This window comes from Heterocephalus glaber, unplaced genomic scaffold (assembly GCF_053883595.1).
Source record: "Heterocephalus glaber isolate CG9 unplaced genomic scaffold, H.glaber_assembly_v1.0 deba00000896, whole genome shotgun sequence".
NCBI classification, from domain to species: domain Eukaryota; kingdom Metazoa; phylum Chordata; class Mammalia; order Rodentia; family Bathyergidae; genus Heterocephalus; species Heterocephalus glaber.
In genome coordinates this window covers 304411-376499 of record NW_028258170.1, presented here as the reverse complement: position 1 = coordinate 376499, position 72089 = coordinate 304411, and the positions used below count along the sequence as shown (strand labels likewise).

Genomic DNA, 72089 nt, shown 5'->3' with positions numbered 1-72089 from the left:
AATGCAGGAAAAAACTGGAATATTCAATGAAGAAAAGTTACAAAAACTTCACAAATAGAAATACTAGAGGAGATTGATTTTTACAGCTGAACTTAAAATTCAGTAGAGAGATTCAATAGATGAGATCATTCAAAAAAATGGTCTGAGAAACTAAATGCAGTTAAACAGAAACTATGCATTCTAAGAAGCAAAGAGGAAAAAATAGAGGATAATGTAAGACACTTATAAGACAACAGCAAGGTTAGCTACATGTGTGGTTTTCCTGAGCCAGGAGGAAAGGAGAGATAGAGAAAAGGACAGATGTATAATGAAAAATAAGACAGAAATCATTTCAGGACACAGGCAAGAACTAGAAAGAATCCAAAAAGATCTCCCTGGGGACACATCAAAATAGGAATGTGAAAATTTTAAACCGAAACTTAAAATTTGGGGCATCATCACAGAAAAAAAGGAACTATTGCATAGAAAGGAATCATCATAATGTTGTCAGAAGATTTTTCATCAGGAACCGTGAAGACCAGAAGGGACTGAAATGACTTCCAAAATCTTACAAAGAAAAACACCTACCAATCAAGACTATGGTAGCCAGAACATTTATCTCTTAAAATGGAGGTTTTACAAAGACCTCCTAAGATAGTACCAGATAGTTTATCAGCACTAGAACTACCTTACAAAAATGCTAAAGGTCCAGGTGTGGTGGTACATGCCTATAATCCCAACACCCAGGAGGCTGATGCAGGAGGATCAACATGAATTTAAGGATGGCCTGGGCTACATAGTGAGTACAGGGCAAACCTGGGATATTGTCTCTGAAAACAAAAGAATGCTAAACCTTGTTTTTCAAGCTAAAACAAAAGGTTGATAATTAGTAACATATGCGCTATGAAACTCAGTGATAAAAATAGATTGTCAAATACAAAATATTTTAATGCCATAATGGTAGTGGGTTAATCAATTATCTCTCTAGTTTAAATTCTTTTAAACTATGAAAATAAGCTACAATTATTTACTAAGGATGCAGATCATGAAAAAAATAAATTAACACATCAAAAATAGAAACTATGAGGAGGGGAGCAAAATGGTATTTACATATGCAATAAATTTTTATCAACTTAAAATAGCCACTTACAAGCATGAGATGTTTTATGTAATCCTCAGGGTAAACCCAAATGTCTATAACAGTTACATAAGCCAAATAGGAAAGCTCCAGAAATACCATTACAGACAACAATGAAACCACAACGGAAGAAAGTAATAGAGGAAGAAAACAATGGAGGGCCAACAAAACAATAAGAAATAGTAGCAAATGGACACTATTAAGTCTATACCCATTAATAATTACATTGAGTGTCAATATATTAAATTCTGCCATCAAATGTGTGGAACTTAAATATTATTCAGACATTAAGGGAAGACCATTCTGACACATGCAACAACATGGATGAACCCTGAAAGATATTGGGCTAAGGGATCCTGATACAAAATACACATTTTGTAGCCTCTATTTAACTGTGCTCCATGAACTGACAAACATAGAGCCTCAGAAACTGATGAATGGTCCCAGGGTTACAGTGAAAGGGGAGAGAATGAGTCCTAATACCTTTGGATTTTTATTGTGGTGATGGAAAATGTTCTGGAATGATAGGGGTCACAGATGCTCAACCTTATGAATATACTAAATGCAAAACAAGTATCTAACTTGAAAGGATAAATATTAGTATAGTACTCACATGGTAATAACAGTATCCATCTCTGAAGGATTATAATATTCCTGAGTGAAGTAATAAAGGAAACTTTAAAATGGATGAGAAATAAACAATAGACAACAGATGGGAATGATTAAGCACAGGGTTATTTAAATTTAAACAGATTCGTACTTCGGAAAAGGAAGGTATAAATTATATAGTATGTATAAACACACAAAATAATTTTCAGTTTTCTTCTTGAAATAGATCAATTTCATTAAGAGTATAAAGGATAAAACTTCAACTTTTGTTTAAATTGATGACATTCACAGGGGAGAATACATAATGAAAAACATAATCACACCAAACCCAGGGGAAATAGCATCAAAAACTGAAGTCCCTACTGGTAGCTACCAAAATAAAATGCTCTCTGCTTAGTGTTCAGCTACCGAGATCTGCTCACCTCAGGTAGGTTCAAAATTATCAGATAGAAGGCCAGGGATTTAGCTCAGTGGTTCTGCTGCCTGCTGTGCAAGTGCAAGGACCCAAGTTCGATCCCCAGTACCAAAAAAAAAAATTATCAGATAGGGTAATAGGAAAATAATTTAGTTTTTCAGAAATAAGAGAGATTTGTAAATAAAACATTTTATGTACATCCAATTTAATACATAGTTTTGGAAATTCTGGTGCCTGAAAATATTTCACCCTCAGAATTTAAAAAATCTGACTGAACTTCAAAGTATCCACAACCTCATATTTTGATTCTTTTATTCTAGTCTCAATACATATGAGAGCCCTGATCCCTTTTATCACTCTACAAGCATGCGTATGAATTTAAGAGATTTTAAAATTTGTTTTATCTCAGAAAGTATATTTATAACACTATGATGATATATATGCAGATTAAACTCTACGTGAAATATATTCTGTATATATTCTGTATATGCTTAGCACATTAAGTATTGGACACTTACAGGAAATCACATGCATGTGCAAGGAAGCCTGTACATGACAGAACATTTACTATCCCTTGTGATAATTTTATGGTGTAACACACAAGTCTATTTTACAAGTCTATATAAGGAAATGCAAAGTAGGATTTAAATTCTGTTGACTCTGCCTCTTCTCCCTACATTTTTTCAGAGAACTCATCCCTTGGAATCAGATCACTGCTACAAATAGGAAAGATGTACTGTGATGAATCCAATAAAGACTCTTAAACAAATGCTTGATACAATGCATTTCATGTCACTTCTAATACTAAAGAAACAAACAGTAAGAAATGCAATATGGCAAATTTCATTACTAGTTACTTAAGTGAGTTTTATTTATAAAAGTAATATAAAGCATTTTGAATCAGTCATGATGCTTAGGAATGTAATGTATGCATTCAGTAGTGGAATTTGGGCTCAGAAGATTTCTATATGTCTTACTATTTTGTATGTCTGTAGAGTTGTATTTCATTTGTTTGTTTGTTTTCTATACTGAGAATTGAACCAGCACCTTTGCACTGAGATGCATTCCCATTCTCCCCATCCACTGTTTTTGACACAGTCTTGCTAGGTCATTAAGTTGCCCAGGACAGTACTCAACTTGAAGACCTCATGGCTCAGCTTCCCAAATGGCCAGAACTGCAAGTGTGTGCCAGTAGGGCAGGAATTTTTATACGATTTTACTCAATGGAAAAAATTCTCTTTTCTAATAAGAACTGTAATTGTTTCATAACCTCAATGGTACTACTGTCAAACATTGTTTTATTATGACTTTTCTCTAGGTCAGTCATAATGTAGCATTGAAGATCAGTTTTCTAATTACATAGGGGTAATAAAACTGGATACACAAGAGGGGCTGATTAAATTCTAATTGTAAAGACATGCATTACTATGGTCACAGTTGAAAATATTTGACTTTGAGAAATTCTTACTCTCTAGACAGCCCCACTGTTACCACTTTTCCTGATCAAAACAGGCCAGAGATGCTGGACACCCCTTTCACATGCAGATGTAGTTCCTCTCTGCTTTAAAGTGGGAAGCAGCTCACAGAGCAGGGAAATCAAAGTTCTGAGAATTTGGAGACAGAAATGTCCTATAGAAGTTGCCTAAACAACAATCTGGGCTCACTGCCTCTGTCACAGAGAGAACCCCAGTTCTGCATAAGATTCACTTTATACATCCAGAGACCCAGAGTGGCACTGAGTACTTCCTTCCTTCATGGTATGTTTGCCACAAGAAGCCTGAAGGGAAACAATTACTGCACCTGACATAAATGCAGAATCTCTTGCTCACAGAGACACTGAACATCATTCCCACTTTAATCAGTGTACTTATATGACCTCTCACCATTACATATCTATTACCTGTGCTACACATGTAATCACATACACTGCATTTGATTACATACCATCATATATAATCTGTGTCATGCTTCTATTCTGGAATTTCAGGGACACAGATAAAGAAAGGAGCCAAGATATAGGATCTTGAAGATGATGTTACTCCACTATACAAGTTTGTTAATATTATACTATTGGATCATTAATATTTGTTGTCAGTTATTGATGGATTGTGTGAAGGAACTGTTTTAAAGATACAAAGAGAAGATCAAGATAGATTTTTAAGTAATCTAGCATAGGTGGAATCCACTAGATTTCTAGCTATTATAGTGAGAACTGATGGATACACAACTTCTGTTGCCATAGCCATCTATCTCACACCTAGACCCATAGCTGTTGTAGTTTTGTTAACACACCCACACCTACATACACATACACACTGGCCCCTGGCCCCACACTGTCCAGTAAACCATGTGTTGTACATGAAGTAGGTTGGGAAATTACATCTTGGCATTGTTGCCCCAAATCCCATCTGCTCTCCCTGCACAAGTGCCCATGATTCCATCCTCAGCACCATGTCTATTTCTTGGGAGACATAGACAACATATCAGTGTCATTGCCATCATGCATATGCATATGAGCTGGAGCCAGTACCACAGAAGAGCTCCCTGTCAATGACTGCATAAGTGAGAGCAAAGGAGATTGTGAAAATTCCAGGAAACTTGGCACCTGAGTACTTCATGACCCTCACCAGTGCCCTGGTCACCCACTCATTATTGGCCCTGATAGCCCTGCTGTTCTCCCCTCCACGGACTGCAACTGAGAGAACCGCACAGAAGTGACATCACTGACCCCTCTGAGGCAGAACCACCCCGTCTATCTGACAGAGTGCTCACAATCTTCCATAAGGGAAAGTCTTGTCCCCAGTGAAACCAGCTTGTGAAGTTTGGAAGAAAGAACCACTCTCTCAAATGAGTAGATGTCAACATAAATCAGTAAGTAACATAAATTTAAAATGAAGGGAAAAATGCAAAGAAATAGATCTCCACTGAAAAAAATTCCTAGCAACTGTCCTTAAAGAAAAAGATACTGATATGCTCTGCAGATAAAAACTCTAAATAATTTATCTAAGGAAACTCAGATAATTTTATTAGGGGAAGACTAAGAGCTGATTTAATGAGCTAAAAAAATGAAGAATTTCAACAGAAATATTGACATCAGAAAGAAGAAATGTTACAGTAAAGAATGCAAAGAATGAAATAAAAATGATGAGAGAAAGCATCAACAATAGCATTAATAAAGGATATGAAAGAATCTATGAACTCTGAGACAGGTTACTTGAAAATATAGAATCAAAATTGAAGAAAGAAAAAGAATAATGGAAAAGAGTGAGTCAAACTCACAGGGCTTATGTGACGTCAAGAAATAAAATTTACGTCATAGGAGTTGAAGAAAGATAAGAAGAAAAAGGATGGCCAGATGGCTTATTTAAAGAAATAACATCATTTGAGAGATGCAGATGACAACAATACTGAGATTCCACCTCACCTCAGAAAGAATGGCTGCTATCAAGAAATCAACCAAAAACAAATGCTGGCATGGTTGTGGGGAGAAAGGAACCCTTCATTGTTGGTGGGAGTGCAGACTGGTGTAACCGCTGTGGAAATCAATATGGAGACACCTCAAAGAATTAGGATTGGAAATCCCATTTGAAGCAGCTATTCATCTACAGAGTATCTTCCCAAAAGAATCATACCACAGTGATATATGCATACCCATGTTTATAGTGGCATGGTTTATAATAGCTAAAACTTACAAACAGCCCAAGTGCCCATCAACTGGAGACTGGATAAAGAAGATGTGGTCCTTTTTTATAAAATGGTATACTACTCAGCCATAAAGAATGAGAAACTAGAGACATTTATAGCTAAATGGATGCACATTGAGGCCACACTCAAGTGAAATTAATAGGACACACGTGTAAATATTGAATAGTTTCTTTGGTGTGAAAAACTAAAAGTGTAAATAAGAATCAAAGTGTATAATTGATATTGTGTAATAGGAAGGAAAGTTCTAAAGTAGTAGGGGAAGAGGGAGGGGTAGGAGAAAGGAAGGAAGGGAAAAGAAAAATGTGACAAAAGGAAAAATTGAAGCAAAGTCTTTTGCAAATAGGAAAGGGTGGAGGGAGTGAAGGCAGGGCAGGGGAATGGGGAAAAAATGAGAACCAATCTACGCCATGTAAAGGTACAAGATCCAAATGATGGATGTAACTGTATTTTATAGCTGAAATGTACCAATAAACTTAATGGGAAAAAAATAGATATAACAGCCAAGCTGAACATGGTGGTGCATGCCTGTAATCTCAGCCCTTGGGAGACTGAGTCAGGAGGATCACTCTGAAATCCAGGCCAACCTGAATTACATTTCAGTTTGAGACCCTGTCCCAAAAAACTAGACAGGGAGAGAGAGAGAGAGAGAGAGAGAGAGAGAGAGAGAGAGAGAGAGAGGACCAATAACAGCCAAAACCTGCCACATTTGGAGAATGATGTAAAAATTCAAGTGAAGTGCAGGAAGTTCAAAGATTTTCCAAAATTCCATCAAAAAGGAGTATAGTAAGACAGAATATAATCAAACTGTTGTAGTTAGCTCTTTCTGAGAGATGACATCAGCAGTGTGGCAGAATAGAAAACTTCTGACATTCATGTATACTTCCTGGGCCACACCCCTCAGAATATTGCAGGAAAGCATGAGGGACATGCAACTCAGACTTCATCTCTGGAAGGAGCTTGTGCCTCACACTGCCAGTGGCTACTTGATGGCCTCATTAATAAGAATTTTCCCTGCAACCAAACAAACACTGGCGTTATAGCAGAGGGAGAGGGTTGGGTGCCTCATGAACCTTTGCTTTGGCTCAACCCACTGGTAAATCCAGACCTACGCATTCTTTCTGTGAGGAAACTGGCCATACACCAAGTGCCACAACTGCCATAGTTTTCACTCAAGGTGTTGTCTCTTCAATGACCTGGCTCTGAGACTTGGTGAGGCTTTGTATTAGTGAATGGCCTAAAACCACAGAAAACAAAGAGGTGGAGGCATTATTACAGACAGGTAAGATAAACAGATATCTTGTAGCCAGTTAGGGGCAGCCAGGAGGAGCCAACATGGAGGAAAATCAAGACAATCAACACACAGCATTGTAAAAGAAGAGGAAACTACCAAACCTATGTAGGATTAACAGCAGTGACTGATATTATAAATAGGTGTCAATCACCTGAGTGGGGGACCAAGATCTCCCATGAAAGATCACTGACTCACCCTTTTCCACAGAAAATCCTTGTTTATTCTTTGTATGCTTGCTACAATGACTTGTTTCCCCATTGGATCCCTGTTTAATTAATATTACCTAAGCAACTATACTTGTCATAATCTTATTGGTTGTTCATAGTTTTGTCCACCTTGTGATTTCTCATTGGATTAATATTACCTAAGTGACTGTACTTGTAATCTCACAAGTTGACTACAGTTTCTTCCCACCTTGACCCACCTTGAACCTGCCTCACCTCCTGACTTTGTCCCATAAAACACCTTTGAAAAGTTGGGTTAGTGGGCAACCCATTTTCTGGTCTTCCTTCTGTCTCTCTTAGACAGAAGTTTTCTTTCTTTCAATAATTTTTTTCCTATTTTTAACCTCTGTTGTTCCTAGAATTCATTCTTTGATTTTATTTTTTTTCTTTTTCATCCTTTTTTTTTTTTGGAACCAGGAATCGAACTCAGGACCTTGTGCTTGTGAGGCAGGCACTGGAAACACTGAGCTAAATCCTGGTTCCCATTCTTTGATTTTAGAGAACAGGAACTCACAATTTGAATATCTAGCAGGGTTGGGACTTACAGCTTTACCCCTATATCACTTCAAAATCATAATTTATATTAGCCCAAAAGTAGAAATAAGCCAATTGCTTATTCTTTCACCAACCAGTGAAGGATTAATTAAAATGTATCAGATCCAAAAAATGGAACATTCCATGAAAGTAAGGGTATCCTGAAACACACAACAACATGGGTGAACATTGGAAACATTCAGGAAGATGAAAGTAGTCTGTTGCAAATGACTAAATACTTTGTAATTCTGTCTGTGTGGGCTGTCCAGAATGAACAAATACAGAGCATTGATAAGAGATGAGTAGTTGCCATGCATTGTAGGGTGAGGGGAAATTACTATGAGTGCTATTAGGTCTGGTTTCCTATTGGGGTAATAACAGTATTCTGGAAATAGATAGTGGTGGTGGCTGCACTGCTTTATGAAAATGATAATAAGCAAAGAAATGTTTTCTTTAAGAGGGTGAATTTTTAATGTATCCATTATACACTTAATTAAATAAAATAATATCAAAAGACAATAATATTTATGAGATGGTAAAGTGGAGTATTGAAAAATGGGAGAAATAATGGACAACAGACAGGAAGTGACTGATTAATTAGAAATTATTTGGAATTCATTAAATTTCTGCCTTGATTGGAGAAGGAAATTTCATATTACATTTTAGAGTTAAAAAATCATTTTCAGTTTTCTTCCTAATTTGGTTACAACTGTGAATAATTAAAGCTCAATATAACTAATGTCAGTGTATTTGCAGGGCAAAATACAAAACCAGAAGTAAAATTAATCACAGCAAAGTCTCAGGGAAATAACTTCAGAGTGCAAAGTCCCCAAAGATACCTGGTAAAATAAGCTGCTGTTTGCCTAGGGCTCAGCTACCAAAGACCTGCTTGTCTCAGGTATGTTTGTGAATGGAAACTTAGAAATCTAAGGTAAAATGGAACTAAGATAAGCATCACTTTAGAAAAAGAAATAATGTGAGAAATTACAAAATGAATAATTTTATGTTTTCTTATTTTAATATTTTCTCTTACCTAATGTCTGCTACAATTATACATTAAATCAGAATTGGAAGAATCTGTCTGAATTTAATACTATCCACAAAATAATATTCCAATTTTTTATTTTACTCTGGTAACAAAAGAAAGTCTTTATTTTATTGGTGTGCAAGCACATATGTGAATTTCAGATACTTTCTTATTTTATTTAAAAATAATTGACTTGGCACATTAAAAAGAGTATGCATAAATTCAGTTCTACGTGTAACATGCCATATTTTGCTTAGGTTTGTTAAAAATGAAAAATACATCATCCACATATCAATTCTCATATGTCAACAGAGAAACATAAAGTTGCACTTGTATAAAATGTAGAGAAACCTAAACATCTCAGAAATATTGATTTTTCTCTCCTTCCATTCCAAATTTTTAATATCCAAGTATTCTTAACTCAGTGAATTGTAAATATATTGTTAAATGTGTTGCTTTTACTTCTTTTTAGTTCATTTTTTTGAACAAAACTCTGATTTTTTTTTATCAGAACATTGCTATGAACAAGTAATGAGTATTATGGTAAAATCATAGTAGATTTCTAAAGATAAGTTAAGTGAAAATTACTTCTTTCCTAAAATACTGAAGAAAGGATGGAACAATAAAATTCCCATAGTAATTTAATATTAGCTGGTGTCATATTCTGTATTTCTAGAACCACTTTTGAACAAATCATGATATTTAGGAACATTATATAAATTTTAGGTATATGCAGGTGTTATGAAAACTGGAGGTTGCTTAATAAGGCATTTTCAACCTTTGTCTCTGTAATATCTGCTTTATTCAGTATCATTTTAAAGATCCAATATGATTTCAATTACTCTGCATATATTCCATGAAATAAGGAAATAAAGCCCTTAAAATCAAGAAACATGTTGAAACACAAATATGTCATGAAGATTTAGATCTGGATTTGGATCAAATCTTCTCAATTGTCTAGCATGCTAGATTCTTTTTCTTTTCTTCTCAAATAGTGGAAAATGTTTTTTAAAACATAACACAACCAGGATAAATAGGATAATGAAGAAAATATCATATGTCTGCCACATATGTGTGTGTGTGTGTGTGTATAAAATTGATGTCCAGAACTGTAATATATGAATGTACAATTTTTTATTATTTTCTCAAAAGCTTAACAAGATTTTGAACAATGGACCAAGGAAATTGATCCTCATGGACTGAAGTCATTTTAGTGGGAATTACTAATAATCCTAGGATGACAGTAATGCTATTTATCTTGTTTCTACTTCATCTCATTAGTCTCTGGAATGATCATCTTAATTAGAATGGACTCCCAGATTCACATACCAATATACTCTTTCCCCACCTGTCTTTCTGTGACCCCTGCTATTCCACAGCAGTTGGACCCAAGATGGTAGTTGACATATTTGGCAAGACAAGTCAATCCCTTTATGGGTGTGTTCTCCAGTTCTTCATTGCCTGCACCTTTGTAGACTCTGAGTGCACATTGCTGGCAGTGATGGCCTTCAATTGCTACAAGACCATCAGCAACCCCCTGCTGTACACAGCCCACAAGTCCAGCAGGCTGTGCCCCCTGCTGGTGGCTGGGATTTACCTGGTGGGACAAGCAGATGCTCTGATACACACCACACTGATACTTAGCCTGTGTTTCTGCGGGTCTAATGAGATTGATCATTTCTTCTGCAATATCCCACCCATCTTATTACTGTCTTGCTCAGAGACCCAGATCAATGAGTTAGTCATGTTTACCATTTTTGGATTAATTGAACTGAGCACCATTTTCAGAGTTCTTGTATCCTATTGCTCTACTATCTTATCCATCTTAAAGATCCACTCTGCTGAGGGGAGGTTTAAAGGTTTCTCCACCTTCACCTCCCACTTAACTGCAGTTGCAATTTTCCAGGGAACTGTGTGCTTCATGTACTTCTGGGCAAGAACATCTTATTCCTTAGATCAAGACAAAATGATCTCTTGTTTTGTATCTTGGTGATTCTTACACTGAACCCTCTGATATATAGTTAAAGAAATGAAGATGTGAAAGCAGCTATTGAAAAACTGAGAACTAGAATGTGAGTTTAAATATTTATAATAAATCCAAACCTTCCCCAGATGAGTACTTATACCGATACCTATTTCCACTAATACTCATTTGTGCCTATGTTGTGTTTCTCTAAGCTAAGGTGCTCCATTCTCTGGAATTCATGTATATTACTAATTCTCTTTGGAAGACTTTCCTGATACTTCTACTTTTGCCAGCATTTTTATTTGCTTATTCTGTCATTCAGGCATTAGTTCGAGTATATTGAATTTTATCAACTTTTCACTAATGCTTTTATGCATTTAAGTGTTTCATTTTCATGATAAATCCATTGATTTCTAAATTAATAGATCCTATAATCTTGTAAAAGCAAGGGCATTAATTTACTAAGCAATCAAATAGTTCATAATAAGCTTGAAATCCTTCATCAAATAGAAAGGCTAAAGGAAATGAATGAAGGGAAAGCATCAAATTCCATTGTGCAGAAGAGAGGCATCCTTGGATGTACACTTTCTATCTTAGTTATAAAAATGTGCAAACTGAGGAAAGGAAAGGATTCTAGGCAGAGGTTCCAACAGTTATCAATATCTTTAGGTAAAGAACTCCATAGCTTTGAAGAAGTGGGTGTCTTCAATACAGCTGAAAAATGATAGAAAGAGCCTTGATAAATATTTCTGTGCATTGTTATTCTTAATTATAGAATCTTCATAATTATCTCCAGGAAACATTCCCCTTCTAGCCCAACTCTGTTCCTGTTAAAGGCCCTGGAAGTGTAGTCCACAGACAAAAGACTCCTTAATGTACATGTTAGGGTGTCTGAGATGACAGTGTCCAATATGGGATTTTTCAAGGACTGAGAGTTGCATCAATATTATCCAATTCATCTGCCTTGTGCTTGTGACTACAAATGCAGAAACAACCAAATAATTTTGAAAGCTAGATATTTTTAGTGTTATGAAATTTTAATAAAAGGAGATCAACTTACAATGATATATGCTTTGAATATACATATATATACATATATAATATATGTGTGTGTGTATATATATATATATATATATATTCATGAATTGCATAAAATCATATGGAAACTAAGGCATGTCTCCCCAAAGCCAGTGAAGGTGGGGCTTCCATGAGGTGACTGTGTAATGAGGCTGTACGTTCACAGGTGGATTAGTCCACTGGTGAATCCGTAGCTTAATCTGAAGTGAGGAGGTGGGTCCTGCCTGCAGAGGTGGGTAAGGAGGAGCATGGCCTGGAAAGATTTCTCTCCCATCCAGCTTCTACTTCAGCTCTCTGGCTGCTGAGCATCATGTCATGAGCAGCTTTGCTCCTGCGTTCCATAATGCCGCTCCTACATGGACCCAGAAGATGGGAGGACAGAGTAAATGTCTTCTCCTCCTACAGTTTGTGGGTGTTTGAAATTGTGTCCCAAAGACAAGAATGTGACTAAGACAGCATGCGTGCACACATAAACACACACACACACACACACACACACACACACACACCAGTGATGTAGCAATTAATCCCCAGGTGAGGTTTCAGAAGAAAGAAATACCTAAATTACTTATTGAAAAAAATGGAATATGACAACCACATCTCATTTTGTTTGTTTTGTCCACAAGTTTTGTGTTGGTTGCCCTAATGACTAATAACTGAATTGTGACTCCAAACATACACCTAATGTGTATGATGATTGCAATTATCTGCAGCTCTCATGCAACATTTAGTGAACACATAGCAAGCACGTTTGTAGGTGCAGTGTCATGATTCACATATTATAAACTAGCACTTCACAGACAGCTGACATGGAAGCTTCTTCAGAGCTCCAGCTCGCACAATTTCGGAGTGTAATCATTTTCCTTATTTTCTATATAGTCATTGAAATTGTCCAATGCACCAGCATCATAAAGCATTTTCTCTTGATGTCAATGTTAATAATGCTGAATTGTTTGAGTAAAACAAGTAAAACACTACTTCCATATATGGTGGTCGTTTGATTTCTTTTATCTTTCATCACTTTGGTTGAAATTACACCAAGCTTATATATGGGAATTTGACAAATTTTCACTTGTTTCAGGCTTCTGAAATTCTGTAGATAACAGATTTTATAAAGTTCCAAAGTGTGAATCCGTGTAAAAATTCCTTAGCATCGCATGAATGTAGCCACGTAAGTGTTGTTTTCAAAGGGATTCACTACATGGTACACTAAACAGGAATTTGTTGAGGTCATGGTTTCTTAAATTACAAAAAAAAAACCTATTATCTCTGAGGTTCTATATATCAGTAGTTACATCTATGCAATGTGGCTGTTAAAGACAGTGTAAATTTTATGATACACATAGTATATAGAATGCATGACAATCTGTACTAAGAAAATAGATAATAGACCAAAATACACAGTGTTTGGTAAGAACTTCAGTGATCTTATTTTACCCTTCACATTAATTTCTAAAGATTTTTTAAATAAAACATTTGAATGAGATGAAACATGCATGAATATATACCATTACTGATTTCTGAGATATTATATCATACAGAATTATATATGTATTTTATATAAAATTTTCACCTTTTCCTCTAAAGTTATGTTTAAAAAGCTTGTATGAATAATTGTACACTACTTAGAAACTGGATGAAATAAAGAATTTTACATCAGAAGAAGCACAACTAAAAGCTTTCTTCATGAATTTAATACATAAATGGGATCATGATTTTATTTTGGTTCAAAATCAGAATATGAAGGAAGCATGATTATGTCTAGGAAAAATGATTCTAACATGTAAATACAGCAACTTCCTGGATATATGAAAGTGTTATCATGTCTTGTGTGTGTGCAGAACACACATGAGGTGTGCACTGCACACACGAGGACCAAGGTGTGCCACCGGTGCCAGTGTGACCCGCGTGCCAGCCTCCACCCTCTGCACATCAGAGAAGGCCCAGGAAACGTGACTCTAACTCCTCTCACAACAACCTCTGAGGAATTCTACAGGCACAGGGTTATGTAGATCAGGCTTATCCTTTGGCCTTGCTGCCCAAGGGCCACCCCTGGAAAGAACAAGTCTCTCATCAGCCAAAGTCAGTCAGCTAACTCCTCAGTGTGCTAGCTTGTCAAGTCATTCAGCCAAAACACTGGACTGTATTGCCTCTTGTGGAACCCTGCACAGCTGGCCCAGCAGCATCACAGCCTCCCAGAGAGTCAAGGATGTCTGTGGGGTTGAAAGCTGCTTCTTCACTTTTCCTGTGTCTCAAGGATCCTTATTGGTCAACAGTACTTAGTTAAGCTTAAGTACTGAAGAAGTAAAGTTTCCACCCTTTGACTTTGGTTTGTATCCATCTCCTCAACCTATTCAATCCTCCTAACACCCTCTCTTACTATCCCTGAGTGGGTTCAGAAATGCAAACTCTCAGAGTTGACTTTGAATTTAGGGAGGCTTTTCTTGCTGTCTTTCTGTTCTTCTGTTAAATGTCTAAGTCTTACACCATTTTGCATGCTAATGTATTTTCCCTGGAGGCATCAACATATCTTCCAGGAGTTTTTATTTTAGCATCATTGGTCTCCCCAACAAGATCCCCATTATTTTTTGACAAAAAAAGTTAGACGCAGAGTGTTCCATGTTTTTTTCCAAACTAGATCAATTTCCTCAGCCACAGATGCAGAGAGCACAGTGTTCAGGCTTGACTGCCACACCCCCTTACCTCTGGAGCCACAGAGACTTTTCCATCGCTGAACAGGAGGTGCAGATGAGAACTAAGACCCACTTTTTAAATAAACTTTTATTAGTGTATGTTTGTGATATATTATAAACATATTCAACATGGGGTATTGGTGCACACACATATGGTATCTTGATCCTTTTTACTTTCCTTCCCCCTTCTGTCTTTCCTGCCCTCTCCCACCATATCCAGGTCAGATCACTGCTTGCAATTTTATATTTTAATTATTAAGGGCTGTTAATGATAGAAATAGAGTCTCATAGCTAGTCACAGAGCAACTCAGATGGAAATTACATTTTGTAAGCCTCTCTTTCAGCTTGGTGGACTCTTTTAAATATATTTTACATGAGGAGTTGTGTTTAGAAATTCCACACGCCTTTGCCAGTTTTTACTCCTGAAAAGAAATAGTTAAGAGGTCCTATTTCATTACCCTGCTTCCCATCCCATTTTCAGTGGAAGGTATGATGATTCTTGTCTAGTAGTATGTAGCTGGTGAAAGAAGACTTACAGTGAAGATAACACAGCCATCTGGCAGTCCTAGAACTCTTACATGTTAATTTTGCATGGTAAAAAAATGAACTTTCTAGAAAACACATGCTGTGCGTGCATCTATTAAAGAACATTTCATATGATAATTATAATGTTCTGATGCTAGCAAGGCTCATAGTTTCTAATGCTCACTTAAAAGGATGGGGGTCTGATAATTTATGGAAGCAGCAGGGCCACAGAATTTTGGATGTCATCCCAAATTCCTTGGGTGGCAGGCAGAATGGTTTAGATTAATTAAAAGGTTACTTGAGAAATGAGTTTATCCCCAGGGTGGAAAATATTTAGTATTTAAAGAGCCTTATTAGCTCTGATGATAGAACATATTCGAGCTGATTATTTGCCTCTGCTTCAAATACATTACCTAGACTTGAAATAAATCTTTCTTCTTCCTCTGTTATCTTTCATGAAGCCAGTGAAGGTAAATATTATGTTTAAACTTGATTCAAAACAGCTAAGCATGAGCTCATTCCATCTAATGCAAATTTAATTCTATAAGTATCTATTGCTTTAGCTCTGGGAAATAACCCATAATTACACAAAATTTTTAAGAAATAATTTATTATATTAAGTTTCAAATCACTGAACCAGATAGACTTTGCACTTTCCTAGCTTTACTTATGACAAGATCAAATAAGATCACAGTGAAAATTATCTTTTGTCTCATGAGCTCATTTAGTAAATATTACCATATTGGCACTAGTAGCATTTTAATTCTTACTATTTATTAAATGACTACTATGTGTAAGTGTATACTTAAGCATTGTTTATGTAATAACTCTAGGAATGTAATATTCATACAACTTTATGTAATTAATGAGCAAGACATTGAATGGACATCATTGAAATGGCCCTCTGATACCAAAGGAGTGCCTTGGTTGCTTTGCTTACTGTTCTCACTTCAGCATCCAGGTTGAGTTAATAGGAAATGAATAAAATATTATTAGAGTATGGAAGAATATATAGTAAAAAAGAGCATAGTTTTGTCTTAACTAGAAGTCATTTCTTAGTAATGTCTTAATTACATACCAATTTCTGATCATCATAGAAACCCAGTTACAGAACTTTTTTGGCAGGATGTTCCATCAATTTTTATCTCTTTCTTTGGCATGCATATATATATATATATATAACATTGTGTATGTTAATGTATTTATATTCTGCCATGTGATATTTGCATCCATGTATACATTGTGTAATTCTAAATTCAGAATAAATTTAATTCCTCAAATATTTGTTTTTGTTTATGTTGAAAACTTTCAAAATTTTTCTTTTACTTTAGTTTTTACAAATAACCATATAGTAGCACATTCTCTATTTTTATTTTAAGTAGCAGCAGAGCACAGCTGCTCTAACTGGAGCTTTGTATCAATTCATCAACCTCACAGCTTCACCTCCAGTGTTCTCTTTCTCATGTGATACCAAGTTTTGGTAGCTTTAGAGTGTCAAGCATCACATTTCATCAAGGAAAGTACATAATCATAAAAGTTTACTTAAATAGTTTAAGCACTCTTTGAGATGTACCTTAATGCTTTGTCTGGAATTTTGTAGATGATGAAAGGAATTCAGGTACATCTTTCCTTTCACTTTTAGAAAATCTTTAGGGTGCCCTCTGGTGCATTCTCTATTATTTCTCCATTTGTGAGTGTGTGTGTGTGGGGGGGTGATTTTTGTATAATAGTGGAGACTGAATCCAGGGTTTTTATGCAGCCCTATATTCATTTTTTTTTAATTTTCAGATAGGCTTTCCCTGTGTTGCTGGGTTTTACTTGAGAACTTCCTTCTCAGCCTCCCAGAGTGCTGGGATCACAGATGTGTCAGATGCACCCAGCACCTGCCTCTGTGCACTTTTTAAACTTGCATTTTGATCATGGTCCAGACTCAGCATGAGTCTCAGCTTAGGGTTATTGTGAGTCTCTTCTGCATCATGACTTAGCCTCCTTTGCTTTTCAAATAACACACAACAAGGATGTGATCCAGTACATAACAGAAACAATGAGATGAACTGCTACTGCCGCAAGAGTGAATGAAATCACAGTAGTTGGTAAATACCCTGACTGCAACTGCACATCCTGAGCACACACCAGAGTCACACAGGAAGTTTTACTCAATCCATGTCTTATGGTAAGATTTGCAGATTGGTGAGGACCTGGTGTGCACCCTGGAGACAGTGGAGTAACACAACCATTTCTACTCATTTATAATTTATAAGTTGTTAGAGAATCCAATTTTGTGAAATACTGAATTGCTTATAAAATGAATAGAATACCATCAAAAATGTACAATAAAACTCTGGTGATAAGGAAAGAATGTATTAAGATAAATAATCACACTCTAATATACTCAAATAAGTAAAAACACACATATACACACATTAAGAAGAAGATTGAATGGAACAAATAATGTGAAGAAAAAACTATCATTAGTGAAGCCCTGAGTGATGCAGGGCAATCATGGAGATGAATGTTGGTCATTGCTCCTTCCATACCATAAATACACAATTCAAATCTGCATATTCTAATTAGTTACTTACTTAGTCATAGATGTTAGCTCTACCTTTTAAATTTCGAGCTTTACCCAAAAGGAAGCAGGACTTTGAGTTTTTCTCCATGAAAAATGATAAAGCTTACAACTGCTAATTTCATAGATCTTACATTAAAATGCAAATAAAATTATGAAATTCAATAATATTCCATGTTTTATGCTTAATACATTATGATTTCTTAATAATAAGGAAGCATGTCATACAGAAAGGAAAAGCTGAATAAAGCTATGAAAAGACTATAGGAAAAATGGAAATATAAATTAACCATACTAAGCTCCAAGCACTATTCTGTATTTCATAAAAATATTTACTTAAAATACAATTAATTTTGAATTGAAAATGGTAGGAAGGGACTTCACTGCTACACTTCACTTTGTTACAATTCAGAGCTTGAGCTCTAGAGAATTCAAATAGCAGTAACATTTAAAATAATGTACCTTATCAGGAAATATAATTTTTCTTTGACAGGAAAAAAGAATAAAGATCTGATGTGCATTAATTAATAAAAAAGAACTATGAGTTTAGACCTCTTATATGTATAACATTTGTTCTTACAGGGAATGGGAAAATAACTTTGTGTCTCATCTTTGGATTAAAAATGATTAAATAAAGTTAAAGGTGATGAACACTTGAGCTTCTGATTATTTCCACAGATGATACATGAAGGAATAAATTCAGGAGAGAATGTTTCCATGGTGAGGCATTTTGTCCTGCTGGGGTTTTCTGACCTTCTGAACCTCCAGAGGTTTCTGTCTGGGGTGTTCGCCATCATCTACTTGAATATCCTAAATGGAAACAGCCTTATAATCATAATAGCAATCCTGGATCCTGCACTACAGAGACCCATGTATTTTTTCCTGGCAAATTTTTCATCTTTGGAAATCTGTTATGTTTCAGTCACTCTTCCTAGGATGCTGTTCAACCTTTGGACTCAGAAGAGAAATATTTCTATGTTTGGCTGTACCATACAACTGTGTTTAATCCTTATGCTGAGAACCACTGAATCCTTCCTGCTGGCTGTGATGTCCTATGACCTCTATGTGGTCATCTGTCATGCTCTGTGCTATCCTCTGCTCATGAACCCAAAGAAGTGTGCTCAGCTGGCAGCTGGCTCCTGGCTGTGTGGAATCCTAGTCCAGATAGGGCAAACATGCCAGATATTCACTCTGCATTTCTGTAACTCCAACCAAATCCCCCACTTATTCTGTGACATACCCCCCATCCTCAAGCTGGCCTGTGGGGACACTTCTGCTCACAAGATGTCTGTCTATGTGGTAGTCATGTTGGTTGGTGCTGTCCCTTTCATGCTGATCCTTGCCTCTAATTGCAAAATTATTTCCACCATTCTGAGATTGCCAACAGTGCAAGGACAGACCAAGGCCTTCTCCACATGCTCTTCCCACCTGCTGGTTGTGGTGCTAGTTTTTGGATCTGCTAGCATTACTTACTTCAGACCGAAGTCCAGCCATTCTGCAGGAACTGACAAACTGCTGTCTCTCTTCTACACTATTGTGATGCCCATGTTCAACCCCTTGATATACAGCCTCAGGAACAAGGATTTAATTGCTGCCCTGAAAAAAATTATTTCTTAAAGCATAGTGCCATGGTTCTCCTTGACGTTTTGGTCATATATTTGTCAGAGAAATATTTCAACACTCTACAGTCTCCCTTTGAGAAGTTAATGTGTGTTTATTACATTTATATATTGGCTTGCAATGTACTGCACCTGAATGTAGAGTAGACCCATTCACCTGTCTTCAGTAAGCCATGCCTAAACATAGTAAATAAAATTTTAATGTGCATCACCTTTACCTGTAAATATGTCAATTCAAAATGCTGTCTTGTGGGTTAAATTTAATGGGTATTATTTTCCCAAATGTCCATAGAGTACTTGTATTTTGTGACATTTCTTTTTAACCTATACTGCATATAATAGTGGTGACCAATAGTACTTAAACAATTAATACTTATTGTGTTAGTGATTCAATAAATGGGTAGACATCCAAATAAACCCTAGATAAATCTAGAGATTTTACCGAATCAAATTAAAATCTATTTATTTACCTATCTGTGTGGGACTATGTAATTCTTTCTTATGGATACCAGTAGGAAAGGTCACATCACTTAGCCCTCTGCCTAATAATTTCCTGGGAAGACCCATGATATAAGGCAATACTTGTGTTGCTTAAAGTGGTTTCATTTTGTATGTGTAATTTTCTTCTCTCTATTATGGCTCCAGTTAATCTCTTTTTAATCATTTAATCTCTCTTAACCACAACACAAATATATAGACATTTTTATACCTATACATAGTTGCCAATTTGAAAGTTTTGGAAAGTATTTCCAGGATTACCTGAAGTTCTCATAGATTCATTGCATTAGGTTTTCTAAATTCTTTTATTGTAACCCAAGCTAATGTATATAAAATTATTTAATATGTAAACTGATTGGACTGTAAAAACAGCATGACTCAATAGAATCCTAAATGCCCCACCTTCAGAAATAAGGGTCTCAAAAACATGAGCCACTTTAGGACATTTTTGTTGTATTTCATATGATGGTTATTCCAATTTGTGGCTTTAACTCTGACTGTAAACACATATACAAGGCAGGTGATAAGGGCCATCTTGGCTTTTCTTCTGAACATAGTTATATTTCTCTTTTATTTTACCCATTTGCATTTTCTACTATCTAACATGTGAAATTACATTTTATTCATGTTTTCCTCATGAAAATCTGTATTTATATATTGCCTTCACACAGTGTGTTATGTGCATCAAGAATTTGGCACCTGGTAGCTGAGAAAGACCCTGCTAGTGGCCACTGTGATGACAGAGACAGCCACTGGAGTGGAAATGCTTACATTCATGGTCCATTTTCTGAAATTTATAAAGTAGGATTAACAGTGTTGTGGGTACAAGGCTAACAAATTCAGATAACTGAATTTTTTTCCATTAAGTTTATTGGTACATTGTAGGCATACATCACAGTCACACTGAACATTGGGAATTTGTACCTGTACATGATATATCTTGGTTCTTGGTTTTTTTCCATTCCCATTCCCTCCATTCCAGTACTCTATCCTTTCCTATTTACAAAAATTTTGTTTCCCTTTTTTTTCCTTCTTTTTTTATCTTCTTTTTGAGAAATTTTTGAGTAGTTAAATATCATTTAACTTTTTTATCCTAAGTTTTATAATTAGAAAGATGGTGATAATGTACTTTTTCTTACTAATTTATAGGATCATTTTTGGGTAAAGATGCATACTTAGGATTAAAAGAATTGGAAAAGTATTATTAGCACAAATTAGTGTGTTGACTCTATGAATATATAAACATAGAGCCTCACTAGCTACATTTTATTATATTTCAATTCATTGATATAACCATAGAGTGCTATTCTCAGGAAAGTGATACTCCTTAATATCAATTAAGTTGGAAAGTAAAAGTACTTGTTTTCATGTTCTCATTTTTTACATTTCAATAATGTAATAAGTTTAACCCTCTTATAGGACATTCTTTCTTTAAAATATTCTTTGAAATAGAAGTAAAATATGTAATAATTATCATTAAATGTGAACGCAGAAGAGTGTGAATGATAAGAGATTTATCAACCAATGGTAGGGCAAGTGATGTGATGTCACATGGTTCCTCAATGATAATTTATGTCAGTTAGGGATGCGATCTAATGGGAGTGTAAGCTAGTACAAACACTATGGAAATCAGTGTGCAGGTTCTTCAAAAACTAAAAGTAAAAATTCCATTTGATCCAGCTATTTTCCTTCTAGATATCTTCCCATCATATTATAGGGTTACTTGCATACCTATGTTTATAGCAGCACAATGTATAAGAGCTGGGTCTTGCAAATACCCTATATGCCCATCAATAGAAGAATGGATAAAGAAACTGTGAGTACTGTATCACATTACAGTAAAAGACAAACGAAGGCCATGTGTGTGAGTCAGGACTCGGGTGCTGGGATTTGCAGTCCGTGGCCTCAGAACCACCAGCAGCCACTCCTTGTGACTTCTCAACATGCTGCCTTGCATCACCAAGGGGCGCTGCAGATGTCATGCCCATTTTAAGCCTTGCCACGGGGAGATTACACAGGTTGGCCGAACCTACTCACATGAGCCCAAAAAGAGAAAGAAAAAGTCCTAAGTGCTGGCCTTAGGGAGGAAAAAAAACAAGAAAAAAGAAAGAAGAGGATGTGTAGCAAGGCAATCAATACCAAGTTCCACAGTCCTGTGACTGTGGAGGCTGAGGATCTCAAGTCTGGGGACAGCCCGGGCTCCATAGTCAGGCTCTGTCCATAAGAGGAGAAATAGAAGAGTGAACATGACACACAGCACACAGCTTGCTGCACTGGTTAACTTTATGTGTGGAACTGACCAGAGGAATCCAAATGTTTGGGCAGTCATCACTGCAGAGTTCTTATGAAGCTGTTTTCCAATCAAATGAAGGTTTCCATGACTACACTGAGTACAGCGTATTCCCCTAGCTCCTGTAGCAGAGCACTATCCAGTCAGCTGCGGCAGGCACAGAGGAGTCTGTTCCTCACCTGCACAGGAGAGGACTCTCCACCTGGCCATGTGCAAAACACAACCCTGGCTTGGATTCTGTCTGGGTGTGAACTGAGGCAGGGGATTCTGCTGGGCCTCAGGCCAGGAGAGCTGTAAACACATCTATGCAAGCAGTAGTTTGACACCTTTGTGACCATATTGGAACTAAACCATTTGCCCCCCTGGATCTCAGACTAGCAATGCACACATAAGATGGCAGACTTACTAGACTGGACAATCAGGTAGATGATTTCTTATGATAAATACTCTGTAAAATAATATATTACTATGCAAAATTTTTGTTGTATAATCTGTCTATATATCTATCTATACACACAATTATTTATATATTAGAAAATTGAAAGCATCTATTCAAATTACCACCAATAGTATTTCTGTTGTTATTGCTGGTGTGTTTTTAGGAAATTATTGCAAATGATACTAACTTTGTTCATTATTCTGTAGGTGCCCTTCAGAAATGACATGTTTAAAATTTTTGAATTATTAGCAATGACATGACATGCGTGTCAAACATTTATGTTCTATAAAAAGAACTATTCACCTGGGCCACTTGAAAACAGCTCCTTCCTTTGTCAGTAACTTCTGTAGTTGCTGGAAGGGCCGTATGGTGCCATGACTCAGCTTTGTGCATCTGCAAGCAAAATCACAGATAGAGGGGAAAGCACATGTGTCCCTCAGTAATGCATCTCAAATGTCACTCACAATGTAGAATACTAGCAAATGGTCTCATTACATTACTCTGTGCCTGAAGAAAAAAATAAGCCCACAGCAAAATGTAGCACCAATAATAAAAACTATCTTATGCGAAGCTAATGTATAAAAACACTTTGGAGTGAGGATCTTGGGTTACAATCGGTTTCTGTAACTTTTTGAACTCACATCCTATGCCTTAGTTCTCTCCTGTGTAAAATAAAAATGGCCTTGGTAGATTTGATATCTTTGTGAAAAGTACCTGTGTTATATATAAAGTTTTAGAATATTTTATATAACATTAATTAATTAAAATTATTATTACAAGGGCATGGTATCAGTCAGCTTTTCTCTCACTGATACAAAACACCTGACCCCCTCAATGTCAAGGAGAAGAGGCTTACTTTGGCTCCTGATTTCAGTTTAGTCCATGGTTGACTGGTACCATTCTTTGTTTCCAAACCTCTGTCAAGAATATACTGCCTTGGGCTGGGGATTTAGCTCAGTGAGGTCACTGCCTGCTGCACAAGTGCAAGGGCCCGAATTCAATACCCAGTACCAAAAAGAAAAAAAAAAGAATATGTTAATTGTTCCAATGTAACATAGCTTTGATCTACTATGGTTGTTTCATGCATTTGCCAATAGAGTTTAGAAAATAGTTGATGAGATTTTAAAAGCATGAATGCTTAATGCTTCGGGATAATAACTAATTAATGAACTGGGTAATAAATTTTCTAGACCATGCAGATGATTTTTTTTATCTTAGGGTATATGTATATTTTATTTTTTAATTCTCACCTGGAAAATTGTGTGTTTCTCTATGTGTGTGTGCATGCCCACCTGATGATGATATATACACTTCTTCCAGGAATGCACTAATTATAAATTAAACATTTTCAATAATGACCTTTCAGAAGAGATTAGTATTTTACATACTTGTGATGCATTGCCTTGTATATGGATAAAGGATGGATTCTTTTTGTCTTCAGGTTATAAACAAAATAGGAAACAAGTTCCTAAATGACAATATAGGAGAGTCAGAGAAAAGCCTAAGTATACTTATTTATTTATTTTGAATTCAGTACAACATCTAACCAAATCACTTAATAGAATAGAAATTCTATTGATTCAAAGGTAATACACACCTATAATTTTGAAATTAATAAATTATTCCATCCATTAAAAATCATACTATTACTATGAAAGGATATAATTTAGGTAAGGAGTTTAGAGAAGGGTTATATTTTATGAGATTTTAAAGAGGAGATTGCATAAAGCATGGGAATTTTTAATAGAGAGAAATGTAGAATTTCACAAATATATTTATTAAATTTGCATTCATTGCTCAGGCACTTTTGAGTATATCAGCTCCTCCACCAGCTCTCTCACATTTTCATACTTCATGTCACACATGTGTGAGCTCATCGTGGGCAGTAGCACAGCATGGCACAGAGCCTGCACTCACAATGCCTCAAAGCTTCAGGAGCTGGCACCTTTGACACAGAATGGGTGGTGCTGGTGGGAAGACCAGGAGGGAGGACTCCACCCACCACTGCTAGCTAGGAGGTCCCTGGGACAGGGTGGAAAATGTCATCTAATAGATGATGATGATGATGAGCCTTCCTAATCATTAAATACTGTTTAAAAAAGCCAACCACATGAAGTGAACAAGATATAAAAGGCAAGAGAATACTTATGCAAAATATGCAGAGTGAGTTGCAGCCTTCCTAGGCAGTGGTGACAGAATGAACATCAGGAAACAGATTGGATTCCTGGGTGGACAAAGCTTCCAGCCAGATGGATGGAGCACAGCTGCTGGGGCAGCAACTGTGCATTTAGCACAAAGTTTTAAAAGTATGTGAGCAGAACTTAATAATGATGAGCATGGATGATCTGGGGAAATTGAGAGGAGAGCACAAGACACTCTGGAAAGATGAATCAGCAAGGACCGTGATCTACACATGAAAAGAATTTAAGGTTTTTACAACAGCTGTACGTGACTCAGATGGAACTCCCCTTAGCAATAGTGGAGCCTAGTTAGGCCCAGGAGACTGCAGAGCTGGTCCCACTTCATGTGCAGGGCAGGAAGATGGAGAAAAGACATCTTGTTATTTCAGACAAGCACAGGAAGGCCTACATGTCTGTATCCTCACCAGCAGTACAACATAACTTAAACTTTGCATGAAATATAAAATGAATATGTTTGGATATTATTCAAAATCTAAAAGCAATTTTAAAAACAGTTCTAAAAATAAATAGAAAATAAGATAGTTTTTTCATAAAGTATACAAATTATAGGGAAAACAGATCTCCAAGGACTTAAACTATAAATACGCATAATGCCAATATATTCTCCTTCTCTGACACCACTAGAATTGAAATGACAAGACAGCTGTGATTTCACAGTGTCTCCCCACACACCTAGTGACTTGCTGAGCTGTTTCCTATTTTATGTTTTAACTCAAGTGCTCTCTCTCTCTCTGTCTCTGTCCCTCACCTTTTGGCTATTACTTATAACAATATAAGAAAGTCAGTGCACACATTCAATGGGATAAAGTATTTATTCATCTAGATTTTGATAAAGCATATCTTCATTTTTCATAATTTGGAAGTGATAATAAAAGATTGACATAATGTTGTTTGCATTCTGACCGACCTGTGTTTCTGTTTCCCTGCATGTGTGCATATGTACAATCATTGGTGAGTCTAAAACCACCCACATGCTCATCTTTGAGCAGAAATGCATGACTTTCCAGGAAGAATTCAGATTGCAATATTTTGTAAACATACGAATTCATTGAAATTTCAAGGTTTTATCTACAAATACGGTGTGTGTTTTAATTTTTAAGCCTGTATTGTAGCAAAATATAAATTGCCTTTAATCCCCCTCAGAATTCTCCCTTAGATTTGAACATGCTCATCATCTGTCCACACTCCTAAAGTGGTCCTGGAAGTCCCTTTTTGAGGATATCTTTAGTTGTGCTGCCAAAGAGTCTCCACATCTTGAATTGTTGGGAGCAATGCTACATAATTTTAGGGAAAAATCATTTTATTAGGACTAGTTCTCCTGCCTACAGGCCAGCTATGGCATTTTGAGACATAATCCCATTTTGGCCCCAAATCGCAACTGAGACCTCAATGATCTGGTGATGCTGTGATGCTCCAGGACAAGATTACACCAGCTGAAGACATTCTGGGAAGAACAAAATCTTCATCTACTCAGTTCCTCATTGTTCTTAGATTGTTACACTTTGTTTATGCCAATGTACTGAACTCTTTGCAAGTCATTTGTTACATTTGTTTCTCCCGATGCACTGAATAAAAGGTTGTGGTAAGCTGGGAGCTTTCCTCTTTGCTGCCCAAAGCAGCACTGATCATACCCAAAGCTCAGCTTCTTCTCAAAGTCTCATTTTTCTACCTTTCCTGTAATTCACCTTGTGCAGCCATGGCTCACAGGAGACTAGGACTTACTGTACAGGTTCTAGTAACATCCCCTTTCCATGTTTCCTACACTGAATCAACTCAAAGGTTTTCCTTTCCTTTCTGTTTTGATCTTGGGAAGACCTGGAGGGTGTTGCAGGATGGCAGATTCAGTGAACAGTTGAAGAATAAGGTAAATGGGATGCAGAAATTTAAGTAGCACAGAGTTTCCCTTACATTCTTTTAGACACTCAAATGTTCAGTTACTTTAAGACCAAAGTGAAAGATAATGCTATGACACTGGTGGTAGACTTTGTGGAAATGGGAAGTGGACCTGAGCATGGGAGGGAGAGGAGGGGAAAGGGAAAGTAAAAGGAATCAAGATGTGACTCATATGTACCAGCTCCCTCCATGTATGTTATGTGTGGCAAGCATATACTAATAAATTTATTAAATATATAACCTGGCTCCAGTCCTCTGGTTCTGCTCCCGCCATTGCTAAGCATTGTGCTTTCTGTCTGTGCCCCTCTCATCACCATAACAGACCAGCAGAAAGAGAATCCCCACCTCCCCACCGGCGCTTCGTGATCTGTCCTATCCAGTACCAGGGTATTCAGCAGATGGCTAAGAAAGCCAAGGGCTCCTTGTAGACCGCTGAGGAGGTGGATCTTGCCAAAGACACTGGGCCCTGGGAAGCACTAAACCCTGACAAGAGAGATTTTATTTTGCGTGTCCTGGCTTGCTCTACTGCCAATGATGGTATAGTCAGTGAGAACCTAGTGGAGCAATTTAGCCAGGAGTTCAAATTACAGAAGCCTGCTGTTTCTACAGCTTCCAAATTGCCATGGAAAACCTCCATTCTGAAATGTACAGTCTCCTTAAAGAAGAAAGGGAGTTTCTCTTCAAGTCATCCAGACCATGTCCTGGGTGGAGAAGGCAGACTAGGCCTTGTGCTGGATCAGTCATCAATTTTCTCCTTCAAGAAATGTGGCCTCAGCCTGGCCTCATCTTTTCCAGCAAACTTATTAGCAGAGATGAGGCTTGCCTTTGCCTGGCTGAGGTTCAAGCACCTGGGGGCACAAACCCTGGGAGCAGAGAGTGAAGGAGATCATTGTCAGTGCCTTCGGGATCCAGCAGGAGTTCCTTCTGAGGCCTTGTGTGTGCACTGTAGTGAAGCAGTACATCAAATTCATGGCTGACAGGCTTATGCTTCAACTGGGCTTCAGCAAGGTTTTCTGAGTAGAAAATCCATTTTACTTCATGGAGAATACTTCTCTGGAAGGGAAGACAAACTTCTCTGAGAAGAGAGTAGGAGAATATCAGAGGATGGGAGTTATGTCCAGTCCCATGAAGAATTCTATAACTTTGGATGCTGGCTTTTAAATGAACTGGAGATGTGTTCTTATTTTGCTGAGTACTTTTCCCTTTGTCATTAAAAAAAATCAGCTAAAATAAATCAACCAGCTATACCATGCATTGTCCACAATGTTCATTGATGGCACCTGTAAAAATGTGTAGCTCCCTCAGGCAATCCTGTTTAGTAACAGTGCCTGCAGTGTCACCTAGAGAAGGACACTGAAGCCCAGCCCCCTGGATTCTTTGGAAGATGGGTTCCTGCTTTGCTAGCAGCTGGTGGCTGTGATGCCTCTGTAAGTGCTGCAGCAAGGGGACCACAGCAGCTCACAGCATGATTAAACACGTTCCCGGGAAGATGAGGCTGGGGGTTCTCGCTGCTTGCATGCAGGCTAAAGTTTACTGTACTGGTGCTAAATCAGATGGGCACTTTACACACAAATCAGAAACTGTACTGTTGAGGGGAAAGCCTGATAGAAGTGTAAAAGTGTTGTGTTTCCTCTGAATGGTAGCTAAGGTAAAATTTACTAAGTGACTAAAAGAAGATTATTGCTGTTGACTGAACATGTAATTTGGAAGCTTTTTAATGAATTGAAATACTCTTTATTTTTGAAGTCAGTTCTGGGCAAATCTACACCGAGTATGCCCAGAGGAGACTGGGTGTGATTTCTCCTGAAATAGGCGCTTCTAAATGTGTTGCTTATTCTGATTTGGTTTGTGAGTAGGTAATGCTGGGACCTGATCTATTTATAGTTTATCCATGTCTCTTCAAGTAGAATTTTTTTTTTACTTTATGCATCCTTTTCAGATATTACCTACTTCATACTTTGTAAAAAGTCACACATTGTTATTTTAATAAGACAAATATCTTAAGGAGACCTATCTTAATCAGACATTGCTCACTGCAGTGCCAACTTTTGCCTAACTATATGTCGCTCGGCAGATTCTGAACTGAGTAGAAAACTAGTGGTGCGTGAGCTGTTCATGTCTGCTCCATTCAGGCACTAATTTTAGATGGAGCTGTAAACTAACAGACACAGCTCACAGCGAGTTCCAATCTGCCTCTCTATGGGGAACAGCCAAGGTGATCATGGGAAGGGGTGGAAGATTGACTTGATGCGTGACTTGCAAGTTCACTGCCTGTGTTCCCTGTTGGATGTTGGAGCACTGGCCAGATTTCGTTTATTATATTTGAACTCCTGTAATACAAGACCTGTTTCCTGTTTCTATCTTTTAAGTTATTGTTATATAAAGCAAATAAATCCAAGTTATATGATCTCAAAAAATATTTAAAATAAAATAAAACTGTGTAACAATAAGGTGGATAAGTCCACATCATAATATATTTATTTTATACAAATTGCCTTAAAGCTTATGAATGGATTAAGGCCATATAGGTAAACCACAAAGACAGTCACTCCTGGTCTCAAAGTGTCACATTGTTTACCCAGAATTAAGTGTGATTATCAAGCAGAATTTAGTGGCTCCCAGAGACAAATCTGTGAAAGGGTGTAAGGAGCATGGGGGAGCTATTTCAAATAGTTTTATGTTGGCCATAGCAGTTAAATATTAGCAAAAATTTCAAAGGGAGGACAAAGAAGAACTGTGTCTCTAAGGAAGATGCATCCAAAAGCACAGCCATCTTTAATGGACCCAGGTTATTATCAGCCCATTGTGTAGTTCTGACTTTCTCCTTACAGTTTCTTTCATATTTAAGTTTTAACCTTATAAATAAATGATTGTGATCTCTTTCCTGCTCTTTCTTTCTTTCTTTCTGAGTTTCTTTCTTTCTTTCTTTCTTTCTCTGTCTTTCTCTATTTCTTTCTTTCTTTTTAATATTTCTATTTTTTTCTCTGCAGAGATCCAGCATGGACAGTGAATAAGGGAATGAGGAGCAGCACACAGAGAGAGACAGAGTGGCAGACTCTTCAGCCAGGCCACTGTGGGAGCGGGGCCATGTCTGGTCCTCCTGAGGTCACTCACTCAAACTGGAGGTAGCAGTGAGTCAGAGGGGTAAGCAGCAGGCAGAACTTCTCACTGTCAGGAACATACTTGCAGAATATGGAAATCAGATTGCCATGAATTTTCAAATTTTTTGGAGAATAATTATAAATAAAGGCAAATAAAATCATTTTTAGAAACAAATGTGGAACTCTATATGTTTCAGAAAAGTCATTATTCACACATAATTCATTTTTTTCCCATTAAGTTCTTATTTTTCCCCCTTCACCTGCCCTCTCTTCATCCCTTCCACCCTTCCCTATTTGCAAAGACTTTGTTTCTATTTTTTTCCTTTTCTCATATTTTTCTTTTCCCTTTTTTCCCTTCCCTTACCCCTCCCAATTCCCCTGCTCCTTTAGACCTTTACTTCCTATTACACAATATCAATTATACACTTTTAAATTTACAATATCAAGATCTAGGAGACATTACCACAGATTTTACAGAATTTAAAAGGATATAGAAAGCATATTACAGAAATCTGTTTTGAAATATATTTGGCAACTTCTAAGAAGTACCTTGGAAGAAAAATTAATGAAACTAACTCTGGAGGAAATATAAAATTTTAATAGCACCTATTAAAGTAAGTATATTCCTAGTTTGCAAACCTACCTATACGACAAAAACAGGCTCATATACATTTTAACTGATGAATTAGATCAAACATTTAAAGCAGCAAAAAGAAAGAACACTTCTCCCCTCATTTTAGGAAATCAACATTGTGCTAATCCTAAAACTGGATAAAGATAATAGAAGAAAAAAGCATGAACATAGAAATTTGTTTAACAAAACAAACTATTAGAAGTCAGATCTGGCAGTATGTAGAAAGTGGTTTATTATAGGGATGGCAGTGTTGGTTCAGCATTGGAAGATCCACCCCCAGAGGTCATCATTTTAACAGAGGAAAGGAAAAAGCCATATGATCCTGTCAGTAGCTGGAGAAAATGTATTGGACTAAATTCTACAGCTGTTCATGGTAAAAGCTATCAGGAGAATAGAAGTAGAACAGAATCTTCTCAACAGATTAACTACATGTACTCCATACTTCCAGAGAGAACACCTTATATGAATGGAGAAGATACAATGCTTTCTCCATAAGGTAGGGAACAAGGACAGATATGGCTACTCTTCATCTGTCAATTAAACTTTGAAACATAGGCCTAAACCAAAATAGTCTGGCAATAAAATGACACAATTAGGATAGGATTGACAAGGTAGAAGCAAAATCTTTATATGTAGATGAAATGATCATCTACAGAGAAAATACTGAGAAATCTCTAGGAGCCCCTAGAACTTGTATTTGAATTTAGCAGGATTAGAAAACACAAGGTATACATAAAAATTCAGGTCTATGTATGCTTACTATAAATGAAGAATTGGATATGGAAATTTAAAAGTTATGTAGGAGTACAAAGGACCTAGAAAAGGAAAAAGAAAAAGAAAAAAAAAGTGTTGGAGGATGTTTATTACCTAATTTGAAGACTTCCTCTAAAGCTACGGTAATAAAGGCAGTGCTGATGTAAGGAAAGACATATAGATCATTGGAATAAAAAAGAATCTAGAAAAAGAACCACACACATATGGTACACTGAGTTTTGAAAGATTATTTAACATTAACATTTTATAGAATATAAAGTCTATTCAAGAGCTGAGGAAAAGATAGTGTTTTCTGCAAATGGCACTAGAACACCTGGTATCTGTATATGAAAAATTAACCTGAACCCTTTATTTTCATACATAAAAATAACTTGAAAGGATCTATGAACCTAATTATGAAAGACTGAAACTATAAAACCTTAAGAAGAAATTATAAGGGAAAATGTTTATGAATTTAAGGTAGGCAAGAACTTCCTAGGATACAAAAAACATGATATATAAAATAAAAAAATGATAAATGAGATTCCATCAAAATTTAGAACTTTAAATGACATCGTTAAAAAGAAAAGTAGTCCTTAAGCAGACCATATTTACAATGCATATAACCTATGACCAGAATATATAAAGAACTCTTATAGCTCATTAATAGACAACCCAATTAAAATGTAGACACTAGATGATAAATAGCCAGTACAGCACAAGGAAAGGTGTGCAACTCTAGAATCAGAAAAATAGTAATCAGTACAGTAATAAGATTGAATTATACACTCATTAGGGAGATGAAGTTAAAAGTTTTAAAAGCCTTGTCTGACTTTTTCTTTTTGTTGGATTCTCCCCCTTTGCATTTAATTTGTCATGCCCAATGGATTCATTCTGCTTGGGCTTCCTGGGGTTGTGATCCTGGTTATCTTTTTATAGGATATTGTCTAAAATTTTGTGGAATGCTGGTTTGTTATTCACGAAGTTACTAAGGTTCTCTTTATCATGAAAGTATTTTATTTCTCCATCAATGTTATTCTTCTTTGCATCATCTATTAGCTGCTGGGTTGATTTCTCATGGTCCCATACAATTTTATAGCAATTTCTCTTTTCCTGGTCACTAATTGCAATCTCATCTTCTATATCTGAAATTCTGTCCTCACATTGGTTCATTCTGCTGAATAGACTTTCAATGGAGTTTTTAATGTCCTGGAAATCTGTTTGCATCTGTTTTATGGATTCCATTTGTTTCCTATGTTGGGATTCCATTATGTTCATCAGATTCTCAATTTTTTTATCTGGGTCCTCTCTAGATTTATTAGTGTTGCTTTGCACTATGGGCACAATCTTTGCTGTTATCTGAGAAATTATTTCTGATTTCATTTTTTCCAGATCCTCTTTTTTTGCCAGTACAGGGAGTCCATGTGGTTGAGTATCAGATTGTTCCATCTCTTTTCTATTTGTGGTTGCTGTAGGTGACCTGGAAGTGTGTTTTTGAGGCTTGTTTACATTTCTTCTCTTTCCAAGGGAGGAGGGCCACTGTGAGTGCCAGTGCAGATCACCTCCTCTGCCCTAGGAGCAGTGAAATGGTGGCAGGAAGCCTCTTCCTTGGTACTGGGATTGTCTCACTTTCTCTGCCCTATGCATGGTGGAATGGCTGAGGGGAGTATCCTCCTGGGCACTGCGATTGACTCACCACCTCTGCCATAGGAGCAATGGAATGGTGCCGGGGAGCCTCCTCCTGGGCAATGGGATTGGCTCACCTTCTTGGTCCTCATAGAGGTGGAATGATGGCAGGAAGCCTCCTCCTAGGCACTGGTATTGGCTTACCTCCTTGGCCCTATCAGTGGTGAAATGGTGGCAGGGATCCTCCTCCTGGGAGCTGGGATTGGCTCACCTCCTCGTCCCTAGGAAAATTGGAATGGCAGCAGGGAGCCTCCTCCTGGGCGCTGGGATTGGCTCACCTCCTTGGCCCTTGGTGCATTGGAATGGTGCCAGGGAGCCTCCTTCTGGGAGGTGGGATTGGCTCACCTCCTCTGCCCTAGGAGTGGTGGATGCACACATGATTTTTAAATGAATCACCCTGACACATGAATTCTGCTAACAGAGTAAATTCCAAAGTGCAATAAATTTCTAGTCTTTGTTCACTACTTTCCAGTATTAAAGATCTAAAAGAGTAACAATGAATACTCAGGAAGGAAGAACCTTTCCAAAATAAAGAATCAAAAACAATAAACACCAGTATTATTCTCAAAGACTTAGAAGTGCTACAGGATTTCTTATAGGAATAAATCAAGCATAATTAAAAACAATGTCTCATTCATTCCTACTGAATTTACAAAATGTGGCACAGTCATAAAATTAGTGAACTGCAGAAGGGTGACAAGGGATTGGGGATGGGACTGTGACAAGATTGTGTAAGCACTGTGGTGTTTGAAGGTCATGAAAAAATGTGTATGCATAGCAGCATTACTCCTTGGAACCAAAAAGTAGAAACAATCTACAAGCCCTTTTACCAATGAACAGATAAACATAATGTATTGTATCCATGGAACAACATATTATTTATTCATCCAAGAGAAGTAAATGCTAAAAAAATGGGTGTATATGGAAAGCATGGTAAGTGAAAAACTAACACAAAAAGCAAATACAGGGGGTCTCTGTTAATATTTAACTCTAAAATAGATGAAGACCTGGAGTCAGATAGCAGCTTAGAGTTAGCCAACGACCACAGGAAAAGGAGAGGGTGGACTTATTCCTACTCTGATGTATTTGTACTCGAGCTGATGAAAAGTGTTCCACAAGTAAACAATCATGGTCATTCTCCAGCCTTGTGACCACACTACACACCAAAGAAGTGTTCAGTGTGAGTTTTGTAGTTCATATATCATATCTCAATACAAATATCATCAAAAGGTAGTAATAGTTTAGTAATTTGGAGAAAAAGAATGTTTGAACACTTCAAAAACAAATGAAGAGGGGTATGGTTTGGTAAGGATTCTTTTGGGGGGCTGTTTCATTGCATTCTGTTGCAGGTAGATGAGCATGAGGCAGACAACATTTTATACTAGAAAACTTGCAAGCATTGCATGTATTATATGGCATAAAATCAATTTGCAGCTTCATTCTGACCTACATGAGTTGGGAACTATATTCAAGATGCAAGCTCCACCTGTGCTCCAGTGATTCTTGTAGTCATAGGGGAAAACACAGATCCAGAAACACAATTAATTACATGTTTGCCCAATGTGGAAGCCTAAAAAAACTAGCTTCAGAGAGTTAAGTCCCAAAAGGTTCCTGTTAGAATAAAAAGCTATCTGCCTAATGTTCAATTACCAAAATATTGTTCATCTCAGGTAAGTTCTTGAGTTTCCAAATTTTAAAAATTAATGTAAAAAAGTGAAATGAACAAACCTAACTGATGGGGGAAAAGTTAGTCATTTTATACTAGATTGCTTAGTAGAACATATTGTGAAATCTAATTTTCAAAGCTTGTAATTTCTCCTCAGAAAAAAAGCCTCTTACTGAATTTATGACATCTCATTTCCCTTATTTTTCTTTAATCTGGGTTGATAGAAAGATTTTATTCATCTTATCATTGTGTAAGTATGTACATAAATTTCATAATTTTCTAGCTTAACTAATATATAATTGAAGTATCCCATTTCAAGTATCACATTACAAATAACATGTGAAAATTTAAGTCCATTTATACCATATAAGTTATCTTATTCAAAAAATCAAACATAAATGTCACCAATATTCACCCCACACATTCCAATTCTCATATTTCAATTAAGTATCAGGCACACATAAAAATACATCAACTATTCATGAATGTTCATACACTCAAGGGCAAGTGACATATCTCTAAACTTATCATTGCACTTCATCTTATTTTCAATTTTTTATAAATACAATTCTCTATATACAATAAATATACTCATAAATTGTGATATAATTAAAGTGTATGGGTTACAATATGTTCTCCCACTTGCATTTTAGCATTTCTTTTTTTTTTTTTTGGTACTGGGGATCGAACTCTGGTCCTTGTGCTTGCAAGGCAGGCTGAGAAACCACTGATCTAAATCCTCAGCCCTCAAAATATTTTTTAATTGTAAGGAAATGTTGCACATCTCCCCATGTGCCATGTTCCATTATTATCGTGAATTGATACATGCTATTTCCTGTGGTAAGTTTTCTGATTTTCTCAGATGTACCACAGTTGCATTTACTCATGTTCTCATTCAACTTCAATTATACTGAGGTTTATTAAGTGTTTACTAATTACCTTTTGGCAGTGTATGTTTCATGGCAAATCCAATTTATTTACCAGTGAATCTTATATTCTAAGAAAAGGAATAAAATGTAACTAAAACAAATCCCAATTTAGTGTGGAGGAGAAAGTCTTTCTTAGAGTTATTAAGTCTGAGACCTAAGTAGAGACATATAGGGCAGAGGAAGGGTTTTAGGGAAGTGTTTTGGCCATCAGAGAAATCCTGAAGTACATAGAGCTAGATAGGTCCATTATGTTTGGAAATAAAAGTAGTACCACCATTTTAGGATATAAAAGAAATTTGAAAGGCCCCAGTCAGTGTCTCTATCTCTTATTTTCTTTTCTTCTTCCTTATCTTCACCCTAGTTAAATGCTTCTCTATTTATTTCCCTTCAGTCATTATATATCCTTCTTTCTTCAGTCTTCTTACCAATGTCAGAAAGTAAGCATTTTTTTTATCCCAAGACTGCACCTTCTGTCCTCATTGTCCAAAGCACCTACATAATGTTGAGGCACACAGGGTAGGAAAGCAAAGAAGAATAAAGGTAACCCAACATTTCTGAGTCCTTATTGGATGTTGATATACAAAAATTCCCTCAGGGTTTGATATGTGCCTAAAATACACAAAACTTACACATACCTGAACACACACTGCCATCTAAAAAAGATATAAAATAGCTGTGACTGAGAAGGTAAAGAATCTACAAAGTCAAGAATAATAATTTCCTGAGTATATGAAACATCCATGTATCTCCTTGATACTTTCCTTTGTTACAATCTCTAGTTTTCTGATGACTCCAGCACTGAATGAGCTACTTGGGAAAGCCAGGGAATATCTGTATATTTGAAGGCCAACATAAGATGCCCTGGCTTCCTTAATTATCCATTACAATTGCAGAAGCCTGAGCCAGGTGTCACCTTATGTTCAGCACTGTCAGTGTGACATTCCCAAAGTATATATTGTGAGTATATACTAATAAAATTGTTAAAAATAAAATAAAATTATGTTTCAAATAAGGTGAATAAGTCCACATCATAATGTATTCATTTGACAAAAATTGCCCTAAAGCTTATGAATAGATTAAGGCCATATAGGTAGACCATGAAGACAGTCACTCCTAGTCTCAAAGTGTCACATTGTTTACCCAGAATTTAGTTTGATTATCAAGCAGAATTTAGTGTCTCCCACAGTCGGAGCTGGGAAAGGATGTAAGGAGCATGGGGGAGCTATTTCAAACAGTTTTATTTTGGCTGAAGCAGTTAAACACCAGCAAAATTTCAAAGGGAGGACAAACAAGAACTATGTCTCTAAGGAAGATGCGTCCAAAAGTACAGTCACTTTAATACAACCGGCTTATTATCAGCCCATCGTGGAGTTCTGAGTTTCTCCTTAGTTTCTTTTATTTTTAGATTTTAACCTTATAAATAAATAGTTGAATATGTGTGTGATCTGTTTCCTGTCTTTCTTTCTTTCTTTTATATTTTTGTTTTTTGCTCAGCAAAGACCTAGCACAGACACTGGATATGGCAATACATGAGCTGCACACAGAGAGAGATAGAGCAGCAGACTCTTCAGTCAGGCCGCTGTGGGAGTTGGGCTGGCTCTGGTCCCCCTGAGGTCACTTACTCAAACTAGGGGTTGCAGTGGGTGACAAGGGGTAAGCAGATCTTCTCACTGTCTGGAAGATACTTGGAGAATTTAGAAGTCAAATTTTGATTAATTTTTGATTTTATGAAGAACAATAGTAAATAAAAGCAAATTAAATCAGTTTTAAATACACATGTGGAACTCTATATGTTTTTAGAAATTTCATTATTCACACATAATTAAAAAATGGATCATCCTGACACATATGAATTATGTGAGCAGAATAAAGTCCACTAGTACAATGAATTTCTACTCTTTGTTCACTTCCCTGCCTATTAAAGATCTAAAGGAGATGACAATTAATACTCAGGAAGAAATTTCCTTTTCAAAATCAAAGTGCAAAACTTGTAAGCACCAATGTTATTGATAAGATTTAGCAGTAGCAGAGAACTTCATATAAAATCAATTAAAATAATTAAAATTTCCATTCATTTCTACTGAATGTAGAGAATGTGGCACAGTCATAAAAGTAGTGAAAGGAGGAAGGGTGACAAGGGATTGGGGATGGGAATGTGACAAGTTTGTGTAAGCACTGTGGTGTTTGAAGGTCATGAAGAAATGAGTATGAGATAATCTACATGCCCTTTTACCAATGAACAGATAAACATGATGTATTGTATCCATGGAACAACATATTATTTATTCATCCAAGAGAAGTAAATGTTAAAAAATGGATATATATGTAAAGCATGGTAAGTGAAAAACTAACACAAAAAGCAAATACAGGGGGTCTCTGTTAATATTTAACACTAGAATAGAAGAAGACCTAGAGTCTGATAGCAGCTTAGAGTTAGCCAAAGACTGCAGGTAAAGGAGAGGGTGGACTTACTCCTACTCTGATGACTTTGTACTTGAGCTGATGAAAAGTGTTCCACAAGTAAACAATCATGGTCATTCTCCAGCCTTGTGACCACACTACACACCAAAGAAGTGTTCAGTGTGAGTTTTGTAGTTCATATATTATATCTCAATACAAATATCATCAAAAGGTAGTAATAGTTTAGTAATTTGGAGAAAAAGAATGTTTGAACACTTCAAAAACAAATAAAGAGGGGTATTGTTTGGTAAGGATTCTTTGAGGGGTGCTGTTTCATTACATTCTGCTCCAGGTAGATGAGCATGAGACAGATAACATTTTATACTAGAAAACTTGCATGCATTGCATGTGTTATATGGTATAAAATCAATTTGCAGCTTCATTCTGACCTACATGAGTTGGGAACTATATTCAAGATGCAAGCTCTACCTGTATTCCAGTGATTCTTGTAGTCACAGGGGAAAATACAGATCCAGAAACACAATTAATTACATGTTTGCCCAATGTGGAAGCCTAAAAAAACTAGCTTCAGAGAGTTAAGTCCCAAAAGGTTCCTGTTAGAATAAAATGCTATCTGCCTAATGTTCAATTACCAAAGTATTGTTCATCTCAGGTAAGTTCTTGAGTTTCCAAATTTAAAAAATAATGTAAAAAAATGAAATGAACAAACCTAACTGATGGGAGAAAACTTAATGATTCTATACTACATTGCTTAGTACAACATTTTCTGAAATCTAATTTTCCAAAAAGGTAATTTTTCCTCAGAAAGAAGGCTCTTATTTTATTTATTAGTATGCACAAAATCTCATTTCCCTTATTTTTCTTTAATCTGGGTTCATAGAAAAATTGTATTCATTTTAACATTGTGTAAGTATGTACATACATTTCAGAATTTTCTCTTAATTAATATATAATTGAAGTATCACATTCCAAATAAGTATCACATTAGAAATAACAATATGTGAAAATTTAAGTTCAGGTATACTGTATAACAGTTACCTTATCAAAAAAGGTGATCAGAAATCTCACAAGTATACACCCTAGACATTCCACTTCTCATATTTCAATTAAGAATCATGCACACATGAAAATACATCACCTATTCACAAATGTTCATACACTCAAGGAAAAGGAACTACATATGTCTAAACTTACAGTAGTATTTCATCTTGTTTTCAATTTTTTATAAACCAATTTGCTATATGCAATAAATACATTCAAAATTGTGATATATGCAAGTGTATGGATTACAATGTGTTGTCTCACTTGTATTTTAGCATTTATGTTGGAATAACCAGAAGACTAATATTTTAGCTCCAAAATTCCGCTATAGTAAGCAATGAGCACAGTGACAAAATCATATGTTTTAGGAAAATTCAGTAATATTTATTTCATGTTTTATCAAATACTGAAGAGCTAGAAGAGTAGAATACTATTTATCTTTGTCAGTAGTACCATAATTTCTAGAATTAATAGATGGTCTTTTAAAATCTGAATGTATTTTGAAGATGATAATAATTTTACTTTTTTCCATGTTGATGATTACTTTTAAGAAACATAGCAAGCCACCTACTCCTACTTCCTACTCCCTCAATCAGGACAAAATGACTTCACTGTTTTACACTCTTGTGATTCCCATGCTGAACCTGCTGATCTACAGTCTACTGAACAAGGATGTAAAAGAAGCTCTGCAGAAGCTGAGAAATAAAAAGTGGTTTTAAACAATTGCATTATATCTAGATTTAACACACATATAATGGTGGTTATTTTGAAAAATTGTATTGTATTGTGGACAACTAATTGTGGCACACAGTTTACTTACTGAAATAAGTGTTTAAAATATCTTTTAATAAAAGGAAATGTTGCAGATCTCCCCATGTGCCATGTTCCATTATTATCGTGTATTGATCTGAGCTATTCCTTGTGGTTAGTTTTTCTGATTTTCTCAGATGTGTCACAGTAGGATTTACTCACGTTCTCATTCAACTTCAATTATACTGAGGTTTATTAAGAGTTTACTAATTGCCTTTTGGCAGTGTATGTTTCATGGTAAATCCAGTGCATTTACCAGAGAATCTCATATTGCAAGAGAAGGAATAAAAAGTAACTAAAATGAATCCCAATTTAGTGTGGAGGAGAAAGTCTTTCTTAGAGATATTATGTCTGAGACCTAAGTAGAGACATAGAGGGAAGAGGAGGGGATGTTAGGCAAATGTTTTGGCAATTAGAGAAATCCTGAGGTACATAGAGGTTGATAGGTCCATTATGTTTGGAAATAAAAGTAGTACCACCATTTTAGGATATAAAAGAAATTTGAAAGCTCCTGGTCAGTGTCTCTATCTCTTCTTTTCTTTCCTTCTTCCTTATCTTCACCCTAGTGAAATGCTTCTCTATTCACAATCATTTTCCTTAAATTGTTATATATCCTTATTTCTTTAGTTGTTCTCTCCAATGTAAGAAAGTAAGCATGTTTTTAAATCCCAAGTCTGCACTTCTGTCCTTATTGTCCAAAGCATTTACATCATGTCTGAGGCACACAGAACAGGAAAGCTAAGAATAAAAGATAACCCAACATTTTTGAGTGCTTATTGGATGTTGATATACAAAAATTCCCTCAAGGTATGATAAATAATTAAAATACACAGAAACTTACATATACCTTCACACACACTACCAGCTAAATACATATAAAATGTGTGTGAATGAGAAGGCAAAGAATTTACAGAGACATTAATAATAATTTCCTGAGAATATGAAACATCCATCTGTGTATCTCCTTGATATTTCCCTCTGTTATACTCTCTAGTTTTGTGAGACTCAGGCACTGAATGAGCTTCTTGGGAAACCCAAGGAATATATGTACATTTGAAGGCCATCATAAGATGCCCTGGCTTCCTTAATTATCCATTACAATTGCAGAAACTTGAGCCAGGGGTCGCCTTATGTTCCACACTGTAGGTGTGACACAGTAAAACGTTTCAGGATAGAACTAAAGCCCAAGGTAAGTGGGCTTCCTCTACCTCCAGTTCAGGCACTCTGCGATGTTCAGCCTGGAGGGTTTCAATTTGTACCCCAACCTAGGCTACTTTGAAAATTAGCAAGAGGCTGGCTCAGAGAGAGACAGACAGATAGACAGATAGACAGACAGACAGATAATTAAGAGGGAGCAATGTGGCTCAGGGTGAAAGTCCTGAGCTCAATCCCAAATACTGAAGAGAAGGAAGGAAGGGAGGGAGGGAAGGAAGGAAGGAAGGAAAGGAAAGGAAGGAAGGAAGGAAGGAAGGAAGGAAGAAAGAAAGAAAGAAAGAAAGAAAGAGAGAAAGAAAAAGGAAGAGGGAGAGAAAGAAAAGAAAGGAAGGAGGAACGCACAGGTCTAGAGTGATTTGGAAACATATTACACTCCTGGTCCAAGTATGAAAAATTTGAGTCACATACGGTTTGTAAATAATACTAGATTATATTTTTTCTCTTTTTTGATCTGATATAAACATAGCAATGAAGACCTATAGGTAGGATGAGATTCAGAAGACGAAATCTATTTAAGCACCACCCTTTTTACATGGTAACGTCTTCAAATTTTGTGTCATGGAGATGTCAGGTAGTGGACGCACAGCTTTATAGGACCTTGTATGGAGCGGGTGAATTTTGTGCAGAGGCTCATGTGATGAAAGTCTGTACCATAGCAGGGAGCTATTGGAAATGTGTGGCCCGGTGAGAGGTGCGGCTAGCTGGAAATCTCCCAGCCATTTGAGGACGTGTCCTTCACTCGTTACTGAGGCCCTGGCACATTTGTTTCCACTCCTTGCTTCCCTCTCAGATACAACACTGTCAGCATCTCCCTCTGCCATGCGCAGCCACCCTGCTGGGACACCTTGCAAAGCCTACAAATGGGGCCATATGAGGATGGCTGAACCCCTAAAGCTGTGACCTGAAACAAAGCTTGCTGCTTCTGAAGACTCTAAAGAGTATCATGGCATAAGTCTCAGGAGAGAAAGAGCGTAGAGGGGGAGGGTACTGCTCCAGCTTTGATATTCAGCCAGGAGACCAGAGGAAAGAAAGTAAAGAGTAATCATTTCTTCTGTGATATCCCTCCTCTCAAGATCTTGTTCAGATACTCAGATCAATAAGCTAGTCGTTTTCATTATTTTTGGTTTTATAGAACTGTGCACAATTTCAGGAATCTTTATCTCCTATTGCTATACCAGCTTATCTGTTTTAAAGATCTGCTCTGCTGAGAGAAAGGTCAAAGCTTTCTCCACCTGCGCCTCCCACCTCACTGCAGTTGCCATTTTCCAGGGAACCATGTTCTTCATGTACTTCTGTCCCAGTTCTTCCTACTTGCTAGATCACGACAAAATGACCCCATTGTTTTACACCCTGGTGATTCCCACCCTGAACCCTCTGATTTACAGTCTAAGAAAAAAAGATGTGAAAGAGATCCTGAAGAAGCTGAGAAACAAAAATTGATTTTAAATAATTGTATTATATCTACGTGTAACACATATAATGCTGGTTGTGAAAAATTATCTGGCCTGCTACGGAGCAAACTGTAGTATATATGTAGTGAAGTTTACGGAGAGAAGCCTTTGTACTTACACCTAATTATAAGAATATGTTGCAGATCTCGAAACTTGCCATGCTTCATTCTTTGCTTTGAATTAATTTGTGGAATATTTTCTTGAGTCTCTCAATTTTGCAATTTTTCTTTCTCTTGCAATCTTTGTATTTTTTAATCTTTGTCTTTTATGCTGTGTGTTACATGCCTTTCCAGTAGTATATTACTGGCACATTTTATATTTAGTGGGAAGGAGCAGACCTCCCTAAACTGAACACTCAAGTAATCCACAGTAAGGCTCTAAACAATACTGAAATAAAGAGAACATCGGACAAGATCCAGAGAAAAATGTACAAATCCAGTGTTCTGGAGGAAGACTTCCATGGAGGGAAATATTCAGTCAGTCTCAGAACTAAAAATGAGTGTTTTGGGGATCAGCATGGATTTTAGGCAGATGGTTTGACAATTAGAGAAAGCATGAGCTGCACTGCTTCATGATGTATGGAAACCAAAGAAATTCAATGAAGTTAGCATATAAAAAGGAGTTTATTTTTAATTGTTTAAAATTTATCTTTATTGGGGCAAGGATTTAGCTCAGTGTTTCCTCCGCCTGCCTCCCAAGCACAAGGTCCCAAGTTTGATCATGGGTACCAAAATAAATTATCTTTATTGTACATGTTACAGTACATTATGACTAACTCATCATGAGAAGTTGGTACATGTATGTAACACACCTTTATTATTTTTACATTTCATAGTTCTTTGAATTTTAATATTTTTAACTTTTATTAGTACATGTTTGCAGTACATAATGATTGCATCCATTATGGGAAATCAGAACATATGCGTAATGGACCTCGATTCTTTTCCCCTTCCCTGCCTCCCCTCTTTCTGCCAGCATCAGATCCCTTTATTTATCTTCTGCATCCTGGTAGAGTGAATTATCACATACATGGTAATTAAATGGTCCTGATGAAGCACATCTCGGTGCTGAAATTTTGGATCATCTTTATCTCTATCTTTCTCATTTACTTTTTTTCTTTCCCATTCTTGTCCTGGTTAAATGGTTCTCTTCATTGTTCCCTGGCATCACCCTCATTCACTATTTAATGTTACATTTTTCTAAAGTCATTATCTTTTATAGGCATGTAAGTTCTGTCCCCCAAGACTGAGCATTTAATCCCTGTTATACGAAAAATACACATCATGTTTGAGAAAAAAAAATAAATAAAACAAAAGATAAAACATTTTTAAGTGCTACCATATGTTGATAAAACAAAACTGACTGTGGGTGCTATATATGATGAACATGCACAAAACACCATCCCACATCTGCATATGCCATTGCATTTAAGAAAACATATAAAATGGCTGCATATAAAAGGCAATGAATCTACAAAGGAATGGGTATAAATTTCAGGAGAATACACAGCATCCATCTGTGTATGGCCTTGATAGTTTACTTTTTCATCTTTCTCTAGACTCTTTCTGATGACGCAAGTGTGAATAAGATCCTTGGGAAAACATGTATTATCAATAAATTCAAACTCCTGCAGAATAGACAAGGATATTCTTAAATATACATTACAATCACAGAACCGAATACTAGGATTTGTATTACATTCTAAGCTGTCAGAGTAACATGTCCCAGTGTAAAAAACATTTCAAAATATAAGTAAAGCCCTAGACAGCCTAGTGTGGTGGTGCACACCTATAATCCCAGCACACTGTGAGGCTGAAGCAGGAGGATTGCAATATGGGCCAAGCCTGAACAACATAGGGTCTTAGTGAGAAGCTGTCTCTAAATAAATGAATGAATAAATAAATGAATAAGTTTTAGGGATATAGCTTAGTGTGGAAGCAGATTCAATTCACAGTACAAAAACTAAAATGAGAGGGGGGAGGAGGGAAAAAGGGAAAGCTCAGGACAATACCATGTTAGAAGGCAGTGATACAGAAAAATATACAAAGGATTCTGTTTTAGGCAACAGGGTGTATGAGTTTCCACCTCTAATATTTTTTAAAATTTCCAATTGCATATGATGAGTACTGCTATAGTGCCCTTCCTTTATACTGAGATTTTGACTCTTCAAATAATTTAGGAAGGAATTCTTTTTATTTATTCATTAAGTTTATTGGTAAATTTTAGGTATATGATATGATGACATTTGTTGGGAGCAATGCTACATAATTTTAGGGAAAAATCATTTGGTTAGCCTAGTTCTCTTGCCTACAGCCCAACTACAGAATAACTCCAGTTTGGCCTCCAGTCACAACTGAGACTTCAGTGATGCAGTGATGCTGTGATTCTCCAGGACAAGAAACATCCTGGGAGAACAAACATCTGCTCAGTTCCTCGTTGTTCTTGGACTGTTAACATCTTGCTTGCCAGAGATGTACTGAACTCTCTGCAAGCCTTCTGTTACACCTTGTTTATCCCAATGTGAACTATTGAACTCTCTACAAGTCATTTGTTACATTTGTTTCTCCCTATGTACTGAATTCTCTGCAAGTCATTTGTTATGAGGTACTGAATAAAAGGTGTGGTAAGCTGTAGGCTTTGGTCTTTGCCGCCCAGAGCAGCACTGATCAGACCCAAAGCTCAGCTTCTTCTCAGTCTCATTTTTCTACCTTTCCTGTAATTCGCCATGTGCTGCTGTGACTCGCAGGAGACCAAGACTCACTGCAGAGGTTCTGTTAATGTCCCCTTCCCCTGTCCCCTACAACATTTATCATTGGGAATTTGTACCCTTACATGATATAACTCAGTTCTTATTTTTTTCCCATTCCACTTTCAACCTCTCCACCCTTCTCTATTTACAAAGACTTTGTTTTCAATTTTTCCTTTTCTTTTTTTTTTCTTTTTTCTTTCTTTCTTTTTTTTTTTTTTGAAGTTGATGTTTTGTTTACTTGTACGAGGAAAAACAGCACATGGGCATCCACAGTATTTGTTTGGATAATAGTTACAGATAACAGGTACACTCCATATACAATTACCAATACTTCTTTATACAGCTCATATTTCAGTACATCAACACTATTTTATTTACATCCTATTTATATACATTAACATCTTTCTAAAGTCGGTGCATTGTCAACAAGTTTTATACAGAAATTTATAAGGTGAATGTAGTTAATAGTTAATTTAATAAATTTTCTGCTAGTTTATGAATTTAAAAAATTAATTACAACCAATATAAGAAACACAGATCCAACAATATTAGTAGATTGTGCCACCTGCTTAAATAAATTATCTGTAAGGAAATTATTTAAAATTTTCCACTTTTTCATTGGTTTGTCCAGGGAGGAAAGGACAGACTTTATACAGTAAAAAAACTCGAAAACTATAAAGTATGCATTTTGTCTGACTTTATTACATTATACCAATGAGGCCACTACTTCCTACTCACAATTACATTCTTCTGAAAAGAACTTCAACTTTGGTGGCCATTTAAGACAACCTTTTGAAATGCTCTTAAAAGAACTAGGTATACTGGCTTCAGATATCAGATCACAAATGTTTAATTACATTGGTATTTACTACCTATGAGGAAAGGAAAGGTAATAGAATCTGATAATACATGAGAATCAACTTCTAGGGTCTAAATGATTTTTTTAAAAGATCAAAAATAAAGATGAGACAATTCCTTTGACTATATATTTAAAAACAACACAGAAAAAAATGCTGTCTGAAATAAATAACATTTATACTTTTGTTCCAGTTGAATAATCTGAGGAGAAAAATGAAGCAAAGAAACATAACTTCTGGTGACTAGTGCAAAAAGAAAAAGAAAGAAAAAAAGGGGGTGCATGCAAAAAAAAAAACAGAGTTTACTTCCTAAACCCAACAATTTTATTTAAAAAATTGTATGACTATAAATGTCTGGGATGTATTTTGTTTTTAAATTTAGTATGGCGAGGGTACATATCCCAATCAAGTTAATCTGTGGCCTTTAGAGCCATTAAAATACAAGTAAGTTTGTTTGTACGTATTTTCTCTCTCTTTTAAAGTGCAAAACAAAGAAACAAAGAAAAGAAAAAGACAACCACTAATGTGAAACACCATCTATCTTTGATGCCACTCACCTTCCTAGAGCCTCTTTGTGCAACAGATGCATGGGAAGATGGTGCAAATATTGGCAACTTCCCTGCCACACTCAGCAGTGTACATGTGGGGGATGCATTTCTGAGGATACCTGAAGTACCCTAAAAGCAAGGAGGCCATGTCAGCTGGATTTCCCAGGATGTTTGTGCTTTCTACTGGGCCTCTCAACTAAGACCCGGGGTAGAAGGCACATAGTTTTTAAGATTCTCCCATTCAGATTTGACTACTACATGCCTCTGCCACCAAAGAAGGTTGTGTCTCAAATACAAACACAACAAAAACAAAATGCAAGGCAGACAAACGAGAGTAGGACAAACAATTTAAAAAATAAACTAAAAAATCTGTGTCCATGCCCCAAGAAACATTTGCACACCTTCATGATCTTGCTTTCTCAATCTTGTCAATATAATGGAATAAAACTTCAGAAAAAAGGAGGTAGCATATCATGTCATCTCCAGACAACACTACAATTTCTTGTTTTTTACTTTGACTCCAAGGAAATCTTTAATATTTTATTATGATTACTGGTAAACTCTATACTCACTACAAGTTTGTTCGTGGCCCTACCCAGGTCCTGAGTTGCACAGAACACACTGAATCAGCCCGTTGCACAAAGGCAGTTCTGTGCACGCCCTACCAAGGTCCCCAGTCAAGTGGAATATGCTGAATCAGCCTGCTGCACACAGGCAGGTCTGTGCACGCCCTACCGAGGTCCTGAGTCACACAGAAGACACCGAATCACCCCACTGAAGGCAGCCACTTGGTTCCACACTACAAAGACGCAGGGGACAACAGACCACCAGACCAAGGTACTGAGCCCCACTGTTCCCGACCCAGAGGTAGGGGCTTATGAGCCATCGTTCCACTGCTCCTGGTCCAGAGGAAGGAGCTTCCCAGTCGCCATCACTCCCGCTACTCCCAGCCCAGAGGAAAGGGCTTTTGGGCCACCTTCTATCCTGCTGCTCCTGGCCCAGAAGAGGGGGCTTCCAGGCCACCATGCCTCCCACCACTCCCAGCCCAGAGGGAGGGGCTTCTGAGCCACCATCCCACTGCTCCTGGTCCAGAGGAAGGGGCTTCCAGGCCACCATCCCTCCAGCTGCTTCCAGCCCACAAGAAAGGGCTTTGGGGTCAACATCCCTATGCTGCTCATGGCCCCTGTCCCACCTCACCCAGCTCAGAGGAGGTAATCCATGCAGGCGCTAACAGCCCCAGTCAAAATGAGAAAACACATAAGTCTAAAAACCAGACTTCCAGATCACCAACAGCAACCCCAAAGGGAAATGAGATGGAACCCTCTGATACTCAAACACCTGGACCCACTGAACTGGCAACAAAAGGGGATCTGGAAAAAATGAAATAAGCAATAATTTCTCAGATAACAGGAGAAATTGTGCCCCTAGTGCAAGACATGATTAATAAATCTAGAGAGGAGCTGAGGAACATGATGGAATCCCAACATAAGAAACAAATGGAATCCATAAAACAGATGCAAATAGATTTCCAGGACATGAAAAACTCCATTGAAAGTCTACACAGCAGAATGAGCCAATGTGAGGACAGAATTTCAGATAGAAAAGATAAGATTGCAATTAGTGACCAGGAAAAGAAAAATTGCTTCAAAATTATAAGGGAACATGAGAAATCAATCCAGCAGCTGCTAGATGATGCAAAGAAGAATAACATAAGACTGATTGGGCTCAATGAAGAAACAGGAGAGAGTGGAGATGACATAAAAAATCTCTTCAAAGAAATAATGGCAGAAAACTTCCCAAGCAGGGGAAAAGAGCTTGACATACAGATAAGTGAGGCATATAGGACTCCAGCAAGCCTTGATCAAAAAAAATCTACACATAGGCATATAATTGTTAAGATTCCAGAAACACAACAGAAGAACAAAGTTCTACAAGCAGTCAGAGAAAAGAAACAAATCACATACAAAGGAAAGCCCATCAGAATCACAGAAGACTTCTCAACACAAACCATCAAGGCAAGAAGATCTTGGAGTGGCAAATTCCAAGCCCTAAAAGAAAACAGCCTCCAACCCACATTGATGTACCCTGCAAAACTATCTTTCAAAATGGATGGAGAAATAAGATATTTTCATGACAAAGAGCACCTTAGGAACTTTGTGAATACCAAACCAGCACTCCAAAGGATTTTAAACAATATCCTAGGAACAGACATTGAGGATCACAACCCCAGGAAGCAAAGCAAAATGAACCCATCTGGCATGACAAGAAATTAAATGTAAAGGAGGAGAACTCAACAAAAATAAAAAGTCATGGCAATAACAAGTCAATAGGTTTCAGTTATAACCATCAACGTTAATGGTCTCAATTCACCAATCAAAAGAAATAGACTGGCAGAATGGGTCAAGAAGCAAAATTCAACAATATGCTGCATATAAGAAACACACTTAATTCAAAAAGAAACTCATAGACTGAAAGTTAAAGGGTGGAAAACAATACTCCATGCAACGGGAACACGACAAAAAGCAGAAGTAGCTATCCTCTTGGCAGATCAAGTAGATTTCAAACCAACACTGATTAAGAGAGACAAAGAAGGACACTACATCCTTGTAAAGGGAAGAATCCAAGAGGAAGAGATGGCAATCATAAATATCAATGCACCAAACACTAGTGCACCCACCTATATAAAACAAATACTAATGGACATGAAAAGTCATATATGCACTAATACAATTGTAGTGGGGGACCTCAACACCCCACTGTCACAAATAGATAGATCAACTACACTAAAAATAAGTAATGAAATACTAGAACTCAATCAAACTCTTCAACAAATGAACTTAACAGATGTTTGCAGAGTCTTCCACCCCACAAAATCAGAATACACATTCCTCTCAGCTTCACATGGGTCATTCTCCAAAGTAGACCATATACTCATACACAGAACATGTTTAAGTAAGTGCAAAGGAATTGAAGTTGTCCCCTGTATATTAGCAGACCATAGTGTGATGAAATTGGAGATCCATAGCAAAAGAAACTCAGAAAATTTCATAAACACATGGAAATTGAACAACACACTTCTGAATAACCAATGGGTCACAGAGGAAATTAAAGAAGAAATCAGACAGTTTCTTCAATTAAATGACAATGACAGTACAACATATCAGAATCTATGGGACACAATGAAAGCAGTCTTACATGGGAAATTCATAGCAGTGAATACACATATTAGGAAAACAGAACAAGCCCAATTAAACAACCTGATGCTGAACCTCAAGCTTCTAGATAAAGAAGAGCAGGACAATCTCAAAGCTCATACAAGGGAGGAAATTATGAAGATCAGAGGAGAAATCAATGCAATGGAGACTAAGAGAACGATACAAAAAATCAATGAAGCCAAGAGTTGGTTCTTTGAAAGAATCAACAAAATTGACAAACTTTTAGCCAAGCTTGTCAGAAAAAGGAAAGAAAAGGCCCAAATCCATGCAATTAGGAATGAAAACAACAGAACCAGCAGAAATCCAGAGGATCATCAATACCTACTTCCAGAACCTATATGCCAATAAGATGGACAGCACAGAAGAGATGGACAGATTCCTAGATACATATGAATTACCAAAGTTGAACAAAAAAGACCTAAAAATTCTGAACAACCCAATATCAACCAATGAAATTGAAAATGTAATTAAGAACTTATCAACTAAGAAAAGCCCAGGCCCTGATGGCTTCACTGCTGAATCTATAAGACATTTAGAGAGGAACTACTGCCACTACTGTTTAAACTCTTCAATGCAATTAAAAGGGAAGTAATACTCCCAAATTCATTCCTGGAAGCAAGCATCACCTTGATCCCCAAAGCAGAGAAAGACCCAACTGAAAAAGAGAACTATAGGCCAATCTCACTCATGAACATAGATGCAAAAATCCTTAATAAGATACTGGCAAATAGAATGCAGAAGATCATCAAGAAGATCATACACCCTGATCAAGTGGGATTCATGCCAGGGATGCAGGGATGTTTTAATATACGAAAATCAATCAATGTAACACACTATATCAATATAGCCAAGGACAAAAGCCATATGATTATCTCCATAGATGCAGAAAAAGCATTTGACAAAATCCAACATGCATTTATGATAAAAACCCTACAAAAAATTGAAATAGATGGTCTCTACCTCAAACTGATAGGAGCCATCTACGAAAAACCAACAGCCAATAACATACTAAATGGTCAAAAACTGAAATCCTACACACTCAAATCAGGAACAAGACAAGGATGTCCACTATCACCACTCTTGTTCAATATAGTTCTGGAAACATTAGCCATGGCAATTAGACAAGAGAAAGAAATAAAAAGAATAAAGATAGGTAATGAAGAAATCAAATTGTCATTATTTGCAGATGACATGATACTTTATATAGAAGACCCCAAGAACTCCAACAAAAGTCTTCTAGACTTAATAACCAAATTCAGTCAAGTAGCTGGTTACAAGGTCAACACACAAAAATCAAGAGCTTTCCTCTACACTAATGACAAACTCACTTAGAGAGAAATAGGGCAAATAATTCCTTTCACAATAGCATCCAAAAAACTGAAATACCTAGAAATCATCCTAATGAAAGAAATCAAACACCTCTTCTCTGAAAACTATGGCACTCTGAAAAGAGAGATTGAAGATGATATCAGAAAATGAACAGACATCCCCTGCTCCTGGGTAGGAAGGATTAATATAGTGAAAATGGCCATACTTCCAAAACTGCTATATAGATTTAATGCAATTCCAATTGAGATCCCAGCAGCATACTTCATAGACCTTGAGAAAACAATCCAAAACTTCATTTGGAACCAGAAGAGACCCAGAATAGCAAAAGCAATTCTGGGTAACAGAGACATGGCAGGGGGTATCACAATCCCCAACCTGCAACTATACTACAAAGCTACTGTGATAAAAACAGCATGGCACTGGCAAAGAAACAAACTTGAGGACCAGTGGAACAGATTAGAAGATGCAGAAACAACGCCAGACACACTCAGCCATCTCATATTCGACAGAGGAGCCAAACACCCTCATAGGAGGAAAGATAGCCTCTTTAATAAATGGTGCTGCAAAAATTGGCCTTCAACATGCCAAAGATTAAAACTAGACCTGTATCTCTCATCATGCACTAAACTAAAATCAAAATGGATTAAAGATCTAAATATTAAAATAGAAACTCTGAACCAGTTGGAACAGAGGTTAGGTAGAAGCCTTGAAGATATCGCTGTAGGAAAAGATTTTATGAACAAAACCTCTGTTGCCTGTGAACTAGCACAAACAATCAATGAATGGGATCTCTCCTTATTAAAAGGCTTCTGCACAGCAAGAGAAATCACCAGCAGTGTGAAGAGACAACACATAATGTGGGAAAAAATCTTCACCTGCCCTTCCTCAGACAAAGGTCTACTATCTTGACTCTATAAAGAACTTAAAAAGATCAGACCTCCCAAATTTAAAGATCCAATCCAAAAATGGGCATCTGAAATGAACAGACATTTGTCAGACAAAGAAGTAGAAATAGCAAATAAATACATGAAAAAATGTTCAACATCACTGGTCATTCAAGAGATGCAAATGAGAACAACGCTGAGATTCCACTTCCCTTCAGAAAGAATGGCTGCTATCATGAAATCAACCAATAACAAATGCTGGTGGGGCTGTGGGGAAAGAGGAACCCTGCTCCACTGCTGGTGGGAGTGTAGACTGGTGCAACCACTGTGGAAATCAGTATGGAGATACCTCAAAGAACTAGGACTGGAAGTCCCATTTGACCCCGCCATTCCACTGCTGGGGATCTTCCCCAAAGAATTAAAAGAATCATACCACAGTGATATATGTGCACTCATGTTCACAGCAGCACAGTTTGTAATAGCTAAAACTTGGAAACAGCCCAAATGCCCATCAACTGGAGACTGGATAAAGAAAATTTTTTTTATAAAATGGAGTACTACTCAGCCATAAAAAATGAGAAATTAGAGACATTTATAGCTAAGTGGATGCACATTGAGGCGATACTCTTAATTGCAAGAAATAGGACACACATGTGTAAATACTGAATAGTTTCTCTGGTGTGAGAAACTGAAAGTGTAAATAAGGACTAAATGTATAATAGGTCATGTGAAATAGGAAGAAAAGGGGCAAAGGGGAAGGAAGTGGGAGGGATAGGGGAAAGGATAGAAGGGAATGGGATTAATATGAGAAAATGGAAAAATAGGAACAAAATCTTTGTAAATAGGGAGGAATGGAGGGGTTGAAGGGAGGGCTGGGCAAGGGTGAAAAATAAGAACCAAGAGAGAATATGTAAAGGTGCAAATTTCCAATGATGAATGTCATTATATTGTATACCTAAACTGTACCAATGATTAGAATGAATAATCGATAATGCAAACTAGGAAGAAAAGGTCCAAAGGGGTAGGGGTAGTGGGAGGGGCAGGGGAAAGGAAAGAAGGGAAAGGAAAAATGATGAGAAATGGAAAAAATGGAAATAAAGTCTTTGTAAATAGGGAAGGGTGGAGGGGGTGAAGGAAGGGCTAGGAATGGGGAAAAAATAAGAACCAAAATGCATTATGTAAAGGTACAATTCCCAATGAGAAATGTAATTGTGTTGTATACCTACAATGTACCAATAAAAGAATTTAATTTAAAAAAACACAATATTTGCATTCTGCTTGTGTTTCTGTGGGTTCAATGAGATTAATCATTTTTTTCTGCGATGTCCTGCCTCTCCTATTATATCGCTCAGATTCTCAGGTCAATGAGTTAGTGATATTTATCATTTTTGGATTTATTGAATTGAGCACCATTTCAGGAGTACTGGTCTCCAACTGCTATATCATTTTGTCAGTCTTAAAGATCCTCTCTGCTGAGGGCAGATTCAAGGCTTTCTCCACCTGTGCCTCCCACCTCACTGCAGTTGCCACTTTCCGGAGAACCATGCACTTCATGTACTTCCATCCCAGTTCTTCCTACTCCCTCAATCAGGACAAAATGATCTCACTGTTTTACACCCTGGTGATTCCCATGCTGAACCCTCTCATTTATAGTCTATGGAACAAGGATGTGAAAGAGGCCCTCAATAAGGTAAAAAAGAAAATTTGGTTTTAACCATTTATTCTGTCCCTACATGCCATGTTATTTAGGCAGCTCTTGTTTCTATAAAATTTTATTGCATAACAGAGAAGAAATAAGTTGCTTCACATTTTTTAATTGTCTAAAAAGTTTGTGTACTAAAATGTACTAATAAAATGTGGCAGATATGCAAATGTGTTTGCATTTATCATTTGTTTTAAATTATGTGATATTCCTTCAGTATAGAAATGCTGCTAACTTTTTCAATTGTGCCATGATTTTAATTGTTCATTTCTTGATTTTATTTCCCTGTAATTAGAGCGAGGTTAAGGAATACTTTACTAATTGTTTTTTAAACACTTTTATGTACTTTTTATTTTGGAGAATTATAGTTTATTCCTGTAGTGCAAATACAAACATTAGCTGAGAATTTATATAATTCACATAACATCAAGACAATCATGAAATAGACTGTCAATAAATTCCATAGCAAAATGCCTTAATTCACAATGCCGAGTAAACTCTTCAATGCATGGAATATTAAGTTTCAGATAGAAACAATGTTTCTTTGAGAAACTAGGGGAGCAAAAGCCAAGGCTTTGCCATTTAGGGCAATCTTGAGGTGTGTAAATTAGTTCTATGACATTTGGAACCAAAGTCTGACTAGCTCAGAGTATAAAGGATAATTTAAAAGCCCCTAGGATTAAAGCGAATAACTGATAATTTGAAGTAGGAAAAGGTCCAAAGGTGGAGGGGTGGTGGGAGGGGAAAGGGAAAGGGAAGAAAGGAAAGGAAAAATTATGAGAAAGAAAAAAAATGGAAACAAAGTCTATGTAAATAGGGAAGGGTGGTGGGGGTGAAGGGCCTATAGGTAATGGGGGAAAAAATAAGAACTAAAATACATCATGTTCAGGTGCAAACACCCAATGATAAATGTAAATGTATTGTATACCTAAAATGTAACAATTAATATATAAATTAAAAATTAAAAAATAAAAGCCCCTAGGAGTATACATCGGTGTGTTGGAATTGTAAACCTCAGCTCCCCAATTCCTTCCTCATGGACATTTTACTTTTCCTATTCCTCATTCTCAGCCCTGTTTAATATTCTTTTGTGGTTCCCAACCACCTCCTTATTGCACTATTTAATGTTACCATGTATCAACATATCCACTGAGGGGCTATGTACTACAAGGTTAAAAATACAACAATTAAAAATAGCTGTGTTAAACATTAATTAAGTTCAGGGATAGACAATATAGAAAAGTATAAGTTGGACCCTCTTTCTGGAGTTTGAAGGAACTATGGAATACTGTATCAAAGACTTTGATCTGTCATAGACTTTCTGGTTAAGTCTTCATAGTTTTCATCTCCTGGTAATCTCTATAAATCACATTGTTTTATCATGCCAAATGGGACTGTTGGAAAATATTTTCTCAATATTATAGTGCCAGTGACTATGTGGAGGGAGTTAAGAGTATAGTTATTTTCTACATCTTGACTCTCTCTTTCATCTGCTTAGAAGAAATTCCTAATTATTAGGATGACAAAGAGTTGACATATTTGGTAATATGAATAACACAGTTTACTTCAATCTCCTTTCATTTTAAAAACACCCTTAACAGGTAATGTTTGGTGTCCTCCACAGTTGCTACATTCTGTCCCTATGAATTATAATTTTACTCCCAATTAAATGCATCAGTTATTGAAATGAGGTTGAAAGGAGGAGTCTCTTCGTGCTTCTATATAATAGCACATTTCATCTCCCATCTTGTTTGACCTGAAATAAAAGCAGCAACGCTTTCAGATAGATAGTATGAGTTTCAGGTCAAATAATTTTATTTTTTTTATTCTTAAGTTCTTTTATTGGTATATTTTAGGTACACAATACTTTTAAATTTATCATTGGGTGTTTGTATCTGTATATAATGTATCTTGATTCTTATTTTCTCCCCATTACCTGTGCGCCCTTCACCCCCTTCACCCTTCCCTATTTACATAGACATCATTTCCATTTTTTTTCTTTTCTCTTAACTTTTCCTTTCCCTTCTTTCCTTTCCCCTTCCCCTTCTTTCCTTTCCCCTTCCCCTCACTTCACCCTTACCGCTTTGGACCTTTTTTCCTATTTCAAATTATCTATTATTCATTTTAATCATTTTAAACATTATTTACACTTTCAGTTACTCACACTAAAGAAACTATTTGGTATTTACACGTGTGTCCTATTTATTTCATTTAAGAATGTGGCCTTGATATGCATCTATTTAGCTATAAATGATTCTAGTTTCTCATTCTTTATGGCTCAGTAGTACTCCATTTTATAAAAAAAAAACTCATCTTTTTATCCAGTTTCCAGTTGATGGGCACTTGGGCTGCTTTCAAGCTTTAGCTATTACAAACTGTGCTGCTATAAACATGGGTGCACATATATCGCTGTGGTATGATTCTTTCAATTCTTTGGGGAAGATTCCCAGTAGGGGAATAACTGGGTCAAATGGGACCTCTAGTCCTAATTCTTTGAGGTATCTCCATACTGATTTCCACAGTGGTTGTACCAGTCTGCACTCCCACCAGCAATGGAGAAGGGTTCCTTTCTCCCCACACCCCCACCAGCATTTGTTATTTGTTGATTTCTTGATAGCAGCTATTCTTTCTGGGGTGAAGTGGAATCTCAGTGTTGTTTTCATCTGCATCACTCGAATAACCAGTGATGTTGAACATTTTTTCATATATTTATTTGCTGCTCTTTCTTCTTTGTCTGAGAAATGTCTGTTCATTTCAGATACTCATTTTTGAATTGAGTCCTGAAACTATACTACAAGGCTACTGTGATAAAAACAGCATGGGACTGGGAAAAAGAACATACCTGAGAATCAGTGGAATAGATTAGAAGATGCAGAAGCAATGCCAGACATACTCAGCCTTCTCATCTTTGACAAAGGAGCCAACCTCTATCACTGGAGGAAAGATAGCCTATTTAATAAATGGTGTTGGAAAAACTGGATTCCAACCTGTCAGATATTAAAACTAGACCTATACCTATCACCATGCACTAAACTAAGATTGAAGTGGATTAAAGATCTAAATATTAAAACAGAAACACTAAACTTGCTGGAAGATAAGTTAGGTAGAACTCTTGAAGATATCGGTATAGGAAAAGACTTTATAAACAAAATGTCAGTGGCATGGGAACGTGCACAAAGAATCAACAACTGAGATTGTATCTTATTAAAAAGCTTCTGCACTGCAAAAGAAACCACCAACAGAGCCAACAGACAACCTACAATGTGGGAAAAAATTTTAGTAGCTGTACCTCAGACAAACTACTACTACCTAGAATATATAAAGAACTGAAAAAAATCAGACCCCCCAAATTCAAATAATTTTAAATATGGTCCTTTTTCTTCAAATCTATAATTTCATGCACACAGTATAGTAGTGGATATGCAACTTTATTAGCATTTTCTCTAGTTCAGTAAGTGTATGAAAAAAGCTAAAAGCTCATTTATGAAAGCCTCGTTACTCAGTTGTAGTGTTACTGGGAGGACAGAGCCTTTGACTCATAGGGACTAGTTGGAAGTCTTCCAACCATATGAACATGTGCCCTAAAGGGGGATCTGGGGACCCTGACCATTTTAAATCCCTCCTTTTTATTTCCTGACTGCCATGAAGTGAGCAGTTTCCTTTGCTATGTACAACCACTATCATATGCTCTCTTGCAACAGAAGCTAAGCCTAAGAGGATGTCTGATTTTGAAGGTTTCAGTAAATCTTCCAAACCTATTTGGCAAAATAAGTCTTCTCTGAATTGAATTATTTACTGAAGTAAACCCTTTTGTGAAGATTGTATTTTTTGATTGTCAAAGTGAGTGGAAAATTTTGTCTACCAATAGACATTTTCATAGCAGTTCAGAAGAATGAAGAAGAATGGATGAACAAAATCACTTTTTCTTGAATAAATTCCTTATCTTGTGAGTTCCCAATAATTCTGGAATCAATTTCACTCAGTTTAGCACATTTGTAATTGTTCATCTCCTTGGTCCTCTTGTGACTTTTGGATTGGTGATTTTAATTGGACTGGAGCTCCTGTTTCACACTCCACTGTGGTTTTCCCAAGCCATTGCTCTTTCTGTGACCTTTGCTACAGTACAGCAATCAGACTCAGGGTGCTGAAAGGATTCCTTCCCAAGAACAAGTCAATTATATTCTTCAGCCGTGTTGTGTAATCTTGATAATCCATGTCAGTGCAGCTCTGGGTGTCTACTGCTGGTAGTGATCGCATTTGATAGGCACAAGGCCATTAGCGACACCTTGCTCTATACAGCTCACATATCAAGTAGGCTGTGCTCCCAAATCTGGGCTGGGGTTTGGCTGATGGAAATGGTAGATGCTTTCATAAATAAAGTATTGCCATTCTATGTATGTTTCTGCAGATCTAATGAGATTAATCATTTCTGCATGGTATTCACCATTATTGGTTCCATTATCTGATTACTCTTTCAGGGCTTTTTCTGTTTACCATCCTGGCAGTGATAAAGACCTACTCTTTACATGGAAGATCTAAGCTTTTGTTGCTTGCACTTACCTCTTAAGTGCAGTTTCAATTTTCCAGGGCACTCTGCTCTTCGTGTGTTTCTGGTTGATTCTTCCTAATCTTTAGGTCAAGACAAAATCACCTTCTTGTTTTATAGTATTGGGAATCCCAGGCTGAAACCTCCAATTTGTATCTTATCAAACAAGGTGTGAAAGAGATCTTGAAGTAATTTTAAAATAAAACCATTAGGTAGATAGTTTTCTCCAAGTCTTACACTGTGTTACATAAAATTCAAATTATTTTGACTGATGTCATCCACAGTTGTCACCGTGTTAGGAAAGAGAAATTTAAGTGCTTTTCAAATAACTGCAACCTGAAGAGATTTGTCATGCCTGGTGACAGGGAGTCACCTAATGAGTGTGGACCAAGGATGATTCCCATTCTCTCAAATGTGCACCAGGGAAGAAAACAATTGTCAGGGCTCTTGGGAAGCACACAATCATCAGTATCTTCAGTTTCATATTTGGCTAATTATTGAAATTGCTTAGAATGAGTTTGCCTCAATATCTCTGTAGCAATAATTTTCTATATTTATAATCAGTACAATCGCTCAATAAATGACAGTAAAACATGAAAGGGCACTAAAGTGTATCACGAAGGAACACTTTTCCCCAGTCAAGAATATTTTAAAGATTTTAGCGGGAAGCATTACCTAGGTTTACTGGAATTTTGCAGAACAATTATGTCTTTGAGAACTCTTGGATTGGGTTGGGTTAGAGAAGATACTGGAATTGACCAGATTATTTGAGTGTATACATTGCTTAAGCCTGTGCACTGTTGTATCATTTTTTTGTGCATGCAATTTTTTTATTTACTCATTTTGTGATAAAAATAAATTAATTGAATTAAGACAAATATAAAGGGATATATTATTGTGCCTTACAGTCACTAGCATACTTCACAACACATGTGGAAATCCATGTGTCTTGAGATGATTTATACTAATATACTTCATATGCATAATAGCGATCAACTATTGGAAAACACATGTTGCTTTCAGGCAAATGATTTTGAGCAAAAAGCCAAATTCTGTTTATTTCTCATGTCTAGTTTCACTGGGAGAGGGTGTGATGCATGATCTGGTCGAGTTTCTCACAGTGATCAATTTGGTGACACTGCAGAAGAATGAGGCCTTTAACCTTTGCCGCAGTTGTTACAGGATTCCCAGGGGGACCTTGAGCCAGGAGGGTGAACAATCATGTCTGAATCACAAAATTCACAGGAGGCAGGGACTTATGAGATTTATTTCCCCATAGGAACTGGGTGAAAATAAATACGATTTGTGCATGGTTCAGGTAACAGCAGTGAATACAGCATGTCCTTGTAAACTCAGGTAGGTTTCTCAGTGACTATATTGAAACAATAGAGGAAAAATAAAACATTGCCTTTTTGGAGGAAGTGAGGAATTAAAATTGAGACATGTGTTAGTAAATAATTTAATGTTTGGTTACTCAGTTAAACACATTCTGCAATCTAATGGCCAGTGATATTTTCTTATTAGACTTATGTGAAGTTGACTTCATTTGTCATTTATATAAGGATTGTGAAGTTTTTACTTACATTTAAATCGTGATTTATAAGTAAACAATTCCTTTTCAAAAGCTTTCTGCAAGTAGTATGTTTCATGTGAATGTAAAATTTGTTCTCATTTTATGGAAGTGAAAATAATACAGGTAACATATTACATGTACTGACATATACCAACTCAAGTCCATCTAGACTGCATCTGTAGTTGTCAATCTAGAGGAAAGATGAGTGCCCCGAATCCATGTATCAGTAGATACACAAAGACACCACACCACATACACACAGAAATGCATATATGAACATACAAAACTGAGGCTCATATGTCACAGGAACTTACACTGTTTCTTTTCTCATTACAGTTTTTGTGAAAAATTCACTTAAAAGCCAACATTAAGGGCCAGAGATTAATTCAGTGGTGCTCTGCCTGCCTCCAATTCCAAGATCCTGAGTTCAATCTCTGGTACCGGAAATATAAAAGCCAACAATAATCCCAGGTGCATGTTGCAGTCTGGTGTTCCCACTTCTTTTTATTCCTTCCTTTTGGCTTTTCCAGGGATTCATCCTTGGGAACTGGCTGAGTTACACAAAAATCTTCTAAGAGTTCTGATAAGTCACAGATGATTAGGAGCAGAGTGGACCAATTAAACGTTTTGCTTTTCAGTGAAACCAATGGACACCAGGCAGTACCATAGTAATTTTCTCTCATTAGCTTACATACAATATGACATCAGTGAGAAAACTTAGTACAGTTTCTTAGGCATTGTGATGCATGCAATCATTTTGATAACTGTGAGAGATGTTGCCTTTTTCATTCTGCCTTGTAGTTCTAACTCAGGGGTTCATTTCATATGACTTTCGATCTGGAACTAGCTTTTAGTATATTCAAATTAGTGTCTGAGAATGGATGATGCAGAAAAGGCAATTAATAGTTATACATGTTTAGAATAAAATTTCATCAAGCCCCGTTTCTTGATATTTTGTTTCTTTTTTCATACAGTATTGCTTCTTTAGATGGCCACTTGTTTACACTGCTTTCTGAGGATAAAGAAGCCAATTGACAGATATAATTCACATTCTGTTTCATAACTATTATATTTTGGATATGTAGAAAAATAAAATCCTAGTATAATTTCTCTTTATTTTTCTTACAATTTATAGAAAGAACAAAGAAAAATGGATGAAGGAAACTGCTCCTCATTAACTGAATTCTTTCTCTTAGGAATAACCAATAACCCTGAAATGAAAATGGCCCTATTTGCCACATTTTTAGTTGTGTATCTCATTAATGTCCTGGCAAATCTTGGTATGATCTCACTGATAAGAGTGGACTCCCAGCTCCACACACCAATGTACTTCTTCGTCAGCCACCTCTCTTTCTCTGACCTCTGCTATTCCAGTGCAGTTAGGCCCAAGATGCTGGTGGACCTACTCACCAAAAGCAAATCAATTCCCTTTATTGGCTGTGCTCTGCAATTCTTCTTCTGCTACATGTTTGTAGATTTTGACTGTCTGCTGCTGACAATGATGGCCTTTGATTGGTACAAGGCCATTAACGACCCCCTGCTCTATGCAGTAGACATGTCCAGCAGGCTGTGCTCTGTACTTGTGGCCAGTATCTACCTGTTGGGAGTAGTATATTCTTTGATACATACATCAATGGCATTCCACCTGTGTTTCTGTGGGTCTAAGGAGATCAATCATTTCTTCTGTGATATTCTTCCTATCTTATTAATATCTTACTCTGATACACAGATCAATGAGTTATTGATATTCACCATATTTGGTTTTATAGAACTGAGCACCATCTCAGGAGTCCTTGTCTCTTATTTTTATATTATCTTGTCAGTCACAAAGATCCACTCTGCTGAGTGGAAGATCAAAGCTTTCTCCACCTGTGCCTCCCACCTCACTGCAGTTGCTATTTTCCAGGGAACCATGATGTTCATGTACTTCCAGCCCAGTTCTTCCTACTTCCTAGATCAGGACAAAAAGACCTCACTGTTTTACAGCCTGGTGATTCCCATGCTAAACCTCCTGGTTTAGAGTCTATGGAACAAGGATGTGAAAGAGGTCACAAAAAGGTTGAAAAATAAAATTTTGGGAGCTGGGCATTTAGCTCAGTGTTTCCACAGCCTGCCTCGCAAGCAGAAGGTCCCGAGTTCAATCCCCAGTACAAAAAAAATAAAAAATGAAAAAAAATGAAAAGCAAAATAAATAAAATTTTGTCAGGTTAATTAGTATATACTGCCAATAAATATGTGTTTATATAGTCAATGTATATGCTTGGTTTTTTCCCATTATATTTATAACTGATAGTCTTGTCAATGCCTTAATTGAACTTAATAGTTTCATAATCTCTAATATATCTATATCTATATATATATGTAATTTCCTAAATATTTTGTCCTTTATTGTGTGTTTTCTAAAGAGATGGAGACATTTATTTTTGGAAATATTTTCAGTCTTTGTTTTAATGTGTAGAAGTGTCATTTATTTGATGTATACTGTAGGCACTGATTTTATTGTAAGATTTACTGAGTGTTCAGTAAATGCCCATTTGTACCTGTGTGTTCATGTAATTCATACTAAAATGAGTGTCATGCTATGGATCCCAAGAATGTATTGGGAATTAGAAACATTAAATTAAATATTAGATAATAAAGTGTAAATTCACATGAAGAAAATGCAGGACTCTTTAAGTAAAACTAAAATATCTAAACCTGGTCTGTAAAGAAGGAAACATTCTGTGAAATGGGGACACTTAGTTTTATATCTAAACAACGAATGGAGACATAATAGAGGGATGCTGGGAGAAGAAACTGCTTTAGATGACAACTTGGATATTAGAAATCCTGAAATGGTCAAGAAAATGCCCCAAGAGGGAAAGGAAGTCTAAGTGGCAAGAAACAAAGAGGAGAGTAGATTTCCCTAATGACTAGTATGTTGAAAATTTCTTTATATACTTCTGCACAATTTTAATGTCTTCTTTTAAAAAATATCTGTTTGGATTTTTTGTACTCCTTTTTTCATACTACTATTTGTTTTGGAAGGATTTTTATTTTCTTTTATTATTTATTGAGTTGTTTTGTATTCTATAAAGAAATAGTTCTACTGCATGTCAGGATGAGTATAGTAAATCATACTATATTATTTATTTTTCTATAAATATAAGAAACAATATTTATTTTTGCAACATGAAGAAATGATAAATATTTGAGAAGATGGTTTTCCCAATTACCTTGATTATATCATTACATAATGTATATATGACTGTTCATTCCACCCATAAAATTGAGCATATTTGTAACTACTCAAAATGATTCAAAACAAAACATAATTGAAAAGTGTAGGGTCATTGTAAACTCTACAATTCTCAATGGAGTCATTTCTACTCTGCTTTTTTTCCACTTTTATGGCTCATATATCTTGTTTTAATTTCCACCTTTGTGAATCATAAATAATATTCTCCTGAAAGCATTATTCTACCACAACTCTCTATGTTAAACCATCTCTTCATACTCTTAAGTGAAATAAATAGGACACATATATGTAAATACTGAGTAGTTTCTTTGGTGTGAAAAACTAAAAGTTTAAATAATGATCAAAATGTATAATTGATATTGTGAAATAGGAACAAAAGGTCTAAAGCAGTTGGTGAAGTGGGAGAGGTAGGGGAAAGAAAGAAGGGAAAAGAAAAAATATGAGAAAAGGAAAAAAATGGAAACAAAGTCTTTGTAAATAGGGAAGAATGGAGGGGGTGAAGGAAGGGTAGGGGAATGGGGAAAAATGAGAACTAGGATACATCATGTAAAGGTGCAAGATCCCAATGATGAATGTAACTGTATTGTATACCTAAAATGTACCAATAAACTTAATGGAAAAAAGTCACTGTGAACATACTTTGATCGGCACAAAGTTTATTGAATTTCATTCTAGCACCTGAACTGTGGCTGAGATACAAATTGAAAAAGCAAATAAGAAATTGAAATCAACTCTCGTAGAAATATTTTCAGGGCTTATTGAATGGTCAATAATAATTAACTAAGTGCATGACATGCATTTCGAATATAATTCTGGATTCTAAGGTAGTCAATCTACAAAGGTGTGCATATTAAATAAAGAACATTCATCTAAATATCTAATCAATATGTAGTTAATCATCTGGCTGCACTTGAATTTGCAATGGAAAAACTCAAGTAGACTCTTGCTGGTCACATATAGATATTACCATATATTTCAGCAGTGATACAACATTCTGTGAAAATGTTAATATCTATTAAAACTGTACAAGTTAAAAGACACTGAAAACCTTTGTTTTGGTGTGTGCAATTATGTATAAAACATCCTTGTGTGAAAACATCACACAAAGAAAATCAAGTCTCAGAATCTCTGTTGCTTTTCACCATGGTATTTGTAGACATAGTTACAGGTTTGGGGAAATTATGATGATCCAAAAACTAACGGGGAAAATACTTCTTCTAGAGACCACATTATAGGTTTCCACATACTCTGAATTTACACAGCCCCTTTGTTGAGCAGCAGCACAACCAAAACATTGTTTAAAATATAAAGTTCAGGTAAATTGTGGGGTTCATGTGTCACCAAGCAATCCAGGGTTCTTTTGCATAATTTGAGTAGAAAGTATGAATCAGCAAAGTGCAGGTCTGCTGTGGACCCCGAGTTTTAACTGCTAATAGTCCTGGGACTTTAGTGTTCTGGGTACCTGTATCCCATAGCTCACAGTGGTAGAGCTCTGGGCCCCACATTTCCGGTTCCTGAACTGTTGTCTGCACTGCTGACTGATGCTGCCAGTTGCCCTCAGTCCATGCTGGTAACCCCATCAATGCTACCATTTACTGCCACTCACAGGTTGTCAGTGGTCATCACCATCAGCCACCACTGCTGGGCACTGAGGCTCACACACACTGCTGTCTCCAACACAGAACTCCACCAGCTGTCTGCACTGACTCTGGCCACTGTCTCCAGATGGCTTCAGGGCTCTCAGCCCTGAGTGTTCATGGCCACTGTCTCTTCTCTCTTTGAGAGATCCATTCTGTCCACTGTCAAACTCGGGACCTTGCACTTGTGAAGCAAGTGGTGGCACCACTGAGCTAAATCCTCGGCCCTATCTTTGACACTTTAATAATGGCCATACTGGCATTGGTGACATGATATTTCACTACAATTTTCCTTTGCATTTCCCTGATGATTAATGACATTAACCATATTTTTATATAACTGGTAACTATGTGCTTATCATCTTTGGAAAAAAAACATCTATTCAGGTATTTTATCCATTTTTAAATTTTTTTTCTTCAAGTTGTGTAAGTTCAGATATTAACGATTAATAATCAAATTATTAACAACTCCTAACATCTAAGATCCAGAAATATTTTCTTCCCTCTCCATAGGATGCCTTTCCTTTTTTTATTGTTTCCTTTGCCATCAGAAACTCTTCAGATCAAATCACTTTACCAATTTTTTTTAATAATTTTTTTCCTATATTATACACTGCTCTATTAGCATGTCATACTTTATTCTACTAGGAGCACATTGACTTTATCTCATTATATATCTTCATTATAAAAATTTTGAGGAATTAGGAAAACATTCAAAAGGAAATTTGAATACATGAAGAGATAATTGCTATTTATGTTTCTGCATATTTCCTTTTAGCCTTTTTTCTCTAAGGATTTATGTAGGTTGAGGATCTGTTAGTCCAAAATGCTTCAGACCAGAAGTGTTTTGGGGTTCAGATTTGTTTTGTTTTTGGAATATTTGCATCTGTGTAACAAGATATTGTTGGACCAAGACTAAACATGAAATTTGTCTTACGTACCCCTTTCTCATCTAGTCTGAAGATAATCTAACAGTATTGATTGATTGGTTTTTGAGACAGGGTCTCGCTTTGTAGCCCAGGCTGCCTTTGAACTCCCTGGGTGTACCTTAGGCCGGCTTGAACTCATGGCAGTCCTCCTGCCTCAGCCTACTGAGTGCTGGGATTACTGGCATGTGCCACCACGCTCAGAAAACATAGTATATTTAATGCACCTGTGTTTGGACTTCAACCTGTCACAGGGGTCAGGTGTGGGATTTTCTGCTGGTGACCTCCTATCAGCATACTTTGTGAAATCCTCAGGTTTTGAGCATTTTAGATTTTTAATTTTCTTTTTAGGGATGCCCAACCTGTATGTGTTTTTATATTGTGTTTTGTTTTAGTTTCAGGTAGGTACATACACTTAAGTTTTTAAAAGTGTGATTACGTTACTTGCAGTTTTCTGCCCTATGTTGATGTCATGTTATGAACATTTTCCTTTGTCCTTTAATTCTCTAAAAATACCATTAAAAAAAAAAGTGTTGTAGTTCTTTTTAGGGATAATTTGTTAAGTCCTTCTTAGATAGTTTATAGTTTTCTGCAATTGTAAATTGATTAGTGAATACCTTTGTAATTCAGTGTCTGTTTTTCTAATTAGTTTGAAGATAAATTGCCTATCAAAGATATTTAAATTTTAAGTTTCTCATCACAAAAGTAGTGTGAGTTGAAAAAATTTTGAAAATTTTGCAGGAAAATGAAGAACATTTTGATTATATAATCTGTGACTCAGCAATTGTTAGCAGTTGGAGTAATTTTTTGTTACTCTCCTGTGTAATTCATTGCAATACCATGATACTAGACATTACATTTGGGTTTTTTTTGTTTTTTTTGGTACCGGGGATCGAACTCAGGTCCTTGCGCTTTCAAGGCAGGCGCCGGAACCACTGAGCCAAATCCCAGGCCCTAGACATTACATTTTGTAACGCACATTTATAAAAAACAGTTTTAGGGCCAGGGATCTAGCTCAGTGGTTCCGCCGCCTGCCCTGCAAGCGCGAGGTCCTGAGTTCAATCCCTGGTACCAAAAAAACCCAAATCCAAACAATTTTACATAGAACCCTGACATATCAGCAGCGGCATGCTTTGCAAAGACATTGATCGTGTATTGAATGGAGCTGCTCAGTAAGGGCATCCGCCCCATCTTCCTGCAGCGCCCTGGTGAATGACCCCAGAGGAGGAGACCTAGATAATCGCTGTAATTGTTCCTGGCACCTTGTTGGTTTCTTGCCTAAGCTGTCATTCCTGTCAGGCAGTAAGATGGTATTGAGCTGCTTTGTGTTGTTTTTAAGGCAAGGCAGTAATTACATGGCTGCTTTCTTTCATTCTTTTACTCTTTGGCATTATTAGAATTGACTCTTGAAGCTGAGATACGATTAAGGGATGAGCGTCTAGCAAAGGTGCTTGACAAGAAGGAGTTCTGAGTCAGTCATTTGCCTTTTGGCCAGATCCTGTTTATTCCATGACTTGTACGGTTTGCGGATCCCTAATTACTCAGGCCTCCACCGCAGCCCTCCGGTGCCGACTGCGTACTCTGGAAGTAACAAGCCTGCACTGTGTCTCCCGAGGTCTATAGTTTCTTTTGGCCATTGGAATGGACTGTTCCGTCAAGAGACAACAACAAGTGCTACGCAAAGATAGTGTGCAATCTTCAAGATGACGTAAGTGAGGCCCTCCCCGTCTTCCTGGTGATGTGGGTTAGCGTTCGGCTTGGAGCTCTGTCCTGGTCACACAACGCGCATGGCAGCCTGCGGTGCTCACCTGGGTGTCCCCTCCCAGTCTCCCCAACATGTGGGCAAAGCAGAGGGCACAGCCTGGCTCTGCTGCCGCCCCTGCCCTCTAGACTGGCACGGGCCCTACATGTCACCCACACGCAGTCAGCACTCACTGAGGGCAGGTGCCCGGGAACTTTCTGTGTCTCAATCTCTGACTGCTTAGAAGTAATGAGCAGCATGAAAGTGCAGGAGCAGGGCCAGTTTGAAACTCAGCCGCTAGCACGAGAGAGGGAGCCACAGAGGGACGAGCCCTTAATTGGGCTCCTGCCTGCTGCCCATGTAGCCTGGTACCTGAGCCTGTGGGGCAGTGCTTCACCTTAGCAGTGCAAGGGGTTGAATACTCAGTGTGCAAACTGGTGCTGCCACTCAGCAAGAAAGACGGTGTACATTATAGTCCAGGGTGCATCTTCTCTCTCTCTGTCTCTCTCTGTCTCTCTCCTCTCTCTCTCTCTCTCTCTCTCAGAATTTAAATGAATCTTAGAAAGCCGAAATGTTTAACTCACTGGCATATTACCTTTAAAAATGCTCTCGGTAAAAACATAAATAATGCTAAAGAATCCCTATGTTGAAAGCCTAATATAATTCTTTTTTTAGTAGGAAAGTTTATTGGGGAATAGGAAAGGGGAATAAGAATAAGAATAGCTCCTGGAGACAGGGAGGGGTCCTGAATGGGCTTCCCTGTTTTTTTAAATCTTGAAATTTAATATAAATGAGCCACATGTCCATGTCTGCTCTAGACACAAGAACAGCTGCAGATTGTTTTTGTGGAACTGAGTGTTTTAGGACACAGTTCCCTGCATCCTCTGCAAAAACACACATATCACCAGGGCATTTACTGAATCTGCTCGGAGAAGCTGTGAATGATGCCACTGCAGAAAGAAGTGTTTCCCTTTAGCCCGGAATTTTCCTAGAATCTGGTTGCCCAGAGCCTCCGTTACCTGTGCACTGTACCGAGACGCGGCGGGACACCGGTGGAGACACCAGGCTCTGCTCCTGCCTCAGGAGAGAGGCTCGGTTGCTTGGAGCGCTCGGGGGACCCCTTCGTGCCACGCGAGTGCGCCTTAGGTCTGTGGCTGTGTCCTCCTCTCCCCTACTGTGCTGGCGTTGAGTGGGTTGCTTATAGAGTGGTAACAGCAGCCGGTCTGGGTCTGCCGGTAACGTGTCTGACTGAAAGCTCAGGGTCTCACTTGCTCTGGGTGGGGAGCAGTCTGGGACGGAGCGTCTCCTGGGACTCCCGCTGTCCTCTGTGTGCCCAGGGTCTGGGGTGCCTTGGTTTTAAATAGTACTAAGTTTTTTGTCTGCTAGCTTTTCTTCTGTATTTTTCCTTAAAATATTTGAAAGAAAAACAAGGATAGGGAAAGTCCCCTCATTCAGACCCGGTGAACGTTGTCAGCTTTGCCCTATTTGCTAGTAGGGTGTGCCTGGTGGACAGTGACCCACGCGGATGCAGCTGCAACAGCTTGTGCCTTACTGGGCACTTGGCATTCAGAGATCTGCGTGGACTCAGGTCAGCTCACTAACACATTGAGGCGCTGACTTCCTGCGTCCCACATGGCCCCGTGGGGCGCGAGCCCCTGCTGTCCCCATCCTACAGCTGGGAAAGCCAGAGCACAGGGACTTCAGGTACCTGTCCCGATCCCTTACCGAGTTGTGGTGGAGCCGGAATTCAATGCCAGGCGGCGTAGGTCCGTGCCAGGGCCTGTGCCCTCCCCCGGGGCAGTCCTGATCCTCACTCACCCAGTCACAGGACTCTCCTGTCAGGTTTTTCTGTTTGCTAGGTATTTATGTATATAGACTTCAGGTGTGTTGTGTTTTAAGAATGTCAGAGCTGGAGATTTAGCTCAGTGGTGCAACACAAGGTCCTGAGTTCGATCCCTGGTACCAAAAATATGTCATCCTCAGTAAATAGAACCTTGCACCTTACCATGTTTTAGGTTTTGCTTTTCCAACATTGTGGCATTCACCTTCCAGCTGTCCCTTATCCACACCCAGAGCCCCCTGCTGTCCACTGTGGAAGCCGTGACCGTGCTTGGCAGCAGAGTGGGCTTCCTGATTGTTTGTAGGAAGCCAATGTCGGTAGACAAGCTCTGCTCCAGGTAGCTGTGAGGGCCGACAGCAGGCAGTCGCCAGTCTGGTGTAGTCAGGAGCAGCTCTGGAAAAGCTCTGAGTGCCGAGAGCAGCATGGACCGGCGTGGTCTGCTCTTGGCAGTTGGAGCCCGAGTTTGAGATTTAGAGTTTGTCCAAAATAATTTCTGAACATGTCAGAGTTGCCAGACCTGTTCCTTCTGCTTTCAAAAGTATTTTAAGGGTCCGCGTAGTACCTAATGGCTCTTTCTTCCCAAGCCTTAGTTAAGCGATTTTTAATATGAGCAGCTGCTCTGAAGTGTCACAGTCCCCACAGGTAGATTTTGTGACAGTGAGAGAATCAGCCAGAGGTCACCTCCACCCTCTGATAACATTTTCGGGCAAGTGCGGCTGGTCAAGGAGGGACAGACGCTCTGCTTTTTGCGCCTCCCTCCCTGCCGCCCGGTGGGAGAACTCTGCGCATGCGCAGGCCAGGCAGCTTCTGAGGAGGGGGAGGGGAGGAGCGTCCCACTGACCTGCTGCCCCCCTCCCCCCCGACGGTTCAAGATTAGCCTGGGGTGGTGATCGGGCTGCCTGGGAATAGAAGGGGGGAAACCAGCCGGCTGACACTACTTTCTCTTCCCCTCAGGAACGGGTGGTGGGCTTCCACATACTGGGGCCCAACGCTGGAGAAGTCACCCAGGGCTTCGCGGCCGCGCTCAAGTGCGGGCTGACCAAGAGGCAGCTGGACAGCACGATCGGGATCCACCCCGTGTGTGCAGAGGTGGGTCGGTGGCCTCGCCTAAGGGCACGGGGTGAGCCCGGTCCCCGAGATTGCGTTCTCCTGCTGTGCATCCTCATGGTGCCAGCTAGATGCGGCCGTCGTGGGTTAGGTGGTTAAAAGAACATGAAAATGACTTACAGAGAAGAGCCTTAAGTCTTTTCTTTATCCTGTCTCCTAAATGACCTCTTTGGCCTTCAGCCCGGTAGGAGCATCTGGTCCGCCTTAGGGTGACTGGTGTCTCATCTGCCTCTTCACTTGGTACCGAAGAGTGGGGTTGGAAAACGATGCTCAGACCAGAGAGGCAGCCTTGACTCTTCACTGGCCTCAAGGCCCCGTTCCCAGCTGAATTCTGGGGACCGGAGCACTTGCACCTTTGCGCGGCGGCGCGGTAGATTCGGGTCCCAGGCGAGGCTGCTGTCTGCTGGTTGGTTGCACTTGGTTTGCTCCAGAGGTGAGACCCAGCTCCGCAGGAAAGCAGCCACATAAGTCGGAGCCGACATCTGATCGCCAGCGCACAGCCGGGAGAGGAGAGGATGGGCAGTAGCCGGGCAGGATTCCTGGGGTCGCCTGCCTAGGTCGTGTCGTCCAGGAGGGGGCGCGGGCGTCTGGGCCTCCTGGTGACAGGACGGTGCGATGGTGCACAGGAGCTGTGCACACGGGGGTGTAAGCGGAGAGCACGGAGGGACTAGCGCGGGCTGGGCGGGCGGGGGCACCTGAGAGGAGAGGAGCGCGGCCCCTCCGTGTCCCGGTTCCGCTGCCTCGGAGCTGACGCCACCTGCGGGCTGGTGTGGCAACAGACAGAGTCGGTCCTCGGAGATAAACGGGCGTGTTCCATCTGTCTAGGTTTCCCGCTTTCCCTCGGTGCCCCGTCCCCTCCCCGGTTCGGTCTGAAACTGTCGTCTTCTCTCCCACAGATCTTCATGACGCTGTCGGTGACCAAGCGCTCCGGGGGCAGCATCCTCCAGTCCGGCTGCTGAGGCTAAGCCCCGGTGCGGGTGCCGCCGACTCCGAGCCACCGGCCGGGCCTGGGAAGGCACCGGGCCTGGCCGGCCACGGAGGCGCCATCGCACCGCACCGGGGTCGAGAACTCGAGGCTCACCAATTTATTTTTGCTTTTGTTATTCAAGCTTCGTGTGTCACATTCAAAAATCACTTTGAGTCTAATCTTGTATTAGTTAGCTCTGGGACACAATAATTGAAACCCACAATTTAAAGGAAAAGAAGTTTAAGTTAGCTCACGGATTTTGGCATTTAGTCCATGCTGGCTAGCTAGCTCCAAGGCAGGAACATTATGGTGGCTGGAAAGCAGACACTGGGAGCAGTATCCAGGAGAAAAGGGCCAGGGAAAAATGTAACACCAAAGTCAGCCTTCCATGACCCAGGCAGACACAACAAGAAGTGTGCTCCCCCAAGGCCCTGGGCAGCTCCTAACCCAACCAAGGTGACACGATGAAGCTTTGCCATCACAACATCAAGCAGCTTATCCCCATGTTTTCTTCCAAAAGGAGAGATGATGGAGCCTCTAAGCAGAGAACTGGGTTTTTCAATGTCAGTGACCAACAGAAGATGCCCAGGATGCCTGCCTTACCATTCTGGTAAAATCTGAACTGGTAGAAGCCAGGGCGAGCAACTCTGTCCTTTGAAACATTAAAATGGGGAGCAGATATATGAAAAATGCTAATTATTAACCATCAGAGAAATGCAAATCAAAGCCACAGAGACATATCACCTCATATAATAATGGCTATAATAAAAAATATATATCAAGTGCTCCAAGAATATGAAGAAGTAGAAAAGTGTTCACCATTTTTGAGGA

At 37.8% G+C, this 72089-nt stretch overlaps 2 protein-coding genes and 1 pseudogene across 2 annotated transcripts; all 3 read left to right on the top strand.

Moving 5' to 3' along the window:
- The first annotated feature begins 18430 nt into the window (after window positions 1–18430).
- LOC101724692 (olfactory receptor 10AG1-like) lies at window positions 18431–19369 on the top strand. Its single transcript, XM_004874068.2, has one exon. The coding sequence runs from the start codon at window positions 18431–18433 to the stop codon at window positions 19367–19369; it is 939 nt and encodes a 312-aa protein (XP_004874125.2).
- Window positions 19370–60949: 41580 nt separating this feature from the next.
- LOC106008580 (olfactory receptor 5W2-like) lies at window positions 60950–67746 on the top strand (annotated as a pseudogene).
- A 1860-nt stretch (window positions 67747–69606) lies between these two features.
- Window positions 69607–71324, top strand: LOC110347365 (thioredoxin reductase 1, cytoplasmic-like). The gene is made up of 3 exons (XM_087207866.1): window positions 69607–69645; window positions 70094–70273; window positions 71188–71324. The coding sequence occupies exons 1-3, from the start codon at window positions 69607–69609 to the stop codon at window positions 71248–71250; spliced, it is 282 nt and encodes a 93-aa protein (XP_087063992.1). The 3' UTR covers window positions 71251–71324.
- Window positions 71325–72089: the final 765 nt, after the last annotated feature.

Coding starts and splice junctions, on each gene's coding strand:
- LOC101724692 (XM_004874068.2), top strand. CDS start 18,431: ATGATACATGAAGGAATAAATTCAGGAGAGAATGTTTCCATGGTGAGG.
- LOC110347365 (XM_087207866.1), top strand. CDS start 69,607: ATGGACCGGCGTGGTCTGCTCTTGGCAGTTGGAGCCCGA. Junction 69,646..70,093: donor TCTTGGCAGTTGGAGCCCGA/GTTTGAGATTTA, acceptor GCCTGGGAATAG/AAGGGGGGAAACCAGCCGGC. Junction 70,274..71,187: donor TCCACCCCGTGTGTGCAGAG/GTGGGTCGGTGG, acceptor TCTCTCCCACAG/ATCTTCATGACGCTGTCGGT.